The following is a 72,089-nucleotide window of genomic DNA, read 5'->3' as shown; positions in this document are numbered from 1 at the left end:
CTTAAGTCATGGGGTGACCTACATAACTTGTAGCCGGATCTGTGTTAGTGTCTCTCTATTCTACAATCCTTGCATCAGACTTTAACAATGTTTTTATCGCTTCAGCCTCCTTTTGATAGTTGTTGCGGTTTTCAAGTTGGGGTTCAAATAGATTCGCCTTAATCTATTTATGTTTAGCTTATGTTACCGCTATATGCGGCCAATTTGAGAGGACCGTGACACTTGTTTGCCCCATTTCTTATTATTTGTTCTTATTTTCGTACTGTATTGTTCGTTTTGGGTCTATTGTTGGAGAGCCCACCCATTTTTCAGTTTATGTTTGTTTTTTTTTGGGATCTCTCATTCTCTTTCTTTCATATCAAGAATGGCAAGGATCCTCCTTTATATATATATATATATATATATATATATATATATATATAAAATTAAAAAAAATCTCTAAAGCCCAAGACCAAAATCTCTTGCCGTTCATAGTTCAGTTTCTGCAGTCACAGACAGAATACACTTTCAGGTCTTACGTACCCACCTTCTTCATCCACTCTTCCATCGTTGTCAACTGAAGCCCACGTCATTGTCTAGCCTTGCATATTGAACGTAATTAACCAACCGTTTTGGGCCTTTTGGCAAACGTAATACTACCAATGAAGGAAATAATATTAAAAAAAATAAAAACTCACTTTTTGTACATTTGGAGAGGAATTATGACAAAAAGTTATATTTAACATTCGCTAAAGAGATTGTTAAATGTTGTTTTTCTCTAAAAACCAAATATATAGAGTTCAATGTAAATCCTTGCAAGATTTATAAGCGTGCCTCCATTTAGCACTTATAATGATCATCCCATTTGCAAGAAATAATAGAATTTAGAAGTACATGAAATATTTCTTCTCTTTGACAGTGCTCACTATTGATCCCAAATGTACAATAGTTGCCAGTGTTCTGCAGGAAATATTCCATCCCCAGTAAAATTACATACCTATTCTAGAGAACAAATAGTACAGTTGGAGAAAGTACATAGAAAGTTTCAGGACCAATGCAGATCGAACCCATGAACTGCAGCCACCCACCCGATCCAAGAGAACAAATCCCTCCAATGATATGTGAAGTTTGAAGATCTATGTGATCTAGCTTTAATCGCTGGGCGAATTGATTACAAGGAATTGACAAATATATATACATATATATACTACTACTCAAGAAGCTTATTACAGGTGCCAACACCAACAGCTGCGGCGAGATGCCAGGCAGCATGAATGAATGGAGTCCTAGGAAAAACATCATCTGCAATAAAGAGTACACCACTCAACAATGATGACATCTTATGCACGTTGTGTGCCATCCTCAGATCTGGATCTTTTGATGCTCTTTTAGCGAATACTACCTGGCCATGGAAATGGAAAATTATTCTAGTTGCATGAACCCAAAAAAGCATAAGGGGGATTATTTTCAACACCAATACTAAATATACTAAAAAAAACCATTAGATGTACACGTTGATTATCGACAATTAACATGTCGCATGGTTTATGACTCAGCTTAAGGTATAAATAGCTTACCCGAGGGATCTTCAGGGTACTTTTGATACCCCAGACCCAGAGATCACTTTGGTTCAACTGTAAACCTCTAGACTAAATATGTAATTTTCCCTGAAATTTTAATCATCTTAAGCTGTAGTAATGACTAGACTAGCCTAGCATGCAATGTAGTTTGCAACAAGGAGTCATAAACTGGCCAAATGATCATTAGCGGACAGTGTGACATTTGATGTTGTTCCCAAATATTAATCATGCTCAGCCGTAGCAATACAAGCCTATCATTGACTGTAGACTGCAATAATAATTTATAACTGGTAAGGTCATAGGAAGTCGATGCATATATAGAAATTTAACTCAATATAAAATTTGGTTCCGAAATAGTAGATTGCGGCTTTAAGAGCCAGTTTGAGATGGTGTTAAGGAGCTTAAAAAGTGCTGTTAGTACATAAAAAGTTGTGCCAAGCAAAAATGGATATGTTTGGTGAAAAACGTACAAAACACTTTTTTGCTCTAAAAAAGCCTAAAACTGCGTTTTGGGGAAAACTTGAAAATTATGCTTTTATTTTTTATTTTTTACAGACAAAAACTCTATTTCCCAATGCAATTTCAAACGAGCTCTAAATACTGAAATTATAGATGGATTTTGACCGTCATAAAATATAGTTTTTACTTGAATACAAACGAGAATAAGCTCAAAAAATAAATGAAAAAGAAAGAAGAAATTCACCAAGAGTAATCATCTTTTACTTTTTGATAAGTAACCCACCAAAGAATCACTTAGCCAGCAGTACGGTATGTTCAAATCCAAGATGCTTTATCTATTGAGAGGACTAACAAACTCTTCTGTAGTTTTATTTATCAAGTACACCACAGAAATAAAAAATATATATGGTCTCATATATGAAAGAAATGAAGGATGAATCCAGTAACAAACACTAAAATATTTAGCAAAGGAACACATGGAGTTATATTTACATCCCACTAAACATGATTTCCTAAAGCAACAAACAATTTGTAATGGGAAAAGTAAAAGAAACATGTAATAAATCAATGAAAGCCAGAGGTCCAGAAAAGTGAGTTACCTCCATCATCCCAGTATGAACGGCAGAAACCATTAGAGGTCGGACAGGTAGAAGAAATGCGGATGCAGCCATCAGTAACTTTGGGTTGTCATCTCTGAGAGCTCTTGATAGACACTGACAAAAGTATTTTAATTTTTCAGTTTTATGTCCAAGTGAGCAACTGAAAAAACTTGAAGAAAAATCTAAGTAGGTGGAACCATTGTTTGCAAAGAAAAGAAAAGCTGTTAACATATCTATTCTCTTATATTGATATATAAATATGAGACAAATTGAGAATGGATTGAAGGGTGAGTCATGGGTTCAAGATCCAATGGTTCGTTGTGTCACTTATCAATTATTAAAAGAACAAAAAAATTATCTACATTGACAAGTTCAGCCATTTGCTTGTTTATCATAATGAATAATTTTAGGTGCAGTTAATCATGCAAGTCATCTTTTTTAGGAACATTATGAGAATAGGATTAAGATACAGAAAATGACCAAGGCATGATCCAAGTTAACTTGAACTATTCCAGGGTAAAGCTGAGTTTCAGTGAGTAATTTAAATAAGCTGATATGACACCATGGTTAGCATATAGATAATGTTTCTCAGTAGTTTGAAACCCCACACAAGAATCTTGTACGTGGATTAGCAAAAACTAAACTGGACCAGTCAATGGAGTATACTATATCAAGACCGAATATTTGAGCATATGCTAGCTGATATGCACATCAGGTCTGCTAATCCTGATATATTAGAGGTCATGCACAATACTGTTTCTGCATAGCAGTCCTGTCGAAAATTTCCACCTAGCAGATAGTTATAGAATCATGCGATGGCATCAATGAGCAACATGTTTATGCATGGCAATAGATCCAGATTGATTAGCCAACTATATTTGTCTTTGAAATAATAAATTAGCTCTAACTTACTACTGTTGCTGTGGCTATCATTGTATAATCCGCCCATCTCAAAAACTGCCTCAGTTTTCCTCTTGAAGAGTGGTACAAACTTGAGGCAACTCCAACTCCAATTAACGAATTAGCATACAGCTTAGTATGGAGGTTCTTCCTACATTCCCAGTAAAGCAATTAAACAGATATAACAAATATATTAAGGGTTTTTCTTCTTTTTTTTTTCTTCTATGCATACAGAGTAAATTACAGCAAAATATCACCTTGGGGCCTGGATTCCAAGAGCTATAAAAGGAAGTGAAGTAAGCACATTAGCCACTCTTTCTGCAAGATTCTGATCACCTGGCAAAAGGGTGCCAAATACATTAATTGTTTTGCAAGAGAATGGGTTGCATGACAGGAAAATAAGAGAAAAGTAAAAGGTATCTCTTTGTTAATACCTTGAATACAACACCCTTGGATGGGCCTCAAACAGGCTGGTCTATGGTGCCATACCCATCTGGAAAAAATGTAAACAAAAAGTTACTGTGGCTTGTGCTAAATATCATTTGCTTCTATTCTACTATGTACAGGCAAATGTAGATAGTAATTAGACTTCAAAGATGGAGTAATGAGTAATTATAACAAGAATTACGTAAATATATACTAATTACTTTTCTTGTCTTTGATAAATTATGCTAATTACTTAACAATCTCTGAATAACTAAAAGCATATGTCAATGAGCAATTTTTGTGTAATATTTTTCACTCACTGCATCAATAAACGCTGATTTGCTTCAATAGCTGAGCTTCTACTGAATGACTGAGGAAAGTCCCCATTTTCGGTAGTTTCCTCCAATGCAAATGGTGAATGAGGCACCACATGCACCCCATGGACACCCTCGAGGGTTCTGCTTCGGTTCAATATAATCTGGGGACTCATAAGCTTCTCAGAAATAAATTCAATCAAGTTGATTGCCAGCATGAATTTGCTGGCATTAATTGAAATGAGCGTGCCTCAGCAACTGAATATGTTGCTTGATTCTGTAACAGCAAAGCAGGGTGATATTACTTCAGGTATGAACACAATGAAAATGAAGAAATCAACACTAGAGAAGCTTCAACCAAACAGTGCAAGGAAAAATTACTGTATTTGCAATATTACATAATTCAATAAATTGTAACATGGTTTCAATTGTTTTGCTATTGGAAGAACAAGTACGATACAGTTGCTTCAGTGTTCAAAATTTCAACTCTAATAGTAAGACCATTGGAAAAGCTAGCCATGGTTCGCGTATTCTTTGGCCCTCTTATAGCATGACTAAAGAGCCACAAGCACCACCGAGTTGTATGGGGTCTATTGTGGATCCTCAAAAGACATCTAAACTTTTGTGACGTTTGTGATTTTGCTAATGTCAAACCATTTGTTTTCTTGACTTCAATGTGTATCGTTAGAATTTACTACAAAGGTGTAAATGTTCGTATTACTTTAATGTGATTTATTCATGATCCACAAGATACCCATTGGTATGCGGTTAAAAGAATTTTGCAGTATCTTAAATCTACCATTAATCATGGTTTACTCATCAAGCGTTGCTCTTCAACTCAATTATATGTCTATTCTGATGCTGATTAGGCTGGGTGTAGTGATGACCACAAATCAACTTCTGGCTATTGTGTGTTTTTGGGTTCCAACCAACAATGTCACGTTCCTCTACAGAAGCTGAGTATAAGGTTGTTGATAATGCCGCTGCTGAGTTTATTTGGATTCAATCTTTATTTAAGGAACTTGGTGTCCTTCTCTCTACAGCTCCTATTCTTTATTGTGACAATATAGTCCTGCTTTTCATGCTCACACAAAGCACATCAATATTGACTATCATTTTGTTCGTGATCGTATAGCCTCCAAATCTCTTATTGTGAGGTTTTTGTTGAGTAAAGATCAGACTGTGAAAGCGATAACCAAACCATTGGTTTCTCATCGGTTTGTTCATCTTCGGTCCGATCTCAATGTCTGGTCACCGACATTGAGATTGCAGGGGCGTATTGTGAACGTTTATGACATTTGTGATTTTGTGAACGTCAAACCATTTGTTTTCTTGACTTCAATGTGTAACGTTAGCATTTACATTTAAGGCCTAACTAACAATATATGACACAAGCATACTATCGTAATTAACAATATACTATTCAAAGGAGGCAAAATCATTCAAGGCAGAGAAAAAATTCAAAATTTTACTAAAGCAAATAACTGATCAGATTGACTTTTGAGCTCAAATCTGAATGTGTGACCCTTGAAACGGGCCTTTACATTCCGAGGAAGTGCATGCTTCGATTAGCATGCCATGTTTGTAAGGGAATAAAGCAGAGAACAAGATATTGACAGGAAAGAAAGTTGCCCTCTTGGTAGCCTTAACCTTCAGCCTATCCAGTCAATCTGCAAATATTAATTCAAAATTCGACTTTTTTGAACACCCACATGCCCAAACAGAAATTTCAACAATTCCCAGGTGCTCAAGAAAACCCAACTATTTCTTGCCACCTGATTTGACAAACCAGAACCAGTCCAGATTATAAAGCCGCATTTTGCCGAACATGTTGTCAGCATTACCATATCCCACCCCATCCCCATGTGTATCATAAACCCGGATTCAAGACCAAACCCATTAATCTGGTTCTTCTTAAAACCCAGTCAATCCTTAAACTCGTCTATCTCACGAAGACGCCAACGAATCAAAAGACGAGTAGAAGGTGGGAATATAAAAGCACCAATATTATATTAAAGTATCAACTGCCACGCACTCACACATATTCATTTATACCATCCACGAGAGAGAGAGAGAGAGAGAGAACCTGGGAAGATGTGGCGGAGCGTCGGAGCAGAGAAGAGGAGTTTGGGTTATTGTATAAGAGAAGAAGAAGGTGGTGGTGGTTGTTCAGTTATATGGAAGGCGGAAGTCATCATATTCGGACAAGAAAGAGAAGAGAAAAGAGAATAAGAGAGAGGAAGATGCGCATGAGTCACGAATCTTCCACATAGAATGAGCGCATATTCCTGCTCCCATCCCATCCAATAGACGCCGTGGCTAACCCGAATTCAACCTCCTTTGTTTCCTGCTCTCATCCCTCCCCATTTTTTCCTAATTTCTAACTTTCCACTTCCACCTCATATTCTCTTGCTAAAAATTACGTCCACACCTATATTTGTAAACGTTTGGTCCCAATAAGAGAATTAGACAAATTTTGTGTGATGATCACCTACGGGGGTCATTAATTGTCGGTTGCCTTTTAAATATAATGTATTATTTAATAAATACATAATTTGTTTAATTATGAGAGTCCCTACTATGCGGTTAGACCTTAAAAGTGGTGTTTTGCAGCATTCAATTTCCTTGTGACACATCATCCATTTAAGAAGAATGCAAAAAATAAAAATGAGAACATCCACACCAAATCAAAATGAGAAAGATCAAAAAATAAAAAATAAAAAAAAATCGTAGCTAGCGGCAATGCCAAACCCTCGAGACCTAGGTCGGTGAGAACCACGGCGTGGGTCTCACATCAAACCCGCCTCAAACCCACCCCACGACGCCATGGGTCTCGCCTCAAATCCTTCTTCATCGCCGGCCAAACCCAACCATCTCCGGCCAATTTTTCTGCGAAACCTAACCTCAAAATCGGATTCTAATGTCTCAAAACTCAATTTTATTGCCTCAAAACTTAGTTTTTGATTCAATACTAAATCTTAGAGGGGGAAGTTTAACCCTTTAAGAATTTTATCATCCTAAAGGCCAAAGAAGATGACTCTCGGCGTCGGAGAGGGTGACCTAGACACCCCTAGTGCCGTTTCAGAAGACCCAACGCCATTTCTTTTATCTTTGCTAGACCCACGGCCATTTCTTCTTTCTCTCTCTTTAAAGTTTGTACACTTAGCTTAGGTGGCAGTAGTTGCTTGGGGGCTGCAAAAGTGGGGTTTTGTAGCCCGACGGCATAGTAGGTTTTTCCTTTAATTATACCTTTTTATAGGTGCATGGGTAGACATATGATGTGAATAGGGGACTGTTTGCCAAAGGCAAAAAAAAATTAACTCCCAACATTTTTATTTTTTACATCACATCAATCACTTTTTACTATTATTCAAATAAAAAAATCACTACAAAGTAAATTTATTATTATTTTTTTCAATTTTCTATACAAAACATTTTTACTTTTTTCTTACATTAATTAAATCTTGCTACAGTTACATACCACTATGGAATGCCAAAGAGCCCTATGTGACCATGAATTAGAATCACCCTTCAAGTCGGAAATGTTAGTAATTTAAGATAGAGGTGTTGTACAAACAATTCACTTATCCGTTTTGGATAGGTGAAACTTACATTTATCTTTTTTATAGGACTATTTGGTTTATTAGCAACTCAAACTCTCAAGTGCAAGAGATCCCAATACAAGTGACCATTTCCTTTCTATCATTTCTCTTTTCAAAAATAAAAAATTATCGTCCTTTTTTTTTTTTTTTTTTTTAAGTCAGACAAGAGAAATCAATTATAACTATTCGTCTCTTTATGCTTTTCGGCAGAGATGGGCTGCGACACATACCCACATAGTTGTCCCGAAGCGTAATATGGGCCAGGACTTGAGGCTAGAGTTGGATTCGTTCAATGTGGCTCCAGAGCCCTTTATGGTAATGTTTGTTTGTTTCTTTTATCAAGCCTAGTGTCCTGCCTTTATTAATTCGTGCTAAGCCCACTCTAGGCCCGTTATATGAGAAGAAACCTCCGGTTCCCTCATTTGAGAGGAAAACAATGGGCTGCATCTCAAGGGTCTAGTCAATTTCATTAAGCTGACTCAGCCGGGCCCCAACATCCATATAAATTTTCTCCCGGCCCATAAGACGGTGGATAATGATTGATGGTAGTAACTACCAAAATACAGATTTATTTATTTATTTTTCAGCGTCCGCTAAAAAAGTTTCCAGTGGCATTTTGCTTTGTCGCTATTATGTTCAAAATAGTAGTATTTTATTTTCAATGGGTAGCTCAATCGATTAGAGATTATGCTTCATGAAGCAGAAGTCACTAGATCGAATCATCATCTCCATTTTATCTCCTATTGTGTGGACATGTCAAAAAAAAAAAAAAAAAATAGCAACGTTTTAAAAATGTCAGTAAAGTTCCAATAAAAATAGCTCTGATGTAGCAAAAATAGTCAGAGTTTAGTCGGTATGGTAGCAATGTTTTAAACGAGTGTTGTTATATTAGGTTACGTTTGGTACGCAAAATAATTTTTTATTAAGAAAATAATAGTTTTTATTGAAAGATAAAAGAATGTTGAATGAAATAGCATTTTCTTTTTTATTCAATGTGGGGAGGGAGGGAAAGAGAATTACATGAAAATAAAAAAAACAAAGGTGACAAGCCTTTCTTAGAACAATCGGGAATGAATCAAATAAATGACCTGGCTCATCAAAATAATTGATACCGCCAAAGAAAGTGGTTGAAGAAGGCAACGTTCTGTAAATGAATAAAACCCATAAAGCCGTTAACAACACGACCATCAATTGTTGGTTGAAGAAAGCAAAATCGACCATTAGTAGTTGGTTGAGAGAGGAAAATCTCTGTCAAAGATGGTGCAAAGAACTACCCAAAAAAAAAAGAAACACAAAGAACAGAAAAATACAGGGGAACAAAAGAAAATAAAATCATGGCACAACAACAAGCAGTGGACAAGGTGGAGGAAGGCGGCCTGGGTCAGTGTGTGGAAGCCACTCGCCGGCAGTGGATGCTAGGAGGTTGAGGAAAGCCACAGGAGGTCGGCGGCAACGGTGAGGGGCAAAGAAAGGTGGCACACAATGAGTAGAGCGTTTCATGCATCGACGCGTGTGGGACACGTGCCATAGCGTGGTGGGCAGACGAAGACACGACTAATGGCGGCTGGAAGCGGAGAGACCCAGGATCATGATGGAGTGCCCTGTGTGAGGGTGGAACTTCCTAAAGTTGATAGATCTAATTTTGAAAAAAATTCAAATTCAAAAAATTCAAAAAAATTGGCGGATCCGAGGTTGGGACGATGACACGACTAAAACCAAACAATCTACGGTGGAGGAGAAGCTGCAATAGGTGTTAAACCTAGATGAATCACCGAAGGTGATACATAAGGCCTCAAAAGAGGTTGATAGAGCATCCAATGAGGCAGCTAGTGCCTCCAAAGAGGCAGGAAAGCGAGGAGAAAGGAAGAAGAGGGGAAAGGGCTTGGTAGCCGGAGACTCAAAACCTTATACCCATGCATTAATCGTAACACATATCATAAAAATCATGTGATTGTGTCATAAATCATGCAAATCATTAAGGTAATCATATCCAACATATCTCATCATATCTTATCTCAAACATATAAAAACTCATAGAAATTATTCATAAACATTCATCAAAACATCATCAAACCATCAAGATATCACAAATCATGTTTGTAATAAAATAATGTTGGCTCGAAGTCAAATAAACTCTATCTTGCTTTCGAACACATTTGGAAAATGTTTCTTTTGCTTAGTAAGTAAAATACTTATATTGTCGGCTTAGGTACTCTTGGGTGAAACTTTGACTCTAGCTTGCAATGCACTTATGCATTTACATAGTAAATACACAAATAGACTCTATTTTAGGCTTTAACAACTCATACTCAACAAAGATACTATAACACTTCAAGTATCTCACTCCAAAAGATAACCCAGAGCCTTTTAGGGTTTCCAATGAACACTCTGTTTACTAATAACACTAACTCATAAAGAAACTCGAGGTTTAGACACCAAAATTCAAACCTACAACACTTACGAAAATTCTAGGGTTTTGAGGCTTACCTTGAACATTGACAAAATTCAAAGTTTCGCCACACAAAACTCCCACCCTAAGCTTAATCCAAGCTTAGAACTCGACAAATTACAAGAACTCTAAGGAAATTTGAGGGATTAAGTGAAAACTCCAAAAATATCAACTCAACTATAAGTAAAGTTAGGGTTTGTGAATTTACCTCAAACCAATTGATAGAATCAACGTTCTAATACCAGGAAACATGTTCCCTAGGTTAAATTTGGCTTTGGAAACTCCCACAAACCAATACCCAAGGTTTGGGTACAAACCTTAGGTCAGAGAAGAGGGGAGAAAATGAGGTGTGATTTGCGTGTTGGGTATTTATACTAGAGCAACTCGTTCGGACGAGTAAGTTCATTCGGCTGCCTGCATCTCGATCGAACGAGGTTGTGGACAACCCATTATGTGGCTCCCTCGTCTGCAGTGCGTGCATACGAGATTACTGAAGAGGCGATGAGGCACTCGTTGATTCCCTTGTTTGTAGTGCGTTTGTATGAGATTGCTGACAAAGTAGTCTAAATTGAATTTTCCACTACTTTTCCTAGGTCTAAAATTTACCCATTTATGATGAGTGCCAAATATTGCATATTTGGACCCCTTCATTTGCATTTGCTGAGCCTTTAATTTTATTATTTTCTGATGTTTTAGTTAGTTTTAGTGTTTTAGTGTTTTGTAGGTTGCTAAGGGAAAACTGCGCCTTTAAAGAAAAAAAAAAAGAAAAAGCAACTCATTCCATTAATTCTGGGGCTTAAGACACTTCAGGGAGCATTGACAGTAAATTTGGATTGAGCGATGATTCGCAGCAGACGAGTCCCACTAAAAAGGCCATATCTAAAGTTGTAGAGCTCGAATTGAAGCAATCTTGGTTTCATTGGAAAGCTAACTCAAAGATCTACAAAGTCATGTTTCAAAAGAGTTGGCTAATTCCGAAGGTAGTGCACTCGAGTACGATCGAGCGCACCTCGTGTGCGAGCGAGCGTACTCAGTCGACCTGCCATTGAAAACTTAAAATTAGCTTATAAATATCATTTTTTTTTTCTATTGTAAATGTATGGAGAGGCGCCAGGGGTGCCGTACTATGTCAATTTTTGACTTTTTTGGGTTTTTGGAGCTTTGAGCTCCAATTCTTTTGTAAGTCTTTCAATTCCACTGAAGTATTTCAGTTTCTTTAAGATTTATTTTATCATGAGAGGCTAAATCTTCAACTAAGGTTGAAGATGAAGCCTCACCATTGATTTGTTTGCATATTTTATGATTTGTTCGTACAATTTCGTCGTTTAATGTAATGTATATTTGTTTCAATTCAATTGTGTAACAAAATTGTGATTGATTATCGTTTATAAATCGTGAAAACGTTAGATATTCATTGTGTTTCATCCAACGAATACATCAAATGATTTGATGAGATTTATATCCATTGTAACTCGTATATCAAACAGATACAATGGATGATTTGATCTCAATTGGATATTCATTGTGATTTGTAATAGAGATGGATTCATTTAATGATTCAATAGGATTTTATAAAAATAATAGAACATGCAATGAGTCTAATCGCTTGTCGGATATGTATGAACTAAATATGAGAATGTGTGCTTTGATTTTGTAAGGTGAATTCAAAAACCTTAGTCGTTTATCATTTGATTATTATCTTTTGATCTATTTTATTTGTTTTATTTTCAATTTCAAATTCCCAAAATTCGGAACTAGGTTAAGATGGGATTATTTTAGATAGAAATGTATTTTTGCAACGCAATTCCCTGTGGATCGACCTCGTACTTGCATAAGCTGTACTACACATGACTCATGCACTTGCGAGTAATTATAATTTGCACATTAAGTCTTTGGCGCCGTTGCCGAGTAACTTGTTTGTTTGTGAAAATTGATTTTTGTTTGAATTAATTTTATTTTTCTACTAGTTTAGGTAGATTTTTGGTTTCTTTTTTTTTTGGCAATTTTTTTGTTTTGTTTTGTTTTTTTTTTTTGTAACCCTAAACAAAAACTAATAATAATAATAAAAAAAAACTGGTTGTTTTTATGTTTCTGTTGCAGTGTCGGCAAAACCAGTCCCTACCAGTACGATCGATCGCACCGCACTCGTGCAGCAAGCAATCGCACCTGTGCTCAACCCATCCCGCACCTGTGCTCAAGCGCATTGCACACGTGTGCTCGATTGCACTTCTAGAAATCAGCCTCAACAGACCAAAAGCAGCCGAATAAAAAAATAAAAAAAATAGAAAAAAGCACATTTTTGCGAATTCTTTTTTGTCCTTTTGTGTTTTCTATTTCTATTTCTCTTTTCTGTATTTTTGTTTATTCTATTGTTAAAAAAATAAAAATAAAATTATGTAGGGTAGGCTAAATAGTGAGGGTAAAGCATGAATTTTCCGTTTGGTAATTTTTATTCTTTTCATAGTGGTAGGAGCCAACTCCTACCAACTACCCGCAGAATTTCCACCCACATGGACCATCTTCATACTGCTCTAGTCCTTCTCATAATTTTGGTAATTGTCCATCATTTGGGCAGTTTTCCAGCCTTTCTTATGAGCAAATGAACACTTCTTTCAGCAGCCAAGGTTTGAAACAAATTCTAATTTTTACACCTCGGACTGGAGCAACCATTATGATTTCTCGTGGCAAGCTCATGCTATAGGAAATTATGCTCCCCAAGTTGACGAACTGCACCATCCTGAATATCCGCAGTTCGACAACCAATCTTCTACCCCTTCACCTTGCAATTATCCTCCACAACAATCTTCGTTGGAAGATTGTTTCAAATCCTTCAAGCAATTAATCGATCAATCCACCGCTCAAATGCCGCAACCACAATTATCATTGGAAGACACTCTTAAAGCGTGCATAAGTCAAACAACCAGATCATACGAAAGCTTAAGAATTCTACCATGGGCAATGACCAAGCCGTTTAAGAGATTAAGGATGAAGCCATGGCAAACACTGAAGCAATTGCAAGGTTGGAAGAACAGCTCTGTCATCTAGTTGCTGAAATCAACAGAATTGAGGAAGAGGAGCTTCAAAGTCAGGAGATGGTGAGAGGGCAATACATGATTGATTAGGATGCTTCCAGCAATTCTTATCATGAGCATGTCCAAGCCACCACCACATTTTGGAGTGAGGAAGTTGTCAAGGAGGCTGTTAATAAGCCAAGTCTTGAGGATCATTTGGAAGCATGCCTTGCTTCATTTGGAGATGATTTAGATTTGGATAAGTTACTTGAGCAAGCAGATGCAATATTGGATCCTACTCCTGAAGAGCGAACTAAGAACGGGGAAACCACTGAGATATCATTCCCTAACTCATCTTCATTAGCAGTTGAGCCTTTCATTGTAGATAACCATGAGGAGGAAGAAAAAGAGGAGCAGGTTGAGCACTTTGAGCCCCCATCAACTCCAAGTTTGCCCAATGACAAGGAAGTGAGTACCGAAGCTCATTCCTTCGTCACAATCCCCCTTGAGACATTTCATGAACCTCAAGCTTCATTTATTCAATGTCTCAAAGAGCCATTTTATGTTAAGACTCTCAAGGATCTATGCAAACAAGCAAGCAAACCTAGGAACCATCGTCCCAAGAATATCCTTCTAAGCAACAAGGTTGGCTACTTAAGATGGCGAAACATCCTTTCAGAGGGATATCAAATTCTGAAAAAGAAAGTGTGGAAGGAATTGGTCGGACACCCAAATGATCGGGGAAAGTGCGGTATTCTTTCTTTTTATTTTTTGCACTTTATTTTTTAAGTTATTTTCCTTTTTGTCATTTCAGTTCTTGTCATTTTCTTTTTATTTCTAATAGTAATTAATCTTTTGATGTTTGCTCCTATGAGAAAATATTGCTGTTAGATTTTGACAGCTGTTTTGGTGTTCAAGTTTGGGGGACGCCCTGGCCTTTGCACACTCTGGTTCCTCATCTCACGATATTGTATCTCTTGTCACATTGAGACAATGTGTCATTTAAGTTTGGGGGAATAGACAAACACATTGTCTGTTTGTTTGTTTTATTTTGTCTGTTTGTTTTGTTTAAAAAAAAAAAAAAATTGTTATGCTGTTGTTAAGCATGAGTTAGCTCTACTTGTGGTTTAATTTTCATTGGCTTGCTTAACATTTTGAACATATCATCATGTCGCTAGGAATCTAAGTCCTTCGAATCTTTTTTCGGTTAGTGAGACTTCATTTGTTTTGAGTTGATTATCATGAGTACATTAACATAGAGTCCGTGAGATATGAAATTTGATCTAAATCATGTGTATCTTGAGATTTATTGGATGATTTGTTAATGAATAACCTTGGCATGAAAATAAAAAAATAATACTAATAATAATAATAATAATAATAATAATCATCATCATCATCATTTTGAGTCCTCATTGAGTAACCGGATCTCTTGCCTCATTAAGTATTGAGTGCTCGTGTAAAAAGGTGTGAAACTTAAGATTGGTTGATTGTATAGTTAGTTTGGCTTCGTAGCCTTTTTGACTTGAGTCATTAAGCCCTTAGAGATGTTTTATATCTAGTTCCCTAAAACCATATGGTTTGGAAGTCATTGGCCAAACACTCGTTATATAGGTTAATTAGAAAGCTTAAGGGAGCTAAGCATTGCACAGCCTACACACAAAAAAAAAAAAAAAAAAAAACATATCTTGCCTTGGTTATTTCATTTGATAGGGATTCCAACGAATTTTGAGGTATCTATCTTAAGAATAAATTGAAGCCTCATGACTGTATGCTAATTTCACTTTGCACCTATCTAAGCATTTGTTGTCTCAATTGGCCATTTATGAGCTCTTTGGTTCTGGGTTCCCTAATGATTGTGATGATAGTGTTTGTCTTGTTAAACTTACTTATGAATGAGATCCATGGTTTGTGTGAAACTTTATTCTTTTCAATGACATAGCACTGATAATGTTTGTGGGTATCATTCTTGTTAAACCCTCATGAGACTTTACTCGTCCACTAGGGATGTCTAGGGGTTTTAAAAGGTTTGTTGCATACGCTAAATGCAATCATCTCTACTACGACAACAGATTTATATTTCATGTTTTGATTTTGTTTTGCTAAGCGACTAGCAAAATGTAAGTTTGGGAGTAATTAATGAGTGCCAAATATTGCATATTTGGACCCCCTTCATTTGTATTTTCTAAGCTTTTAGCTTTATTATTTTCTGATGTTTTGGTTAGTTTTTGTGTTTTAGTGTTTTGTAGGTTACTAAGAGAAAACTGCGTCTTTAAAGGAAAAAAAAAAAATGTAACTCATTCCATTAATTTTGAGGTTTAAGACACTTCAGGGAGCATTGGAAGCAAATTTGGATCGAGCGATAATTCGCACTCAACGAGTCCCGTTAACAAAGCCATATCTAGAGTTATAGAGTTCGGATTGAAGCGATTTTGGTGTCATTGGAAAGCTAATTCAAAGATCTACAAATTAATGTTTAGAGTTGGCTAATTCTAAAGGTAATGCACTCGAGCGCACATTTAGTGCGATCGAGCGCACACGCGCCCATCGAAAGTGGAAAGTTATGCACGAGTGCGATCAAACGCACTCGACCGACCTGGCAGCACTGAAACCCTAAAATTAGCTTATAAATATCATTCTTTTCTATTGTAAATGTACGAAAACGCGCCAAGGGCGCCGTGCTTGTTAATTTTTGACTTTTCTAGGTTTTTGGAGCTTTGAACTCCAATTCTTTTGTAAGTTTTTTAATTTCAATGAAGCATTTCAGTTTCTTTATGAGTTATTTTGTCATGAGAGGCTAAATATTCAACTAAGGTTGAAGATGAAGCCTCATCATTGATTTGTTTGCATATTTTATGATTTGTTCGTACAATTCTGTCATTTAATATAATGTATGTTTGTTTCAATTCAATTGTGTGACAAAATTGTGAATGATTGTTTTTGATAAATCTTGAAAACGTTGGATATTCATTGTGTTTCATCCAACGGATATATCGAATGATTTGATGAGACTTATATCCATTGTGATTCATATATCAAACGGAAACAGTGGATGATTTGATCTCAATTGGATATTTGTTGTGATTTGTAATAGAGATGGATTCATTGAATGATTCAATAGGATTTTATAAAAACAATAGAACATGCATTGGGTCTAATCGCTTGTCGGATATGTATGAAGTAAACATGAGAATATGTGCTTTGATTTGGTGAGGTGAATTTTGAAACTTTAGTCGTTTATCATTTGATTTATTTTATTTGTTTTGTTTTCAATTTCAAATTCCCAAAATTCGGAACTAAGTTAAGATATGATTAGTTTGGATAGAAATCTATTTTTGCAATGCAATTCCCTGTGGATCGACCTCGCACTTGCATAAGCTGTATTACACACAACTCCTGCACTCGCAAGTAATTATAATTTGCACATCAAGTCGTTGTAGTATAGTGGTAAATATTCCTGCTTGTCACGCAGGTGACCTGGGTTCGATCCCTGGTTTGGATCAATTCCAAACGCTTTACCAATTAATCTTAATTATTTTCTCTTGGGCGTTACACATATAGAGTGATCTATGCACAGCCAAAAACATTACAACCTGTGCATTTCATAGGAATCCAAGGATACTGTACATATATCAATTGCGAGCCTTCCTCCATTACCTATATCAAATTCAATCTCCTTTGGAAATTTCGAATCAACATTCACTTAAACCCATGTCTTTGCTGCTCTTAAGTAACAATGTCTGCATACAATGGCCTCCCAACCCTACTTGGAATATAACTCAAGCACAAAAGACTCCATAATTTCATTGGCAAATGCCACAGCTTAATCCGAATAGGAATTAAAGACAAAGAGATTTTTATTAGTTGCATACCTAGGATGCCACTTTCGAAGAATCAATGGCTTATTAGCTATATGCCAAATTGGATTGCTCACATGATTGATTTTGAACATGTATAGTCTAGTTTCTATATTGGCTCCAAATAACATCCATAGTCTTCTTAACAAAAAAAAAAAAAGTGGCAACAATTTGTCTAAGAAACGCCAAACTTGACTAGAATTCCACTTTGCAATGCTTTCCTCCACCACTTTTTCCAGAGACTTGACAACAATTTTTCGATTCAACTTTATCGGCTCAAAAAATTACAACTTACCAAGTGATTTCTCCTTTGCAAAAAGGCCTATGCAATCTTGTTTGTTTCTATTAGCCAATGTAGTTTCTAACTTCTCACTCGACACAACATCAACCTCCTCCATCTTACCTTCATCCCCTTTCAACACATTGTTCTAATGATCAACAGTCAATTCGTATCCAATTTCATGCATATCCTCAACTACTTTACAAGAATTACCATGTGAGCTACTCTCCCCTTCAAGATTATCATCCTCAAAGTTTTCCTTATCAACAATAGAACCCCTATTTTCAATATCCATCTCCACATGTTCAACTTCTCCAAAAGCTTTCATCATAATATAATCAACCACAATCTGTGCTCACTCAACTTTTTCAACCCTATACCCATGCCACAACCCCTTCCAACTCTTACAATTAGTACAAAAACCAGAATTCCTTACCCGTCAAATATTGTATTCCAACCCGAATATTCTTCATTTGCAGAGAACATAAAGAAAAAACAAAGTGCAAAAGAATTTTGCATTCTTCATCTTCAATACATACTTATACTCCAAATGCATTCTTCATAATGGAAGAATTGTTTGCTTTCATATCATTTTTTATTTTTATTTTTTGTCTTGATCTCCTCATAAATATCATTTTTTCTTTTTTTCTTTTTTTCATTTCTCATCTTGCACAATTTCTCTAGTCTTATAGGTTCAAAAACTACAAATTAGGAGACAAGAAAAAAAAGTGTAAGATCATTTACATTATCCATTGAGTCATAAAGATCTTGAAAACTTCTCAGACCCATTAATGTTCACTATACATAACTTCCTCCAGTTGATGACAATAAGGATGAACCTTCATGAATTGAAGATGATAGTGATTAAGTTGGTGGCATACTTCTTTTTTGGGTGCTCTATTCTCTAAGTCTTCTTGATCAATCTTAACATCTATACTAATGATGCCTTTATAATGCCTGAATTATAAATCTTGTAAGCCTTACATGAGTTGATCAATGGTCATCGAATCTAGATCCTGTCTCCTCAATTGCCACAATAATATAGTAAAATTTCAAAACTAATGACTGAGGATGTTGTATTTCAAAACTAGTTTGGAGTCAAAGATGCTTGGACCAATATAAAAAGCTAATTGTTTGTCTTTCATTTTTTAGCCTAATTTGCAAGCTTCTTTCTTTCTTGGGTTAAATGCAATTTTGGTATCTGTGGTAAGGCCCAAAATCAAATAGACCCATCGGTTTCAAAAAGTGTCCCAAGTGGTACCTGTGAATATTGAAAAAACACACTTAGTACCTCCATCCATGATCCGTCCAAAAATTTAATGGAACTACACCTCAACATGCTTAAAATGGCAACACATGTCCCAGATGCCACATATTAATATCAAATCAGCAGATTAGCTGACGTGGCATTATATCTTAAGTAGTACCTAGGCTTTTGCTGCCACATATGCTTAAAAAAATAATAAAATAATTAAACAAATAAAATTTTAAAAAATAAAATAAACATTTTAAACCTAAGCCCATATACCCATTTCGAAAACATTTTAACCTGTTAGGTTTTCTTGAGACACCACCGTTTCAACCTACACCACCGTTGAGTCGTAAGCACCCAAGTTTCAGACACTGTGGAAAACACCAAGCTTCACCAAGCTTGGAAGAACTAAATCGTTCGTCTGCTCTAGCACCAAAGAACCAGTTCATATGAACTAGGGTTCAACCAATTTGGGGAAAAATATCAAAGTAACCCGAAATCTTAGATGCAGATTAGAGATTGGGTCTATCAGAGATTGAACTATAAGTGATGAGGTAGGCAGGTAGCACTGTTGAAGATAACATAATTTAATACGCATCAGAAATCTCTCTCTCTCTCTCTCTCTCTCTCTCTCTCTCTCACACTCACACACACACATTCAAGTCGTCAAGTCTTCCTCATAGTCTTCAATGCTCACACACACACACACACACACACACACACACACACACACACACACACGTTTCAAGTCTTCCTTATAGTCTTCAATGCTCACACACACACACATACACACACACGCACACACACACACACACACACACACACACACACACACATTCAAGTCTTCAAGGCTTCTTCATAGTCTTCAATGCTCACCTATTTCAAGTCTTCCTTATAGTCTTCAATGCTGAAATTGATGTCTGCCTCCACTCTTCGGAATTTGACGGTTGCCTTATCATATGCACTGTACACAGATTTTCTTTCCTCTTTCAATCTCACATTCTTCAGAGAAAAATTTTATTCACTTTCGAAGTAAAAGAAAGGTAAACAAGAGGGGCGGAGGGGGGAGAAGCAAAAATAGAAACCACACACCCATAAAGGAAAATTTATGGATCACAGACGTAAGAAGACTAACCATATGTGAGTCTCCCACCAGCCGATTCTCCGGTAAAACGTAAGGCCGCGATACTGGGAGCTCTTCGACCTCGGCCCATGCCGGCTTTTCTTTAGGGGGTTCAACCAATTTGGAAAAAAATATCAAAGTAACCCGAAATCCTTGAAGCAGAAATCCAGACGGACGATTGAACACAAGACTGCTGGTACCTAGAAACAAAACGGCAGCCGATATAGGTTGAAACAATGGTGTTTGTATTTGCAAAACCTCCATCTCTAGGGCTGGTGTGTCGAGAAAACCTAAGGGGTCAAAATGTTTTCGAATTGGGTATGGGTATTCCGCTTTAAGTTTAAAATGTTTATTTTATTTTTTATAATTTTATTTGTTTCATTATTTTATTATTTTTTAAGCATATGTGGCAACCAAAGCCTAGGTACCACTTATGATATAATGCCACGTTAGCTAATCTGCTGATTTGGCATTAATATGTGGCATCCGGGGACATGTGTCGCTATTTTAAGCGTGCTGAGGTTTATTTCCGTTAAATATTTGGACGGATCATGGACGGAGGTACTAAGTGTGTTTTTCCAATATTCACAGGTATCACTTGGGGCACTTCTTGAAACTGAGGAGTTCGTTTGATTTTGGACCTTACCACATGTACCAAAATTGCATTTAACCTTTCTTTTTTGAAGTCAAAGATGCTTCCTCCTATTACATTACAATTACTCCAACACACATTAATTAATAGTCATTTTTTGTTAAAACATTTTCATAAATATGAAGTGGAGTTCTAATTAAATCAAGTACCCTTTTTTTTTTTTTTTTTTTTCTAATTAAAAAGGAATGCGAGAGAGAGATCAACTACAACTATTCTGTTTGGACGCGATCATAGTAACAACTATTCACTGGAAGTCCCACATGAGGAGTCTAAACGGTAAGAACCACATGCATGCGCTAGCTCCCTCAAGTTAGACTAAGCTCTAGCATGACCCAACCCCACTAGGGCATACATCAATGAGAATCAAGGTGATTTACACTAATAAAACATGAAGATTCTTAGTGAGGGCTTCGAACCCATGCCCTAGTATTTAGTACCTAACCACTTTGGAAATTTCAAATTTCTAATATCAATGCTTTCAAGTTGAGTTAATGATTATTGACTCTTTGCAGTCAATAACATACCAATTTCCTGTTTGGTGTTTGTTTTTTTTTTCTTCCATTTTCCTTAGCTCTGCTTATTTCGATCTTGAGTTTGTTGTAAGGAACCCACCCTGAAACTTTTGTTTCTTGTAACCCTCCTTGTTTATTAATGGATTGACGTATTTACTAAAAAATAAAATAAAATGATTATCGTAATTTTTTCGTTAAAAAGGCATACCTATATGATTGAAGGAAAACTTCACTTCGCTTGTATATCATATTTTTCGATCATGCTATGGAATAGCAGAAAACTATCTTGTGATTCTGCCCACCGTCATTTTTATGGAATAAAAGGCCAATCGTAAGACGTAGATTTTGTGTTGACAAGCCATGTGATAAACTTCGAATGCATTAATTGATTAAATTTATGAAGATTAATTGACATGGGCTAGCTCCTTATTATATATAGCTAGCTGTCATTCTCGGTGTATGTCATAGTAGCTACGCTGCTCACATATTTCTCTGCTCTCATACGTACTTTGAATGTCAATGATCATTCCACGTTTCCTATAATAATTATGACAAAGACGCCTTGATTATGGCATCTCAGAAATCCCATCTTTTTTTTTTTTTTTTTTAATTGAAATTTGTGAGCATCATAAACAACCCATTCCCTTTTTACTATTGAAGTGAATGTTTCTGTCATTTTTCTGAACCTTTTACAGATAATTAAAAACTGGATTCAGAAAAATATATTAGTCAAGAGAAGCAAGCAAAGTCTTCTCTTTTAATTTTTTATTGTTTTTAAACTTTATTTTAGACCCTTAAACTATTGCGCGTTTTAAGAAAATTCTTCTAAATTTTAAAAATTCTTAATTTAAACCCTGAACTTTTAATTTGATTCAATTCACCCCCCTTCGTCGGATTTTAAATGTTAAAAGTGATAAAATAACATTTATACACCTAATTTTTGTTTTTTAATAAAATTTCAAATTAAAAATAAAATAAAAATGAAAATCGAAAGCTGATTTGGTCTTTTTATGCATTTATGTTAGAAGTTAACGGCTAAAACTAACGAAAGGGGTAAATTGATTGAAATTGAAAGCTTATGAGTGTAAATTGAGAGTTTTTGAATTTTTGTGAGGTTTTCTCAAAACCCCCAGTAATTCAGGGGTCTAAAGTGAAGTTTTCCAATTTTTTTTTTTTTTTTTTTTTTCTTTTTTTTAACTCATATATATATATATATATATATATATATATATATAGTCAAAAACTAAATTAATATTAGTCTTTGTAAAATCTTTCAATTGAGGTCTCTCTCTGCACTTGGGATCTAATATATATATATAGTTGGTGCTAATGGAAGTCAAACCTCAGGTCAGTAAAGACAGGCTTATAAGACACTGAAATGGAAGCACAGACAAAAGGGGCAATTCAGTCATCACAAAAAAAGAAAGAAAATGTAATAGAAAGGCAAATCTCTGAAGCCAAGATCTACAATTAAGTATAGGCCCTGCTGTGAAAAAAGCCAAAAATGACACCACCACCAAGTTTTGTTTACTAATGCCCCTCTAAATTTGACTACATATCCCCGGAGACAACGGCTATTAATACTGGACAGTCACACACCTTCTCCAACCCAACATGGAAAAAAAGGTTACATTAAAAAAAACGAAAATAATAATAATAATAAAAAAAAACACAAAACACACACACACAAATGCCAAAAGGGTAAGAGGGAAAACTCAAAGCAGCGGTGGTGTGTGAGAGTAAAAGGTGCAAACTCCGAAAGATTCAGAAGTAGAAGTGAAATAAGAAAACATTAGAAGGTTCCAGGAATCAAGGGTCAAGCAGCAGCTAGCTCATGTGACTAGACCCATGAGATAAGGAAGGCCGGAAGAAGCAGCAAAAGTTTTTTCTTTTTTCTCTCTTTCTTTCTACTCTCAGAATTCACACTCTAGCTAGATACTCTATAGTTAATGCAATGATAGCTCTTTCGGAAGCTCCAAGAGCAAGATCAGGAGCTACTGCGGCTGCAATCTTCCTGTTGTGGGTCTTCTTAATCTCCACCCAGATAGCTTTGTATTGCGCTGCTGCTGCTCATGAAGACACCGGCGGCCGCTTCATTAGGTCTCCGCCCGCCAGGAAAGAACGTTTTTCCGAGACGACGGCACCGCCGTTGTTCCATGCACCTTCAAGCAGTACTGCTCCAGCTCAGCAGCTTCTGGGTGGGGCCAAGAATGGCGATCCGGACACGCTTTATGGAGACGACAAGAGAATAATTCATACAGGTCCCAATCCTCTTCATAACTAGTGTGTGTATTGTAAGTCCTTCAACCTAGAAATTCAAGTGGGTTGTCTTTCTGTTATCAGCTCTTGTATTTTTTTTTTCTTTTCTTTTCTTTTTTTTTTAAAAAAAAACTTTTGTATTAGAATGAGAGCAAATCTTTAGCCTTTTTCAACATAGTTTAATGGGGTTATGGGGCAGTTGTAGCAATGGCGAAGTGATCGATGAGGAGGCTAAAGTTAATGCTCTTGTTTCTTTTGCAGTAGTCTTCTTCTTTCTTTCTTTCTGTACTTTCTGTTAAAATGTGTTCGAATTTAATTTCTGTGTACGTAGTTACTCTTTTATCATTTACTTCTCTTTTACCTGTTTTGCCACCACAATGTATTCGAGCACGTCATAATATCCTTAAACACTTTGAAACATGATGTTTTTGCTTCTTCTAAGTTCTAACAAAAACATGCTATCGAGATTATGTCTTGAAAAACATTTAGGTTTCAGGGGGATGAAGTGACAAAGCATGGCATTTATCAGAAGTGAGAGGAGCGCCCTCTCTCTCTCTTTCATTGTCAACGTTATATATATATGTATTGGCATCAGTGCCCGAAAAGGGAAACACAAAAGTGAAACATGGTCAAATTGAGGCATTATTTTCAGGAGAGTATTATTATTTTCCTAGAAAAAAAAAAAAAAAAAAGGAAAAAAAAAAAGATTGGATTCCTTCTAGGTGTAGCTAGGTATGTCGTTTAAAGGATTTTGCTGATTGAAAATTGATCGATATTAAGTTATTATAAGGTTCCGGCTGTCTGCCTAATTTGGCAAGTCCATCATGATCTATAATCTTGTTGCTTAGAGGCTAGCTAGGCTGTGTTTAGCAACAATTTTTTTTTTCTTTTTTCTTTCCTTTTCATTTCTCTTAATTAAAAAAATTAAATTTTTTTCTTCATGTTAATAAATAGTTTTCTTCATCTTTATATTAAATCAATAAATTAACTTTTATTACTATTCTAAGAAAAAAAAAAAAAGGATAAAACTTTGCGAAATACAAACCTATTTCCATTGATTTCTCTAAATTCGAATTCCGACCTCCCAAATATCTCCTCAAGCATGCATCGCTGCAATACTGTAAACTACGTCGAGGTTGGGTTCCAATTGTACCCTTAAAGGTAAGGTTGAAAGGTCTCGCAACAATCATATGCAGCCATTTGTTAGAGGATTAGGTCATTTTTTGACCTATTTAATTTCTACTATTTAGTTGTATTTTTTTGCATTCTAATTTTCGTTTTAGGTTTGTTGTTGAAAAACTTACCAATTTTTTTTTTTTGGTGTTTTAAGTCTTGTACGTACCCTTTTCCCAAATTTGTTTAGGAAAAAAAAAAAAAAAAAAAAAAAATCCTATTTCCAACAACATCCATTTAATCTTAATGGTCCTAATTAACCAGTTTCCATCCTAAAAGGAAGAAATATTTCTTGACATTTTGATCAACACAAGATTTAGAGAGAGAAAATTTTCTTACAAACTGAATTACATGAATAAAAATTATACAATTTTCACATACTAAGAAAAAACACATAATACTTGTAGAAATTGAATTAAAAAAAATTTCCATTAACTCAATTTATAGAAAAATTATATCTCATTAGTTATTTAGACTACCAGGCAAGTGAGTGATGGAGTCAGTATACGATCGAGTTAATCGTGGTTGCTGTTGGCCTTTGAGCTGGCTTTAACTCTTGGCTGGATGTGGGACTCTTTTTGATTGATTATTCCTAGAAGTCCCATCCTGTTTTTGACTTCAATGCACCCATTTTTTTTTTCTTCTTCTCAAAGAGAGGATGCCTGTCTCAAGGGCCAACACGCTTTCTCAAGATTTGGGACTCTGTACCCCCAACATATATTTATTGGGTACAATTTTTTAAAGTAAAGTTTACGAACCCTCTCGTTTTCACACTTTCAAGTACATATTTTTAAAAAATATTATCAAATTTTTGAAAAAATTTTACATTTAATAATAATTTTTACTATCAAGTCAAATAATACGCATTTAAGAGTATAAGAATAAGTGTATATATAAATCGAATGATAATTTTCACTATCACATTAAAAAGTGTGAGAATAATTTTATATAAAGAAATCCATGAGCACTTCTCATTTTTGATACATGAGACACATTATGTGGTTTTCTTTTTGTTTGTTTTTGTTTGTTGTTAATTGTAAGCAATGTAGTGAATGGTATAATATAATCCTCCTATGTGTTTAACTTGATTAATTTCTAGGAGAAAAACTCTAACTCGATTAGTTTTAGAGTTAAAATATTATTTATTTTAAAAGTTTAAGTTAATAAAAAATAGTGAATTTAATCATTTAATTATTATTATAATATTATTTTATCTATATTAAAAAAAAATAGGAGGTAAAATGATAAAGACAATGTTGTATCCATATGTTGTTTTTGTTTCTTTTCTTCAGTACCGTTCAAATATTCAAAATTAGTAAATTAATCATACCATATTGCAGGAGAGAGAGAGAGAATGCAGTCCATGAAATAAATAAATATTATTTATTTGTATGAGCTAGTGTCACCTGTGGACAAAACAAAGTTAATGAGATCCATAAAGAAGCAATAGAAAGTTCCTTGGAATGAGTTTTGTCTTCTAAACCCGAGAAAACCGTAAGAAAAAGGCTGGAGAAGAGAGAGATATATTTCTTTCTAAGTAAGTCTGTAATTAATTATTGTGGAGCTATAATAATAATAAAATAGCTTTGATCAGTTCTAAAGATTCTGTTGAAGTGAGAGAAGAACAACAAACGAAAGGTTTTATTTTGTTCAAGGGCGATAGTATTTCCCCATGACATGAATGTTTGCTTGGAGCCATTAAGGCAGCATATAAATGTGCGAGTTAAAGAGGGTGTCATAAGACTGCAACTACCTCATCTCTCTCTCTTTATCATCTTCCATAAAACTCTTGTTTATTGCTTCCACCCACCTCTAGTTTTTGCTGGCTTCCAGCTTGCTTTTTTCTTTTCTTTTTCAATTTTTGAATCTTCAACCTTTTTCCCTATTATTTTATCACCAATATATATAGAAACCACAAGGAAAAAAGGTCCCACAATAGTTTACAAGTCGGCATGGCAAAGGCTAAATGATTAATCGTGATATATATCAACCACTCAAAGATAACCTATTAATGTTGATCAATGCAGGTCGCATTCACATACGTACATACATACAACTTGATGATGCTCAGCCTGATGGGGCTAATTAAGGGATTTCGTCTCTTGCCGAATCTTACATCTTTAATCCGGGGCAAAATGTTTTCACATGTGCATGCATGGTTGATATATATTTGTAAATTCCTATTTTCACATGTACGTGGTTGATATATATATATATATATAAGCCTTAGATTATCATGATCATATAGATGTCTTTTTTTTTTTTTTTTTTGGAAAAGATTTAGACTTCTCATTGATAATATAAGAGAAAATGGAGCATCAAGACTCCACTAACAATCACAAGATAGAGCTAATTGCTCCATCAAAACAATATCCCTAATACAATTTGGAGTTGTAAAATTCCAAATTCTATCATTGACATCGGTTATAGCCGCCTTCGCCAGCCGGTGTGCCGCCTCATTGGCTTCTCGAAATACAAAACTGCATCTCCATCTTGGAAAAGATTGTAAAATGCGCTTTGTGTCATCTATTAAGTGTCCGAACCTATGCCATGTACTCGTGTGAGAGTTAATTGCCTCCACAATCTGTTTTGCATCTCCTTCCAACCATAAATTTTGCAAACCCAGATCTCTGCCTAGGCAAGTTGCAAGAAACGCTGCATATGCTTCCCCCGTCGTCGGCTCCAGTAATCCCACTCTCGTTTTGCTCATTGCCGCTCTAACCCGTCCTTGCTCCTCTCGAACCACGACACCTATCCCCACTTTTCCTCTAGATTTGTCAATGGCCACATCCCAATTTATCTTGTGCCAATCTGGGAAAGGGGCCTTCCACTTCTTATTATGGGCTCTGCTTTCATCGTCACTTTTATGCACCCCTTTCTCATTTGCTTTTTTGAAAAACTCTACCTGCTCTTCGGTCTTCTGGATGATGGCTTTTGGATCAATGAATATTCTTTCATGTACCCATTTATTCCTCCTGAGCCATATTTGACGGGCAACTTGCACGAAAATGCCAAACTCATCAACACCACTTCTTGAAAGAATATATTCTGCCGTCATCAGAAAATTCTCCCCCTCTATTGCACATTTTTGGAACGTCCTCTTGCTGCTTCCCCACACGTCCATGGCTGCTGGGCAGCCCCATAACGCATGGTGAACCGTTTCCGGTTCCCTTTCACAGATTGGACACCAAGGTTCCTTCACAATCTTACGCCTAAGGAGATTATCCTTTGTTGGCAACAGATTGTTACAAGCCCTCCACATAAAGTTTTTTGCTGCGTTTGGTATTGCTAACTTCCATAGTGTCTTCCACAAAATACTCTCCTTAGTCCTCCCAGATCCTTCCGGAGTCCCCCTCATCTCCATCTCTTTTGCTAGGTGATAGGCACTCTTCACCGAAAACAATCCATTGTTTGTACATCTCCATAGTTGGACATCCGGTTGGCCTGTTTGGCTTATAGGTATAGAAGTTATAGCAGCTATTTCCTCTTCTTTAAAGATGCTTGACAGCAGACTTTGATTCCAGCCTCTCTTCTCTCCATCTAAGAGTTCATGAACCTTGCTGTCCGGAGGCAACACCTTCGGAGGGGAGTGGATACGAAAAGTTGAAGGTATGGGAAGCCATTTGTCACCCCATATATTTATTGATTGGCCATTTCCAACTCTCCAAAACATGCCCTCTTCAAGAATGCTCCTTGCACCTAGAATACTTCTCCATGCATAGGATGGCTTCGTTCCCAATTTTGCCTCCATGAAAGAGCATTGATGATAGTATTTCGCCTTTAATATTCTTGCTGTTAAACTCTCAGGGGACTTTAATAAACGCCAACACTGTTTCGCCAAAAGAGCTTTATTAAAGCTTACCAAGTCTCTAAAGCCCATTCCACCATTTTCTTTTGACAGCCCCATTCGGCTCCATTTCATCCAATGTATTCGTGAGCCATTCTCTTGATTTCCCCACCAGAATTTCTGCATCATGGAATTAATCTCGGAGCATAGACCTTTAGGTAGGAGGAACATACTCATGCTGTGTGTCGGAATAGCCTGGATAACGGCTTTTAGCAGTACCTCCCTCCCAGCTTGTGACAGTAATTTCAGTTTCCAATCACCAAGCCGCCTCCACACTCTCTCCTTAATGCAGTTAAAAGCTTGCCTTCGGGATTTTCCAACTAGAGCTGGCAGCCCCAGATATTTGTCGTATCTCTGTGTTGATGGGATCCTTGACAGTCTCAAGATCTCCTCCTGTGTAGCAAGTGGCGTGTTGCGACTAAAAAACATGGATGTTTTAGCTTGATTTAGTCGCTGTCCCGATGCCTCCTCATATGTTGTTAGGATTTTGGTCAGCCGTCGCCAGTGCAAGGGAGTAGCTTTGCAAAACAGCAAGCTATCGTCGGCGAAGAAAAGGTGACTTAAGCGTGGCCCTCTCTTTGAGGTTGGAACACCGGGCAAATCACCATTACTATCCGCCCGTGTCAACATGGAGCTAAGGGCCTCTGCACACAATAAAAAAAAGATAAGGTGAGATAGGATCTCCTTGGCGGATCCCCCGCGAAGGGATAATCCGACCCGTAGGAGAGCCATTCACAATAACCTCATATGTTGCCGTCGTAACACACATCATTATCAACTTGATCCATTTTCTCGCAAACCCCATCCGTTCCATAATAGCTTCCAAAAAATCCCATTCCACCCTGTCATAGGCTTTGCTCATGTCGAGCTTAACCGCCATATGACCAACCTTCCCCCACATTCTTGACTTCATAGAATGAAGAGTCTCAAAAGCCGCCAAAACATTATCCGTTATAAGACGACCGGGGACAAATGCACTTTGATTTGGGGAAATGATATCAGGGAGCACAGTTTTTAATCTATTTGCGAGGGTCTTGGATATTAGTTTGTAAAGAACATTACATAAACTAATGGGGCGAAATTCAGTTACAGACTTTGGATTGGCTGTTTTTGGAATTAAAGCAATATAGGTCGAATTTAGCTCTTTATTCATAATTCCATTATTCAAAATGTAAATAACAGCTTTGCTAACCTCTTCGCCCATCACCCCCCAATTTTTCTGAAAAAAGCTGGCCGAAAAACCATCCGGGCCGGGCGCTTTTAATGGAGCCATTTGACTTAAGGCAGTCCCCACTTCTTCCATTGTAAAAGCCTTCAACAAAGAGTCATTCATGGGAAGGGTTACTCTCTGCTCAATTGCTTCCAATGCCCTTTCCATGTGTCTGGGCCCACACGTGGTAAACAAATTTTGAAAATATCGGGTGAAAGCAACCCCGATTTGATCATTTGTTGCCCATCTCTGCCCAAACTCATCAGTTATTTCTGTAATCAAGCTGGCCTTTTTCTTTTGAGTAGCACATGCATGGAAGTAACGTGAGTTCTGATCCCCGAACCTGGCCCAATCTTCCCTCGCCCTTTGCTGCCAGTACAGGTCCACTTCTTTCTGTTTTCCTTCCAGCTCCTTTTTCGTCTGCATGAACAAAGCCGTGTCAATCTCTTCATGTGCTGCTTGGACCTCCAACAGTTTTTCGGACAACTGGAGTAGTTGCTGTTCCGCATTGCCACCTTGACCTCTTTGCCATTCCTTCAATCCCTTCTTGCTTTCTTCTAATTTTCCAGCCACCGATTGCCACAGATTCTGCATGTTGACCTTCTTTCTCCATATTTTCCGTATGACTTCTCGGCACTCTTTGTTCTCAGCCCACGTGGCCTCAAATCTAAAACCCCGTGTCTTCCTACAAGTTACCGGATTTCCCATAGTATTGATGGAGATTAAGAGGTGGTCCGAACATGCAACCGCTTCCGCCACTGCATCTACATTGAGGAACCGAGCCTGCCAAGCATCATTGGCCACCAACCTGTCTAATTTCTCCATGATGAATTCATCCCCTTCTCTCCCATTAGTCCAGGTACATGTAGGGCCCCTGCAAGCAACTTCATGTAGACCACAATCTTCCAATGTTTTTTTAAAATTTTCCATCAGGGAATTAGGCCTTCGCCTCCCTCCCACTTTTTCAGATGAGTCAATGATTTCGTTGAAATCGCCTGTGCACATCCACGGACCAGGCACCAAAGATTTCAAATGTCTTAGTAGGGCCCATGCTTCATGTCTTCTATGAGCTTCCGGATGGCCATAGAAGCCAGTGAAAGTCCAGGGATTTGAATTTAGGGGGTTGACAGTCGCATTAATGTGCCTAATGCTGTAGTTTTGTATTTCAATTCCCAAGTTCTCCTTCCAAAATAATGCCAATCCTCCACTTCTCCCTATGCAATCCACAGCTAGCATATTATTGAAGCCCATTCTCTGTTTTATCACATTCATTTTTTTACTTCTTAATTTGGTTTCCATCAGGAAAACCAAATCGGGACACTTAACTTTTACCTTACGGCAAAGCTCCCGAACTGTCTCAGGGTTCTCAAGCCCTCGACAGTTCCAACATAAAATTCTCATACCGGCCGGCGGGGCTGTGAACCAGTCCCCGCCAATCCCGATCCCTTCTCACTATCATCCTCTTCATCTCGCAGCATAAATTCCTTATCCCCCTTATATTTCAGCCTCCTATTTTGAAATGATTGTTCTTCTCCCTTCTCAGAAACTGGGCCCCCTGAGTTTTTCCTTTTCCCACCCGAGTTTTCTGAATAGGCTTCAGTCGGCCTTATTTGGCCCGCACGTGCACGACGTTTCCATTTCTGCATCCCGTGGGCCTGGGCCTCCCCATCGTTAGGAGTTCTTTCATTTGATAGTACCCCACGTGGCTCCCTCCCATCCACCACATTCAATTGGGTTGAAAGCTTTAAATCTTCTTTTGGTTTCTCTTTCCATATTTTCTCATTCAGTGACGCGCCTTCATTGGATTGCCCCCTCTCATTTACTGCTTGCTCTTTCCCTTTTAATTTCAGATCCCTTACGGCATTTAGAATATTTTCTTCCCTTAACTGCTCCTCCTTCGAATTTTCTTCATTCTTTTCCATAACGGGTGATGCGCCCACTTGACCCTTAACAGCCGATTCTACAAAAACTGCCCCAATATTCGCGCCTTTGTCTGCTCCCTTGCCATTATTACTCCCCTCGTTCGTAACGGCTCTTCCTTCGCTCGCCGGCGTTTCGCCGGTGTTCATCGGAGCTTTTTCTTTTTCTGGTATATCAACCCGTGAAGCTGCGGTTCCACTGCTGTCGAATGGAAAGCTGCCGCTTCTGTGACGGTGGCCCTGAACCCCTTCCTGAGAATTATGCTCGTCTGTCATCTCTTCATCTTTCTTTTAAAAAAAACGGGGACTCGTGAACTCACGTCGCCGTCGTGGAGATGGAACTCGCAGCCAGGGGCCATACTGTTTCTCCGTTTCCATTGTTCGATTCCCTCCTTGCACCATACATCCCCTCCGCCCATGCCAAATTCTGACACAGTCAAAACAATACTTTGGTAGCTTCTCATATTGGAATCCTATCAACGTTTGCTTTCCAATGAGATTGATAATCCGACCTCTAGGAAGAGGTTTGGTTAAATCAAGTCTAATCTTGACCCGTAAGAATTTCCCCCAACCTACTCCTTTCTCATCAGTATCGATATCCTCCACTGTCCCCATCGTAGCTCCGATTTGTAGACCTACCTCCTTTCCCATACATGCCAGAGGAAGGTTGAGCATTCTGACCCAGAAAGCCGCTCGCTCGAAAGTGATTTCAGACGGTGAGGATCGCCCTTCGAACTCTTCCACTGAGAATAGGTTCCCTTCAAAGATCCATGGCCTCCCCTCTAGCACTCTTGTTTTATCCCATTCATTTTCGAACTCCACCAGGAAAACGTTCTCACCCAATACCTTGAAAGAGAGACTCCCCGAAGGACGCCATCCTTTCACCAATGTTCGTCTGATTACGTCTTTCCCCACAAAACGATCAACTAGCAATTTCCCGACCGCACAGAAATTTCCACGTGAAAACACTCCTTCGACCGATCGTGGCTGGATTGCCACTTCCATCGTTTCTCCCTCATCGAGAGAGAGTTTCCCCCATAGCTTCGAGAGATCCTCCGCCATGACTCCTCTTCTCACCCAACACAGCAATTTCCACCGCCCAATTCAGTCCCCACTACCGTAGAACGGCTGGGATATTGTTTCTTCTCCTCTAGCTTATTGGTCTAGAGAGGATCATATAGATGTCTAGCTATATTAGATAGGTGTATTTCAAAGACATTATAAAAAATAAAATATAATTATTATAATAATTATAACAAGTAATAAATGATATATAGAAACTATTATTGGAGGGGGAGGGTGGAAAGAGAAATTAGAGGGATAATTAGAAACAATTTTTTTTTTTTTTTTTCATTTCAAAATAGATAGAAATATTAACAGAGGTCTTGGATTAGAAACAGGTTAACATCGGTCTTAATATATATATATATATTAACGGAGACAATACACTTGGAGAAAAAATTCACATAGCAGATGGTTTCATCGTGACTGTTAAAACTATAGGCACAATCAATACACACCTTCACTTTTTGTTCATGAAGTTTTTCATGTGCTGAATTTGTCATTTAACCTACTCTTTGTTAGGAAGCTGTGTGAACTTGGTAATAAACTTATACCTACTTTGGCGTGTATTTGCAGGATCCTTAGACAAGCCAAACCCTTCGTACAAGGTGTAGAGTTGGGCGAATATTAGAGCTTTCATTCTTACATCTTCAATTCCAACCTTCGAAGTCTTTGTTGCTTCCTCTTTGTCGACACCATCCATTGCTCTTTGGCATTCACTTCTTGCGCATGCATCTATGCATCGAGTGCAATTACTAACTTCTAAGGGTCTATTAGGTTCAGTGTCCACTAGTTTTTTTTATTATATTTCTTGTCAACTCGAGAAACAATCGACTTTGCCTTCCTCTATTTTTAGTATGAGTGACTCACATTATTTTGTAATTTTTATTGATGATTTTTTTTTTCCGTTACCCTTGGCTGTTTCTAATGAAATCATATTATAAATTATTAGAATTTAACGCAATTTTGCCAAATGATTGACACGTACCCCCATTTTCGAAGGACATCAAAACATTTCGTTCCCATAATTCTATACAATTAATATAGTCAACATGCATTTCAGGACATATTAAAATATTATGGCATTATTCTTCACTTATTGTGTTCAAGCACTTCATAACAAAACAGGATAGTTGAACCTAAACTTAGGCACATTCTAGATATTTTTCATGCTCTCCTCCTTTCCTCTTTTGTCCTTGCCCCATTTTATGGTGAAGCCTCTTTCACAATTATCCACACTATCAACAGGTTTCCCAATCATGCTCTTGATAATTGCACTCCGCACGAAAGGTTGTTTAGCACTTTCGCATTTATCACTATCTTCTTGTCTTTGGTTCTGCCTATTTTGTTTTACTTCAACTGCATGAGCGCACCAAAATCGAGCCTTGTTTTTGGTTGCAGTGGTGGAGCCAATATTTTAATTTAGGAGTGGCAAAATTAAAAAATTAAATTAAATAAAAATTTATTAAAAATTATAACTTACAAATGCACCATTACAACACCTCTACAATTAAACACTATGAGCTTTTTACACTAAATGCTAATAGCTAACAAATTGAGCCCATTAGTACACTTAAGCACATTTACAAAATAAAATACATCCATGGTCTTTTCAATACAAAACGTAGTATTCAAATACAACAAAAGGCCTACTTAAACAATCCAAGTGAGTGCATGAGTCAGGGGTTAAAACGCAACGCTTGAGTCTAGAATATAACAAAATGCATGGCAGTACACATGAAACACGACTCTTCAGATTCTACAAGGTGACTTTCAGCTGTGTCTCACTAATTCAACAATTGTGCCACATCTTGCCACGTTTGCATGGAGATTTGCATTGCCCAGCTTTATTCCCTCAAGCTTTACACCTTCTAATTTCTCCACTTCCACAAGCTTCATTTTCTGACTGCTCCCCTTCTACTCATTTCTAAGCTTCTTGCCTGGTAATCCTTTTTTTCTTCTTTCTTTTACTTTCTTCTGCAACTTGTGAAGTTTACACAACATTGCCGGTGATGTTGATGCCCCTAAGTGAATGAATGAGGATGGGCGATTAGGGAAATTAGGGCAATTTTAGTGGGCTAAAGAAAATTTTGGGCAAGCTAGCGGGGCATATGCCTCCTCTCGACCACAGTTGGCTCCACCCCTCTTGGTTGTATTGCTTTTTTGGGTGTGGTGCGGAACGAAATGGCTATCGATGTTATAATCCTATGTCACGTACACCATTTTCGCATCTCTCATCATGTAGTCTTCTAGGAGTATTGGTTATTTCATGAAGTTGGCAAATTCGGTATGTCATATTTTCCTCCCTTTACAACTCTCTTAGAGCACTAGGAGCAATTTTCCTATGATTTTTCTTAAATTTAAAAAATAAAACTACTTTTTGTTTCCTATCTAAATACATTTTACAAAAGTTTCTCTTATCTTTGCATATACCATTAAAAAATTATTTCTTTATAAAATATAAGTTTCATACTTACCCTCACATGTTTGACTAAGAATAACTTCAGTTAGGATGTAGTATAAAACTCATCTTTTACAGCATCCCATAAGAATGTGACACATCAGCTAAGAAAACTAAATACAATAAAATGAAAATAGCATATTGAGAAAAAAAGAAAAGAAAAAAGAAAGCATAATGCAACAAAAGAGACACTGCCTCTCTTCTGCCGGAATCCGCCTAAAGCCACTGCCCAATGCTATCGGATCTTCAGCCTAACGCTGCCACTGGAGGCCTATCGAAGGTTTGGGAGGGGGCCCGTCACCGTCGCCATCCTTAGTTGGCCAAATTTGTGCCGGTTTGGCCACCATCGCCATCCTTAGTCGAGCAACCATGGCTCCAGCCACTATCTCTTACTAGAATTCGCCACGGCACCAGCCAACTTCTCAGTCTCTCGGTCTCATTTGCCGTCCATCACCATGAGCTGCCTCGAACCCCAGTTACCATAACTTGGGTTGGGGGTTGTTGTTTTGTGGTGGGTTGGAGCTTGGGCGGTGCGGCATTTTGTCTATTGGTGGTGTGCGTATTGGGTTGACTTGTTTAATTAAATAAGTCGAACTAGAGTTAACTTTATATAGTGTTATACGCATATTTCGACACGCGACCATGAATTGTCATCTCTAGTAGAATGTAATTAACAATATAATTTTCGGTCATTCAATTATGTTTGAGCAATATTTTGTACGCTCGATATGCTGCACAAGAAGAAAAATGTGAGTAATTTTAAAAATCATTCTTGTGTCTCTTTTGTGTCATTCTAATTAAGAATAAGGTAGTTTTTTAAAATCATAATTTGATCGAAATTCAATAATAATCAATCACAATGCCACATCATTCTTAGAGTGACAAAAAAAAAAAAAAAGTTACTTTTAGTGTTACTGAAAAAAGGTGACAGTTGATTTTGCACAAAAATAATATCATATTCTCCTAATAATTACTGAAAACAAAAAAGAGAAATATTAATAGGATCTCTTTTGCTTTTTGTGTACTTGTAACATTAAGACCCCATATTCTAACTTTTCAAATTTAAGACTCGACTTTAATGTCATTTTAATTAAATCCATGGCTTTCATCCCTTTTTCTCTCAAATAATTAATAGAAATTCAACTGAAAATAAAATTATGCTCCTCAGGTTTTAAGAAAATACAAGATTAGCAGGGCCAGCCATGGCTGGGCTGGGTTGTACCCAACCATGGCCATGGCTTGGAATGACCAAGCCCAACCACTCATCTAGCTTCTGCAGGGCTGGGTAACAGCCCAACCATGGCTTGGATTCATACTTGTATTTTTGCTGCTTCCTTCTTCTTCTTTTTTTATTTATTTTTTATTATATATATATATATATATATATATATATGTTTTGAGATGAGTAGAATAATTTTGGTGTTGTTTGTTAAACAACATCACATTCCCCCACATTATTCATCTCATTTTTCAAAAAAATCAACATAAAAACATTATCACTTTTTATATCACATCATTCACTTTTTACTATTATTTAAATAAAAAAATCACTACAAAACAAAATTTTCTTACTTTTCAATACAACTGTTTTCACTTTTCTATACTAATTATTACACTCATTTTTGTCCTCACCAATCATGAACAGTGTATTGTAAAGTCATTGTTGTTTACCAAACAAGGCCTTTATTTTCACTTAAATTTATTTTTCCTTTTTTTTTTTTTTTGGAAAAAATGGATGAAAGTATTTTATTTAAAATTACCATAAATTAGGTCTTAATTTATAAAATTGAAAACTGGGTTCTCGATGTAAAAAATAGGAAAGCATATGGTTGTATATTTTTCAAGCAAACGATGAACAGTGTCACTTCAGTCTAATAAAATATAAATAAGATTAAAATTAAGTATGAAGCATTACTCTAACAAAATATGAAAACTATTTGAATCATGATTTAACTACATACTGGATTTTCTATGAGCAAAATGTGATTTTTATGCTTGGCGTGCATTAACTTGAAAATTACTTACCGAAAATAAAAAGCATTATAGAATTTGTAAGGAAAAATGTTTAATTTTCATATTTTGTTCACAGATTTAATGATGAGTTTCCAAGAAAAAGAAAAGAAAAGAAATTGATTGTAGAACATTTATTATTTGTAAATTGTAAGTCATACACTATATATATATATATATATATATATAATATCTGAGTACTCCATCAGATATTTTGGAGAGTTAGATCGAGATGGCCTACCATATAATATCATAGGACGCGATCCACCAAAATCCCTCACCTGTTGTCACTTCCACTTAAATCCTTTTGTCACACTCCCGTAACTAACCAATCACAATCCGACACCTACGATCAAGGGCATTTTCGTCATTCGGGACGATTTCACAGAGCACAGAGCACAGAGTTGGGGGGAGACACAGAGAGAGAGAGAGAGAGAGAGAGAGAGAGATCTGGGCTAGGAAATGGCTTCACCATCACTGTGCAAATGGTCACGGACGACGAAGAGCTACGCCACCACTAAGCTCTCCTCTTCTCCATGCAATCCCTCGGTTTTCTTTTCGTTCTACACTAGTCCCCTTAAACGACCTCGTATCACCGCCTCCTCTCTTCACGACTCTTCTTCTTCTTCTTCTTCTTCTTCTTCTACTCCTCCTACTGTTGCTGCTAAGGCCAAACAGAGAACAAAAAAATCCGTAACGTTCGATAATTCGACTTCCCAACCAAACGCGTCGTTGGTTGAGTCGGATACTCGATCCCTAAGAAGATCAGCTCTGAGTTTTAAGTCCTTGTTTGGGAGGCGAGCTTTGTGGCGACGAATATTTTTCGCTTCCAAGAAAGTTAGAAGCATCATTTTGCTCAATGTTATCGCTATTGTCTACGGTAAGCTAGCTTTTCAGTTGCTTCACCTCTGTTTGGTTGCCGAGAAAATTTCATTATCGATTAGAAACGAATATTTGAAATGTTTTGATTTGTTTATTTTCCGCTATTGTTATGTTTGGCTATATGGAGAATGAGAATCTTTTCCCACATTTTCTCAGAAATTATGTGGAGAGTAGCATTTTATTCTAAGAATTCTAATGGTTATTATCTTTTTATCCTGGAAACTTAATAGTACAGATACCGTCGACTTAAGAAAAGCAAAATCATTAGACAAAACTAGAGCATCCAAATAAAAAAAGGAATGAGATGAGTTAGGGTGGCCATTCTTCCTCATTCTTTTTTGTGAAAGGATGTTGAAGACTGCAGCATGGGCAAGTCAGCATTGAGGGTTGAGGTTCTGTGATAGGAGAAATGAAAAAGGAGATACTCTGTTATAGAGATGATTTAAGTAATTACTTTGAGCTCTTATTTAGTTAAACCAAACATGCAGAAAGTGGAATCTCTCTCTCTCTCTCTCTCTCTCTCTCTGATGAGGGGCGGGACAAAAACACTTAGGAAGAAAATTCGAAGAGAAAGAAGAAATAGAAAAGAAGAAGCCAAGAAGAGGAAGGGAAAAGATAGACGAGAACAATCACTGCAAATTTTAATTCATCAAAAGCTACCGAAGACAATAGAAAACTAGGTTTAAATAGACTAGAGATTAAACCCTATCCCTAGCCTAAATGGTACTTGGACTAATGGCAACTAAAAATAACATAAAGCCCAAAACAAAATAATAAAACTAGTATGAAAAGCAAATAATAAAACAAAAATACAAACTAATAGAAAGCCCAATAATTATTTAGCTCTCAATCACCCAGCCACAAGGTCCTGAGCTGGGCATCCTTTGATGTTGATGTTCATACACATATGATCTGTGACTTGTGTTTGTTGTCCTCATCATTCTCTCAGGGTGGGAAGAATTCAACCCCGTCAAGTTTAGATCCTAGTAGACCTTTGAGATCATAATCAATTGTTGCCACATGTTCTTGGTGATCCATCTGCAATCTGAGTCTGTTCTGCCCTTTCAACGGACTAGGAAATATTGAACTCCTTCATCCTCTTATTTTTTTTATAAGTGATATAAGTTTTATTAAAAAGTGTAAGGCATCCCTATGTACACAGAAAGTATACTCAGGAATCACTTACCAAAAACCCAAAGAAAAAAAACAAAACCCCAGAAAGCCTGACAAGCACACCAAGCTGAAGCCCACAAAAACTAAGAGCCCCCAAACCCAACATCCCCGCCAAGCACTCAAACGCTACAGCACATGAGCCATGCCTTTCCCTTGCCGAGAGGACACACATACCTTGCCATAGTTAACAGAATTTTCTAAATTCAACATCTCCCTCATACCTCTATTCTTAGGACGCGCAACATTTACCTTCCGAAGAAAGTCTTCTTCACTGACATTCAGGAGCGCCAAGGACAAATCCTCATCCTTATCGCCATCTAACATCCAATGCAAGGGCATGGCAGGGGAAAACGCCCAAAGGATAAGGGGAGTCTCAATCCTCTCAATCCCAAACTTCATCTCCCTGATCCCAACAATAATCTCCCAGACAGACCAAAACCTACCGGCCATTTCTGAGATTAGATCAAGGCAATCAACCTGAAATCTTTGCCCTTAACATCGGCTGGAGTGCCTAAGGAGTAGCCACCCAAATCTTCATCCACTCCAACTTTCGTAACAACTAGAGAGGACGAAGTCACACCCAATACCTCAAGAGGGATGAGAAAAAACCTGCATGCGGGAGTTGGACCAAGAAACCCCTGCTGAAGGAAGTCCTTCGCCGGTGGAGATCTCCAAACATCAGCCTTCACGGTAGCTTCCTCTTCGTGAAGGTTGAAATTCTTCGTGAGGACGACACCTTTGGGGAGACGAGTGAAATATCGTGCTCGGATGGCATCGAAATCTCCCTTGACGAGCAACCCAAGGAGGAGAACAGACCTACCGGTGCCGGAGAAGGACCATTGGTTGACCCCTCAGACCGGGAAAAGCCATCCATGGCCGTCGAAGATGTTGTACCTGTACCTTGACTCGAGACCCACACCTTGAACTCCTCCCTCCTTGGCAAAAACAACTTGCTCATTTAAAAAGACATTAATATTTTCTTGATATGTTGGTAGGAAGGGTGGTTGTGTAGGATCATACGTAGGATAGGTGTTGAGAAATGGGGGAGGTTCTTCAAGAGGATCGTTTGGAAGAATGGTGTGGACTGGATACACAACTATTTCCCCTACATTGAACATAGCTAATACTAGGATCAAGCGGAAGATCAATCACAAACAAATTTGGTCTAGCCCACTACAACACTTTGAAAGGCCCAACACTATGCCTTTTCACTTTTCAAAAGGATCCAAGTGGAAATTGTTCGAATCTAATATGGACCATGACATTGTTCCAAGTGTTGAAGTCATTGAGATGTTGACATAAGTCAATCTTTTTTTATTTTATTTTAATTTTTTTAATTTTTATTTATTTATTTATTATTATTATTTTTTTATAACGAGAAACCTCAACAAGGCATGGCCATTTTGACCCACTCTTACAGAGTAAACCTCGGATTCGTGCACCGTACCCTCAGAAGTTTCCCTACACGGATCAGGATAAATCGTTGGCTTTTTACACCAGGGGGTGTGGCCCCAAGGGGGAGTTTATACCTAACAAGTCTCGAATTTGGGATCTAAGGAGTGATACTCCGTAAGACCAGAAGCCTCAACCACTAGGCCAACCCCTTGGGGTTTCAATCTCAATTTTTTTATTGGGCACAACTTGCTTGAATTTGTTTTCTAGTCTCATCATGCAAATCATGACTTGCAATTGTGTTGGTTAACTTGGAAACTCTAGCATGCAAAGACATCATGAAAATGTCTAAAGGTGTTCTAGGCTTAGGACAATGCACAATTTCATGTGGACTAACGCCTGTAGACCTTTTGACAGCGTTATAAGGTAGGTTGGAAAGTTTAGAGAAATGGACCACCTTAAGGTCATCTGATTGCTCGGAACTTTTCTCTATCTTCTCTTGAGAACCCATAGGATTCTCTTTAGGCTATTTAGACACACACCTTATCATGCCCACTCTGGGAATTATCCTTTCTATTTTTTATTTTTTATTTATTTTTTAATTTTTATTATTTATTTATTTTTTTTAATTTTTTTTATGGCTTCTTTCTCTTTCTAGCTTCTTTTCTTTTCTTTCTCTTCGGACTTCTGTCTCTTATCTTTTCTCTATTTTCCTTCTCTTTACTCTTACTTTTACCCTGTGATTTAATTTATTACTGTTTGTCTTGCATGCACTTCTACATGAGTCCTTTGCTAATTAAAACGATTGGCCAAGAGGTTAGATGAATAGAGATATGATGCTGAGTGTAAAATGACCACTGTTCAGTGCATAAAATCCTACTGCTAGTGATAAAATCCCCAAAGTTAATGAGTTCTTGGTTTGGAAATCTATTTTGGTATGGGTGATTAAATCAATTTCCAGTTTAGTGGGGAAACATGATTGGAATTTCCCAATTGATCCCAAACAACACCTAGAGGAGGTGAATAGGTGTTTTTAAGAATATTTAACCAATTAAAAAGTATAACAATCTACACAACAATCACCAAACTATGCAAAGTAATAAAACTATCAAACACAACAATTTGGTGACAAAGTGGAAACTCTTTGAAGAACTTTTCAAAGGTAAAACCACTTCTGGGCAGCTAAACCCAAGAACCTCATCCATTGTAGAATAGTTAAAATATACAGAGTTTAACTTACTAAACCTTTATAACTAAACCTGATATGCATCTAACAAATGATCTGCTTGCCTCCTAATGTGGTAGTTCTAGAACTTCTAGACAATTCTTTTATTAAGTCTCCTCTTGCAACCCCAGAACTCTGCTAGCTGAAGGTTTTAAAGGAACTTTGGTATGATTTAACAAAACTCTAAGATAGATGAACATTTGAAGGCATAAGGATGCTATAGTTCTCTTTTAACACACAAAACAAAGGTCTCAAGTCCTTTAGAAAAATCGTGCATTGAAGTCCTTATATAGGCCTTGAGAAATCTTGTAGTCTAGATGAAAGTTGATTTTAGGAAAACTCTGTTTGAGGCTGCGGCATTCGAACGGCTTAATGATGTGTTTGAATGAGTGCTAAGGTTTCAACGTTGTTTTAGTGGTGGTGTTTGAATTGTCTGCGACCAAGCTTCGATCAAGTGTCTTGGATCTGCTTCAATGAGAACTACGTTTGAACTCTGTATGAGCGGCCATTTGCCAGACAACCGAGCTTTGATCGAGTGTCTCAGATCTACTTCAATGAGCACTACGTTCGAACTTTGTATGAATGGGCATCGACTAGACGTCTTTGTGGCTCCTTGAGATAAATCTTTGTTTGAACGGTCTTCGATCAGCTAGCAATCAAGGCTCTCAGTGGCTCCATTGTAAAACACATTAAATGGTCTCGTTCGAACCTTGATCGATTGCCTTGCGACCAAACCTCTCATAAGCTCAAACTTTCAATCTTCTTGAAGTCCGCTTTCGACTGGCTAGTGACCACCATTGCAACCGAGGCTTTTTGGAATTTGTTCTTTGAGATGCGCTAAGACCGTGTTTGAACATCTTGCAACCATATTTCGATCGACAATCTCTGGACTTCAGATTTTCAACACAATTTTGATACTAACTCAATAACCAACTTAACACCCTAACTTAAGTTTTGACATTGAATTTGCCAACACAAAACCTAATAACAATCAAGGAGAAAAGATAACTGAGTTGATTGAGGAAAGATTGATATGAATAAAAGGCTACACTACATCTTAGGGCTCAAAGATGTAGCTTGGGATGCTTTCTTGTGAGTAATGATTTGAAGGCAGGTGATGATGTTGGTAGGGAAAAACTTGTAAATGCTGCAGATTTTACATGTATTTTCTGGTTTTCAAGGAGAAGATTTTCCAATTGTATGTTGTGATACCTCTAGAAAATTAGTCTCACATTGGGAAGATAAATTGTCCACATGGTGTGGGCCCTGACAAAGACAAATGTGATTTGAGTGGGGAGATTGTGACACCATAGAAAGTTAGTCCCACATTGTGAAAATGAATTGTTCACATGGGGTGGGTGGATTATAAAGGAGCTCATGGGTGTTAAGTCTTATATTGGTTTCTTACCAGGTGATACTAAGCTTTATAAGTGATTCTAGAAAGTTCCAACTACAATTTGACTAGTCCTTTTAGAGTGAAAGTGCAGGCAAGCGCTTTCGTAAGTCATTACAATGTGTTGGGTAGTTGACCCAAGAATAGATGTTATGTTAGAGTCATTAAATTTTTTGTGGAACTAGAGGTGCACCTCTAACTTTTTAACTTATGCTTTATTTACTCTCTCTTCGCTTGTATGACTGTAGAAGTTCATTAAGTTTTTGCATAAAATTGTAAAGAATCTCCTTTGGTGATTTTATGGTTTGCAATGTAAATGTGTTTCCTCTGATTATTGGACTGCATTTACCTGAGTAGCCTTATAAGCTTTAGTTAATAGCCCTTTAATTACTTACTACTGATAAAGGCAGATTGGTGAATGAATAATTACTTATCAAAAAAAAAAAAAAAAAAAAAAAAATAATTAACATATTAATGGCCAAAAGGTCTGTGCATACAGAGTCATAACTAGTAAAGGTAGGACCACCATTCTCTATTTGACAATTGCTATGCCATATCCCTTACCTCCACATCATAAGTGACTCATTTGTTACTTCTAGAATTGAGAGTGGATGGGTCACAGTTATAATATTGTTGTTTTTTTTTTCTTTTCTTTTCTATGTTGTAGCTAGTAATATTCCAGTTGTGAAAGAGGTTGAAGCGATTATTGACCCTGCTGCCTTCACTGTTGTGCGATTTGCATTGTCTGCCATTCCATTCATCCCATTTGTATTTCAAGCACGAGGTGATGTTCGTATCCGTAATGCCGGGATAGAGTTGGGTTTCTGGGTCAGTCTGGGGTACCTTATGCAGGCTTTTGGCCTGCTAACATCTGATGCTGGGCGTGCATCATTTCTGTCTATGTTCACTGTAAGTTTCTTCTTGACTTGATCTTCTTGTACATTAAGCTAACTGATAATATAAATTTGACATGTGTTTGGTGAATTTATTAGATTGTTGTGGTTCCCTTGCTTGATGGCATGTTAGGAGCAAAAATTCCCCCCCTTATCTGGTTTGGAGCTCTCATGTCCATCGTAGGAGTTGCATTGCTGGAATCCAGTGGATCACCTCCATCTGTAAGTGTTGTCTCTATCATTATCAACCGTTTCTCTTTCGTACTGTGGTTGTAATACAGTTGATGATGAAGACAATAAGGGCAAAGGCTCCTTTTCTCAGTTGTCACTTCAAAACTGTGTCTAGTGTTTATATCTTGATTCCCTCTCCCCCCCCCTCCCCCAAAACTATTTCAGGTTGGAGATCTTTGGAACTTCTTAAGTGCGGTGTTTTTTGGCGTTCATATGCTAAGGACAGAACATATTTCAAGAAGCACAAAGAAAGAGGATTTTTTACCCCTTCTTGGATATGAGGTTAGAACAAAAAAAACAAAATCATCTTTTTAGTGTTCTGCATGGTTGAAACAGTTGTAAGTTTTTTCCATTCAGATATGTGTTATTGCTCTATCATCAACGATATGGTATTTTCTTGGAAGCTGCTTTGGTGGGATCCAAGCATACGGACTGTCATCATGGTCATGGACATTGCTTTGGAATTGGATTGTTACATTTCCATGGATACCTGCACTGTACACAGGCATATTTTCAACTGGGTTATGCTTATGGGTAGAGGTACATTTCCTAGTCTGTTCATTCTATTATAATGAAACATTAAATGTCAAAAAGGTTTTTTTTCTTGTGTTTCCAACTTGTGCTTCTCTGATTCATGAAAATCTACTTTATAAAGCTCTTTCATTTGGAATACCGAGAGCCATACGATATTGAGGGAAATATATATTTTTACTGATAGGCATCTTAGAGATTTAAATCGCTAAACTCTCGTTCATTTGGTCCTTTCCCATCTTCTTTTAGTGCCTCCATCTTGAACTGGGTCAGCCAGTTGTGCAGTTACTGATCAAAGCATCTACTAGCCCTCTTTCAGTTCATCTATAACTAGTGCTATCTCTATTTGGAAATATTCATGGATTTATTTGTTTGTTTTTATTGCAATTCATTTATTATAGAGCTTGCTTTTAAAGCTGTCTCTTCAAGATTTCCTTCAATTAATCGTTCAACAAGCTAAACATACTCTCTTATTCCCCATCCCAATATAATTTTGAGCAGGTCTTTTTATTCTTCTTTACTTGGGAGCGACAACTTAGAGCTTGTTTGAAATTACATTAAGGAGCTTAAAAAGTGTTTTTAGTACATAAAAAGTTGTGTCCCCGTTTGTAAAAAACTTAGAAAAACATCTTTTTGACTTTTTTGCTCTAAAGAAACCCAAAATTGTTATTTGGGGGAAGTTTAAAATGAGACTTTTTCTAAAATTCTGTTTCAGCATTTTTTTTTTTTTTTTTTTTAAAATCTTTTTTTTTTTAGACAAAAGCTCTATTTTCCAAAGTAATTCCAAACACAATTCTAAACAGACTCATAATGTGTAACACCCCACCCTATTGACACAATATTGTTCGCTTTTGGCTCTCTAAACTAGACTTTCTAGGAGGTCACCCATCCTGGTACTACTCTCGAATAAGCTCGCTTAACTGCGGAGTTCTGATGATATCATGACCATCACGGCTTTAAAACGCGTTGTTGGTTGAAGGGTGCAAGTATACATATAAGCACATTTCCATCTCCATACCCAGGCGATGTGGGACGCCACAGTAGAATGATTCCATGAGGGTCGTTAGTGAGGACGCTAGGTTTCAAGAGGGGGTGATTGTGGTGTCCCATATCGCCTGGGTATAGAGATGTGCTTATATGTATACTTACACCCTTCATGATAACAACGCGTTTTAAAGCTGTGATAGTCATGATCCCATCAAAAATCCGCAGTTAAGCGAGCTTATGTTAGAGTAGTAACTAGGTGGGTGACTTCCTGGGAAGTTTGGTTCGGGGGAGCCAAAAAGGGACAATATTGTGTGTCATTGGGGGTGGGGCATTACAAAATGGTATCAGAGCCATTACCCAGCTTGAGATGGGGGGAGCCAAAATCGGACAATATTGTGTATCATGGGGGTTGCCAGCGGGCACTCGTTGGGACGCCAAGAATGGGATGATCCCATGAGGGTCGCCAGCGAGAACAATCGGTCCCAAGAGGGGGTGATTGTAGCATCCTACATCGCCTGGGTATGGAGATGGAGATGTGCTTATATATATACTTACACTCTTCATGACAACAACGCGTTTTAAAGCTGTGATGGTCATGATCCTATTAGAACTTTGTAATTAAGCGAGATTATGAGAGAGTAGTACCAGGATGGGTGACTTCCTGGGAAGTTTGATTCGGGGGAGCTAAAAGCGGACAATATTGTGTGTCAATGGGGTAGGGTGTTACATAATACACCCCTCTAAATCACTGATTAGGGTCTAGTTCTTGGCAATGACCTCAATCTAGCAAGATTCCAAAAGTTGTTTCTTTTGACAATTTATCAGTTATCTCTCTTCTTAATGGTGCATTATGTTTGTATACTAGCCAAATACAATTTGCCCAAGCTCTTGCTATTGGTAGTACTGGCTACATTACTTTGAGAGTGTGATTGGTATAAATTTTCTTTTGGTATTGTAATTGTATTAATGTTCACTTATATTGAAAATGTTGTGCCATTTTGGTGAATTTAAGGGGCTCTTGGTCAATCTGATACTTTAGACCATCATGCCATCATTTGTAGAGATGTAGACAGTTGTGATCTTTGTCCCCTGGGTTCATTATTTTGACTGAATAAAGAAATTCATACATAATTTCAAAAGGATGAGAGAAAGATAATTGAAACATTTGAGGTTAAGAAACACATTTTGATCAATGTTTCATGGCATTATTTTCACCAAATTAAGAATTTCATTTATAATTTCCAAAAGGAAAAGAACAATAGAATTTAATATTTGAAATTTTTTTAGTATTGACTAGCTAATTTCACAAGAGAATAGTATATCCTAATGATGGTTTCTTTGTCAAATTTGATTAATTGAATAGATGGCTGCAATGCGTGATGTATCAGCCACTGAAACTGCAATAATTTATGGGTTAGAGCCACTCTGGGGTGCTGGTTTTGCATGGTTTCTCCTCGGTGAAAGGTGGGGTGCTGCTGGTTGGATTGGTGCTGCTCTTGTGCTAGGTAATTTTCTATGTTCAGATAATAATTAGTCGGTATGTTTCAGTTCTAGGATACAAAACTTAATGACAAAGGGATTTCTGACTTTACATTAATTCTTCCTCAGAAACAGAAAAAGGAATATTGTGGATCACTTCCTTGGTATTCACATCTTGTGTTATGCTCTTCCCAACTCTCTCCCCTTCTAAAAAAAAAAATCCAATATTCTTGTTAGATGAAATTTCCAGTAGTTTAGAGATATATATTTTTCTATATTTAGCTTTTTGCGCTCACGCTCACACCCACAAAGAAACTGAAAGAATGGTGTGGTTTCTTCTAAACGAGGTAGAATGTGCTCGTGACATTGTGATATCAATAAGCATATATTAACATAGTTTCATAAGAGATTCTACCGGATGTTTTTTTCTTTTTTTTTTTTTTTTCGGTGTGTGCTTCTATAGTTTCTCATGATTAAGTTTCCCTTACGCATCCCCAACTTGGGTTCAACACTAGAACTGATAATTAAAGTCTGATAATTACATCTGTAATGCTACCTCCTCCTGTCTTAAAACAACACAAACCCCTGCAATTTGAGTAACTGTTACTCTCATTTTAGATAGATCATACACATCGGCACCATTCCTTGAAACATGAACTTCCTCTTAGTATGCATCTTATGCTAACAATACACTACACCATTTGAAGAAGTTTGTAGCTGACTTGGGAGATATTTAGCTCCTCTTTGGAATTCGATGCATTGAATTGAAATTCATTTAATCTAATTCTTGTGTTTGCTCAATTTTTAATTGGTTGAACATTTTGGGAAACACCTATTCACCCCACTTTGGGTGTTGTTTGGGGTCAATTGGGAAATTTCAATTAATATTAGAGCTTGGTTTAGTCTATTAAGATTAATCTCCTGAGTGTGATCCTTGATCTCAATTGTCATAGTTCAAATTCAATCTCTAAATGTTCCTCCATATTTTGATGGAAATAATTATGTTTATTGGAAGGTTCACATGAGAGCGTTGCTTAAATCCCTAGATAAACAAGTCTGGGTCTCAATTGAGAAGGGTTGGACAAGACCTATTACCGATATAGACTTGTGGTCTATGGATGACCTTAATGGTTGTAACTGGAACAAGGGGTTGAATGCCATATTCATGGTTGTTTCATCTGAATAATTCAAACGAATTTCCATATGTGAAATTGCCAAGGAGGCTTGGGAGATTTCAGAAGTCACACACAAAGGCACAAAAATTGAAAAATTCTAAACTTTAATTGTTGACTTGTAAGTTTGAAGAAATTAGAATGAAAGAGGATGGGTCTTTTGATAAGTTCTATACCAAATTGAATGATCTGTGAACTCAAGTTTCAACCTTGGTAAAAAAATCCCTGAATCAAGGACTGTAAGAAAAATCATGAGATCTCTACTTGAAAGGTTCAAACCTAAGGCCATTGCTATAGAAGAAAACAAGAACCTTGACTTTGTCAAGATTGAGTATCTTCTAGGTTCTCTTCAAACTTATGAACTCTTACTACTTCAACCCAAGAAAAGGGTAAGTCTATTTTTTTTTTTTAAAATAGTACTGGTAGATGCCTATGGCTCCTATGTTAAGGATTCATTGAATGATGAGGACCTTGCCTTATTTGCAAAATGGTTGAAGAATTTTTTTTTTCAGACCGAGGAAGAGCAATTTAAGAAACAAATCCTCTAAAGGTTCTGAAAAATCCAAGGGTGAGTCTAGTGGAGTCTTCCAAGGTAAGAAAGACAAGAGAAGATGACTAGAACTCAAAAGGCATCAAGTGCCATGAGAGTTTGGGCTATGGTCATATTCAGGTTGATTGTCCAAATTACATAGAAGTCCAAGGGTAAGGCCTTGAATGTTACCCTGAGTGATGAGTTTGATTTTGAGGACTATGATGACTCCCCCGATGACGATGGGAATTACTTGGCCTTAACCACTTCCATTGGGAGCAGCCATGAGTCTAGCGTATATACCACACCTCACTCGGATGAGTCATCTGAGGATGATTGTGAGGAAGAAGATGGCTTGCAAGTTGCGTATAACAAGCATTTTGAGGTATGTACTAAATTGAAAAAGTTGAATAAAAAGTCATTCAAAAAGTTGAATGTAGTTATTTTGGAAAACAAAAACTTGCTTGCTAAGTTCGATGAAAGTTCCAGTATTGCCCGGATGATAGACTCGTTCGAAGACTGTTCGCATAAAATCAAGTCTTCCATTATTGCTCCGTTGGAAGGTTCGTTTGGTATGTGATCGAATGAGGAGGTTGCATTAAACATACAATATTCCTTGGTTGCAAACTTGGTAGGAAAGGTGTCTGAACGAACTAAACAACACAAAGAGGCAGTGTTGCTCGGTTGCTAGCTTGGTTGGTACTTGTCTGAATGGCTGTTAGGAGAAATGTGTGAAATCGTAGCAGCGTCCGAACGAATTGACTTATTGGTCCGAACACTGCCTTTGAAAATAGTCTTTTCAGTGTGTTAATTGCCTTAAAACTAGGAGTGTAGAAGTAGTGGTGGTTGCAGTTATTCCCTCCTAACCGTAACTGCAACCGGTTTAAGTGGTTATTCATTTTTGGTTAGCGGTTAACCGCAATTGACGGTTATGTGGTTATTAAAGGCCGGTTATTAACTGGTAACTGCTTTTCATAAAAATTCAAAACACATTTTTTAGCCATAAATTATTACTATTATTTCAATTATTTTTTTGAAATAACCTCACGTTAAAATAAACCTCCATATCAAAATAAACATAAATCCGCATAACATCAAACAAGCCTTGGTTTAGAAGGATGGTGTTACAACAACTACATTATTCTATGCGGTACAAAGTAATTCACGTGCAAGTCAGCGGGGACTATAGAAATGAATTGGAATTATACCTTAAAACAGTTAACAGATCCAAGAACCAGCGAAAACAGAAAATACTTGGATAAGCTACGAACTGCATTGATTTGTGCTAAAATAAAAAATCCTTTTTTTTTTACCCAAACCTAAAGTTATCATCTTTACCTTATGCTTGTATGGTGGCTTTCTAATTTATGCACTGGGTTGGCTTCTCAAGTCCTCATATGTTTTGGGTTTTAATCTCGGTGAAGACAATACCATATTTGTGCTTTGGCTCAGTTGCCCCTTGATTCATGTTGGTTTTGTATTAATTAATTATTAGTCCCACCCGTCCAGAAAGAGATCCTAACTCTAATTATATCAACATGATATATAAGAGCATGCCATATGTTAACACAACAATGTATGCAAGTATAAGACACAAACATTCCAATGGAGGAAAAAACAAATGAAAATTTATTGAAAACCCTGTGAACATTAATTATACTGTTGGGGTTATCCCACATCGGTTGTGGAAGGGGCTGATGGTCAGTTTATTAGTGTGGGAGAAAGCCTGATCACCTCTTGAGCTAGTTTTTAGGGTTGAGAGAGGCCTAAGACCACCCAACACTGGTATCAGAGTTCAGGTTTACCAACAAGTCTCGGCTCAATAGTCCACGGGAGAAACGGGTTGTCGCTGCTCTGACCCAAGGGCCCGATGTGTGAGGGGGGGATTGTTGGGGTTGTCTCACATCGGTTATGAAAGGGGCTGGTGGTCAGTTTATTAGTGTGAGGAAAAACCTGATCACCTCTTGAGCTAACTTTTGTGGTTGAAAGAGGCCCAAGACCAAGAAATCTAACTCTAACTTGGAATAGAAGACCTACTTGTAGTAGGAATATTGGAGACCTAGGGTTCTCTTAATGCATTGATTTTTTGGCCTTATATAAAGCCTCATATTCAGCCTTTGGCAAACACACTAAATAGAGCCGCACATCAAGGTGGGCTGCTGGAAGTCGGTGCAAATTGTGACGCAGCTTGTGATTTTTCAGCAATGTGGAAAATCAAAGAGAGGATTCTTCTTGGTTTTAGTCGTGCCGTACAGGGTATGGGCAGCAAAGAAAACAAGAGAGAAATAGCTGCACAGTGAGAGAAAAATATAAGAGACCACCCGCCATCGTATCCCAGCAAGAGAAGAGTTTGTATTCCTGTCTTTTGTTTTTTCCTTTGAGAATAATGTCTATTGTGTGATAGTGAGATTTTAGCGTATTGGGGTTTTGGGTCTGAGTGATTTTCTCGCTACTATATTTTTGTACTCCATCTTTCATAGTAAATTTCTTCGTGATCGCCTCCGCCAGTGGACATACCTCACATTGAGGGAACCATTTAAATCTTGGTGTTATCTTGTGTGTGATTATTCTCGCCTTATTTAACCGTAATTGTGATCGTGTGGTTTTTGCACAACATATACCAACCCAATACGTTGAGTAGGACGTATTTCATAACCAATTGCCAATGTCTGTAGATCAAGTGAAGAATATCAACATCATAGGCCATAGTATAATCATAATCAAATACATACATGGAAACAAAAGAGAAAATAATAATAATACTAATTATTATTTATATATTTTTAATATGTATAATATATTATAAAACCGGTTACCATTATTAAATAACCAGTAAATGCAACCGGTTTAGGCGGTTATTTATGCGGTTTTTAGTGGTTATTAGCGATTAGCGGTTATTAGAGGTTAATAAATCCCCCCGCGTGTACACCCCTACTTAAAACACCATTGTGCATGATTTCTCATAGGATTGAGGCCATAATTTTGTGAGCTAAGAGAGGCATTTCATATACCTGCCTTCTATTGTTCATCTCCCTTAGAGTTTATTGTAAGCCCCATACATGTTCTAAAACCTTCAGCTAACGGAGTTCTGCGTTGCAGAGGAGACAAAGTAGAAGATTAGTTAGAGTTTTGGAGCCACTGTGGTAGAAAACACATGGATTGTTTATTTGGATACAAGTGAGGTTTTTAGTGCAAAGGTTTTATTAGTATGAACTGATTATATTATTAGTCTTCTATAGTGGATTGATTTTCTTGGTTTGACTGCCCCGAAATGGTTTTACGTTTGAGGAGTTCTTTAAAGGTTTTCACCTTGTCACCAAGTTGCCTTATTTGATAGTTTTACTATTTTTCTTATTTTGGTGATTGTTGTGTGGTGGTTAAATTTTTAATTGGTTGAATATTTTGAAAAACACCTATTCACCCTATCTAGTCTAGGTGTTGTTTAGGGTCGATTGAAAATTTTCAATAATTGAACTCAAACCATTGCTCAGTGTAGTGCCCCATAGGGATGATCTCAACATTGGGCCTACCCAGTTTAACACCCTTTCCCCTTGGAGGTTTAGCGTTCAAGGTCCTTTGAAAACCTGAACCCAGGTTTGAGGTGCAATTTCCAATAGGCTGTTGCCATTCAACCCTATATAATCTTGAATCTCTAACCAGGAGTAGTGATTTGACATTTCTCCCATGCTGTTTTGAATATCAGAATGCCACCTATTTTTCTTGAGTGAAAATGTGCACACTTACAATGTTCGAACTTGAGATGTATTGACCTTGTCTCTCTGCAGGTGGGAGCTTAACAGTCCAGATATTTGGATCTTCTCCCATAAGGCACAGTGAAGATGAAGAAAGAAGTGAAAATGGTGATAAACTATTTGTTTCAGATAAACAAAATGATCTTTCTACTTCTCCAGTCATTGTCAGTTCTAGAAAAGATGTTCCTGCTCGACTAAAGAAGCCTCATCACTTGTAGTAACTTCTTTTTCTGACTCACATTCCCATAAATTTTAATCCTTAGTAGGTTTTCTTGTAAATATCTCATTAATAAAGCAGCCCAATTTTGAATACCCGCTGCAGGCCTGAAAACTTTCAGCCTTAAATGTATAGATATATATAGGAAAACTCGCATATACGTTGAGAATATAAAACTAGACACTATTTATTAATTATTCTTGATCTCTGCGTTCAGTCTGCTATATTGAGAAGGGGAGTCAGGTTTGAGATGGAGGGGGCTGGGTGTTATTGTCCAAAACACTCCATCAGTGTGTTTTTGCTACAAAGACCCCATAACTACTATTTTTTTTCTTCTTTATTTTGTATTATTTAATAGCAATTTGTTGTGCTTATGTGTGATGTGGTTCTGTGGGAACGTGAGGTAACTTCAGTCCAAACATTATCAGTGTTATCCTCATTGTTGTGGCTTTCAATTGCAGCGAGTGTTTCTCCAAGTACCCCATTCATTGGATTGCCTTAAAAACCATCGTTTTCGGCAGCTTCTTTATTGGGAAGGCACTGTGTCAAGAAACTACCAGGCCGAACCATTTATGTTGTCCTATTCTTAGATGTTTCAAATTTTTATGACACTGTAATGTTTGTATTGGGGTCTTTGTTGGGTGCCCCCACCCATTCCTTTTATATTTTTCTTTCTTTTACTAATGAAATTTCATTTGCCCAGGGGAAAGAAAAGAAAGTATATAACTTTTGCCTTGGTGCCTACAGAGGGAGAGTCGTGGAGCAAGTTCGGGCATGTTCGTGACTTTTCGCCTAAGACTGATTTTTTCAAATGCCACAATATTGAGAGCATTAATACCTTGTATATACAATCTCTACGACAACAATTCTTATACCCAACAAAATCAGACCCAGTTCCAGCAAGCAGAGGAACCCACAACTCAAAATTCCCAAAAATATCAAATTTTATGGATCAACTCAATATATATATATATATATATATATTTCATGAAAACAGAGATTCAAAGTTTCAAACCACCAAAAAATACTGATCTAAAGAAAGACGAAAGTACTTGAGATGCAGAATCCGAAAGATAGATCTTATGATGCAAAAGTTGAAGAGAGGCGAGATTTGAAATGTAGAAGCTAAAAGAAACAAGATTCTCTGAAAATGGTGCTAGAACAGAGAGAGAGGAGCTTTGGATTGGGTTCTGCTTGAGGGTTTGGTGTGCCTGTGTGATGGACGAGCAAGAGCTGCATGAGGGAAGAGCAAAAATGAGTGGTAGGGCATCAGGTTGAGAGTGACGGTGAGTGGGGAAAATGGTTTGTGATTTTTAAAATATGAAACTAATTTATGGTGATTAATGAAGGATTTTCTAGTCGATGGAATACCGTAAAATACGGAAATTGATCATTTTCAGGAAATCATTTTACGCTGAAACAAACAGAGCCTTAGTAATAACTTAATAAGATCTTTTGTATGAATACAATCGATTATGCACAACCTATTAATTATCCGTCTAAAGTATTATCACTCGAGAAACATAGCTCTCCAAGCAGGAGAGGTTCATGAGCAGATTGGAAGACACGTGACTTTGTCAAGCTTTTGAAATATAACCTAGGTATGATGACTGTTAAATTTCTTTTATGATGATATTGTTAATCTCTCATCTTGATCTTTGATGATTTATGCTTTACAAGTATGAATCTAATGTAAGAATATGAGAAACATACCTCTCTCCATGGATGTTACATGAAAAAGACGATTCCAGCGATTCCGGCTGTGAGAGGTGATCACCCTTTCAACTTTACACCCTATAGTATCTCCTGATAATTGGAGGTGCAAGTTAATGTTGAAGATGAGAACCCTAACTCTATCGTGTTAAATAAGTTTTCTAACCATCAAGGAAAAACCATAGGAGTCGTTTTGTGTCTAACAATCAAGGAAAAATCATAGGAGTCTTTTTGTGCCATTATAAATTATGTGTGTCAATTATTTAGGCTACTATAAAAGCCATACGCATATGAGGCTATGTTGGATAACTTTCTCCCACTTGGACCATACACCTTGTAGTTTGCATGAATGGTTTAGACACAAAAGGTAGAGGCTATTCAACTTGTTACATAGCCTACCACACACATCTTACTATATAGGTTTAGGGAAATATAACAATGACTAAAATATTCCCCAAACCCTAATAATTCTCAAACCCTAATAACTCTTCTAACATTGCCCTCAAGCTGGAGCATATATATATATATATATATCCAGCTTGAAAAAAAAAAAGCAAACAAAAAACACTTAAAAAAAAAAATCTAACACTTCCTCTCAAGCTAGAACATCTTGGAGCACACAATATAAAGACTGATAAAAATAAAAGTAATAAGAAAATTTGCTAAAATCTTCAATGCCGGCCAAAAACTTGACAAAAATTGCAATAGGCGGTCGAATCTCATGACAAAACACCAAAGCCAGTAGGATCTTGACAGAAAACACCAAGGACTAGTCAGAACCCACTGCAAAACACCAAGGCCGGTCGGATCTTACCGCTAAACAACCAAGAGTTGATTGGATCTCACCACAAAATACTAAGGTCGGTAGGATCTCGTTGCAAAACACCAAGACCGATAGAATCTCCCCAGGAAAACACCAAGAACTAGTTAGAAATCAGCGCAAAACACCAAGGTTGGTCGGATTTTACTACAAAATATCAAGGCTGGTCAGATCTTGACAACCAACAACAATCATGTGTACCATGATCGACCAACAACGACAACTTGAACGAGAACTACTCTTGAGAAACAAGCTCGATGGTAGCTCCATGTATCCCAAACCAACATGAACTGGGCTAAAATACCATTGAATCGCTAGGGAAATGCATGAAATTGGACAAAACATTGCTGAACTAGTCCGTAAACACACTGAATCAGACTTGCAATGTATTAAACCAAATTAAATCCCACTGAATTGGTTTTAAAAGATGTTGAATTGATCTTTGAACCCCCTAAACCAGGGGAAGAAAGCTACTGAACCGGTTCTAAATCAAATTGAACCAGACAGAAAACCAATGAACCAGTCTAAAATCACATTGAAAACCAATGAATCAGTCTAAAAGCACATTGAATCGGTCTGAAGACACATTAAACTAGTATGACAACCACTAAACCGATCTGAAGAGGTGTTGAACCACCTTAAAATAACATACACATAACAAAGAAAAAAAAGGCAAAATACTAAACTTGTAACGCCCCCAAAACTGGCCTTGACCAATCTAGCAGGGTTACTGGCAATTACCCTAGTTTAACCAACTAGTGGCTAAATGGGAAATCGTCCATCTAAACATTATCAGAGTTAATGCAAAGGAAAGTGAAATAAATCTGAGAAGTCTACTAATTATTACAGGGACAAGTATAATCCTCAAATTAAAGATATGGAGCAACTAACAATAATATAAAGCAAACTTGATAACAACATGGATCTTTCTTAAGCAAGGTCTGTAGTGGTAACCGTACCACTCTTGGGGTTCTAGAAACAGGGTACCTATAAGAGTAATAACTGTGTAAGTCTAATGACTTAGTAAGTAAACCCCACGATAGAGTATGATATGAGCCCGTTATTATTAAGCAGAAATAAACTTGCAGTTTTAGTAAACATTTAAAAGAGGTGTTGTCTCTGTTAATACACTTTAAAAATATTGTTTGGTTGATAAAATGTGGTGTACACCCGACGGCAATCGCCTAAGTATTTTGATGCAGAAAACTAATGCTTTATAGGTCATAACTATTATATATGGTCTATCTGAGATATTACCCATTCTCAGCAGGGTTGGCGCTGTCACGAGGGACCTGTAATACAATGCTGGTGCACCGACCATTGTACGCTATTGTCCATAACACTAGCAGCCCGATCGAGTCCAACCTCGGGTGACCCACGCTACTAATGATGTACGTTCTGTAGTAACCCACCCGTTAAGGCTGCCCCGATTACGAAATAACCATTAGATCCAAGGCCCATATAACACATCCATACCGTTTGTCCATAGAATCAAGTCTATATAGTAAGCCCATGGCCATTATAGCCCACATACCGGTGTCACATGTCATACAATGCATCTTATAAACCAGTTATTAAAGCAGTTACCAAGTTGTACAAAATATAGGCATGCTCACATCATACGCGTGCTCAGTCAGCGGACATATTGCACGTTTTTAAGGAAAATGTTCGTAAGTGTTTACTTACCTCGTGAGCTCGCTCGAATCTTTCAACATCACGAATCCCTGCTATAACGAAACACAACCCATCGTTATAAGCAGTACTAGAGAACTCTACGAGGTTTTATCTAACAAGAAGGGTTGCTAAAAACTTTTGTACCACATATTTGGGCTAAGGGGCATGAGTCTTGCTTTCTGGGCAAGCATTCGCTCCCTAGGGCAAGCGTTTAGCCAGAGAGTTAAGGCTCGGTCCGAAACTCCCAAAATGTGTTTTACGCTTCTATCTAAAGCTATGAGTTGGCACATCTCTTTCTAGGCCTTAAATAGACACATCTTGGTGCAAAACATACTATCATGCAACTTTAAAGGAAACAAGGGTGAGTTGAAAGCTTTTCGAAATCATTCTTGGTTTTGTAAGAAAATAAGTGCAAGAACTTGTCAAGGCATTTAAAACTTGTAATACTAGGAAAGCAGTAACAACAATAAAAAGGCATAAAGGAAGGGTCAAGAAATCACCTTGGAAGATAGCAAGGGCACCAAACTCTCTTCCTTCTTTCTCCAAGTCTCTCCTCACATTAGGGTTAGGTTTTCTGAGGTGGAAGGTGGCTGATGGTCGAAGGGTAAGGCTTATATGGAGGGTGGAGGCATGCTTTGGGTTTGAAAAGTAGAGAATGGGCTAAAATTGCTTTTCAGAATTGGCAACGAGCGCTCGAGGTACTATTTACACAATGGGTAAAAAGGTTCAGGCGTACATTTGGGTTTTGTCCAATGGGTTGAAGACTGGTCAATGAGTGCTTGTGTGGTCCCTGAGCGAGTGCTCGCACCTAGGCCAAGAGCGGGAGCTCATGTGGTCCCCTAGCGAGTGTTTGGCCAGTGAGGGTGGTTTTGGAGTTTTTGCTTCTAAAAGTCTCAAGGGGTTTGAGTTATATGGAAAAGGTTTAGGTCTCTTAGTTTAAGGTCTTGTTTTAAGGAAATATTAACCGTTTAAGTAAGAAATCTATAACATTTTAAAATGGGTGTTTTGTCTGGGTATTACAGAACCAGAGAAAAAGCATTAAACCAAGGTAGTCCTATATCCTTATTTTGGATAAGGATATCCTTATCCCAATGAAGGAATAACAACCACCAACAGCCAAACAAAGATCTTCTTCTCCAACCAACTCATTGGAAACCCACCGGCGACGATCAAAACTTGCCGAAAACGGCCACAACTCGTCGGGACACCTCAGAACACCCCAGAAGTTGCCGGAAAACTCAAAATTTGTCAAAAAAGACAAAAAGGGCCACTGAATAGAACTTAAACCACCAATAATTTTTTCGGAAAACCACCTAGCACCATTGTGCATGACACAGAGACAACCAACTTGAACGAACCACGCACACCAACAACATAGCCACATCAATGCGTCAACACCACCACAACACGAAAACACAAAACTACTAATGAAATGGTTGGACAAAGGATCTAAACCCTAAGGCTCTGATACCTTGTTGTAGTTTGCATGAATGGTTTAGACACAAAAGGTGGAGGCTATACATATTGTTACATAGCCTACCACACACATCTTATTATATGGGTGTACGAAAATATAACAATGACCAAAATATCCCTCAAACCCTAATATATTTTCTAACAAAAACAAAACAAAACTTTCATTTTGATTTGAAAATATTTTCGAAACAATTCTTTGAAAATGACTCTTAAGGGTTTACAACAAGAAACCATACATGTGAAAGTTTTATTTTAGAAACCTTCCTAGCCCAAAATACATCATTATGAGTTTCATAATATCAATGTTAAATTAATTACTAATGCAAGTCATGGTGGTCATTTGTTATATGATCAACAAAATTCCTTCTATTAACTACAACATTTGCAACCTCATTTAACATGATCCTTAATAGGGAACACCAAGGCTTATATCATAATGCCTTGGGGTCCACAATGTTTGATTCAGACATTTTCATGTCATCATTCTTCCACAATGTACATATAAAGTGGATAAACAAGAAAAAAACATATCCAATATCCAATATCCAATCACTGCAAAAAAACGGCCATTTCTTCACGTGGTAAACAGTAATATTTTTTTGGCACGTCAGTAAATGCTGACGTGTCAAAAGTAGAACGTCAACAAATTATTTACTGACATGTTAAAATCTACCCGTCAATAATTCCTGACGTGTTGATTTCAACACGTCAGCATTTCCTGACGTGTTGTTTTCAACACGTCAGTAAATTTGAGTCAAATTTAGTCTAACATTATTTTAAAATTAATAAATAATAGATTGATTATTTACTGACGTGTCAAATACTAACACGTCAAGAATTGTTGACGTGTCAAAGTGACACGTCAATAATTGTTGACATGTGAAAGTGACACGTCAATAATTGTTGACGTGTGAAAGTGACACGTCAAGAATTGTTGACGTGTCAAAATGACACGTCAAGAATTATTGACGTGTCAAAGTGACACGTCAATAATTCTTGACGTGTCACTATGACACGTCATTAATTCTTGACGTGTCATAGTGACACGTCAACAATTCTTGACGTGTCACTATGACACGTCAAGAATTATACTATATATATATATATATATATATATGATCCCAACATTATCAGGGTAATTTAATATTGTACAGTATGATCGAATCCCAATTAACATTCAATAAAATTAATTTTTAGAAAACAAGCACCGGCCAGTACTTTAATATATACTTTTCTTCACGTGGCATGTACCGTAACCCATTCCATTTAAACATTCAAAACTTAAAAACAAAAAAACAAAAAAATTTCCAACGGTTAGCCATGTTTTACTCGAGATACCATATATATATATATATATATAGCAAAACCATGCAAAAGGATATTTATATAACATGAATTTAACGTTCATGCATGGTTCAAATTAGACTAAAGGATATATATATATATATATATATATATATATATATATATATATATATATATATATATATATATGTAGAACATGCATTTTTCTCGATCTCGTTCATTTAATTATGAGATACCAAATTTGGTATTTCATTAATTAAAATAATTAAAGTAACAATATTGGTGATCGATGATATTAACGTTTTGACAAACACACACACACACACACACACACACACACACACACACATATATATATATATATATATCATGCACGCTATATATCAATTAGGTTTTAGCCATGCACATTAAAATGAAATTGTTGTTTGTAAGATTAACTGCACTATTCATGTACATCAAATAAAACCAAATACATGAGAACTCAAATGAAATACAAAAGAGGAAAACATAAATTATATTAGTATTAATATAATTAATACTATATTATAAACATATAAACATATATATATATTTCCTGACGCGCCACATAGGCACGTCAGGAGCGTGCCTTGGGAAGGCCAGCGCCTGCTGGCCGTCCCATCGCACGCACCTACCACACTGATATTTTATTTTATTTTTTTATTTTTTATTTTTTTGATTTTCCCTCCTGCAGCTTTCATCCCCCACCCAGCTCGTCTCTCTTCTCTCCCGCCAGGCGCCAGCCCCTGCAGCTTTTGTTCTTCTGCATATCTCCTCTCTCACTTTTCCTCATTTTCTTCTACCTTCTCCTACATTTTCTCCGGCCGTGATCAGCTCTATCTCTCTGCCGGAGCGCCGTACGTACCACTCTCTCTAGCTAGCTCACTCCCCGTCGCCGGCCGCCGCCTCCACTTCGCCGTTGCCGTCTCCGGCGATTCTCCGGCCGAATCTGCTCCGCCAATCTCCTCCATTTCACCTGCAGGTATATATATATATATATTTTTATTTTATATATACTATTGTTTTTTATTATTGCAGATTAATATATATATGCATATATTGTGTTGTTTTATGTTGTTTTATTTGATATATACTATTGTTTTATTATTGCAGAATATATATATGGATATATTGTGTTGTTCTATATTGTTTTATTTTATATAGTTTTTAGGCAATATATATATATATATTGCAGAATATATAAAATATATACATTATGTTGTATATTGCAGAATTTTATGTTTCATTTTGTCATATATTCGCATGATGTTTCAATAATGTATGGGATTGAGTATTTGTGAGCTTGTAATTGATGTTAATTTTTTTTTTTTTTTAGGAATATCTATTAATTAATTACTTATTGTACGTTGAAAATATAGATGCATGCAAAATGATGTTTCTTATGCTAGGTAGGTTTTTCTTTGTAAATATAATTGCTTTTAAAATGTGGCTATGTTTTTTTTTTTTTTTTTTGGTAGGTTTGTTTAAATGAAAAGGTTGGCTTATTAGTAAGGAATTTATAACACATTACGTCAATTTTAATCTATCATTCATTTCAATATATATCGTTTGACCTTCTAATTAAGTACGTGTAGTGCGTGGTGACATATAATATTTATAGAGATTTAATTTAAGTCTTTGTTTAATTAATATTCACAGTTAATGTGTTTTTTAATATTCTTTTAACTGTAACGTTATGGATTAATGTGTAAGTTATAAATTCACACACGAGGGTTCACTTCGAATTACATGGATTTAATGGGAAAATCCATTGGCAAACGTGCAAATCTTGTCAAACTTAGAGAAACTTCAAATGAATAAGTAAAAAGTCATGACTTTGTTTGTTACACTATTTTTTTATCACACTTTTGTTTTGAGTGTTTTTAACAAGTCTAATCATAATTAAACACATAACGTAAACACTTGCAAAATATATTCAATTCGATTCTTACTTCATTCTATCCCACATATATTATTTTTCAAACAAAAAAAACCATACAAAACGGTCCAAAGTTTTGGTTAATTTGAGGAACTTATAAGCTTCTTCAAGTTGAAATATAACGCATCAAAATTAATATTACCTAAAAACTAGTTGGAATTTTGTTACAATTGTGATTAATATGAAAGAAATTAATCTAATGTGTCAATAACCGAAGAAACGTTCGGACCAATAATATATACTACGAAAACATACACCATATTTTCAAGACACTCAAAATTCTTTTAACCTTTATACATGTCATATTAAAAATAAATAAATACACCAAACAAAAGAGTTGTATTACCCATATATGCATGTCATCACCTAGTAATTCATGCCAAAGGCTAACGACATTTAAGCTATATTTATTGTATTTAGGGTCCTCGTAACGAACCTAGCTCGGTAGATGTACTAGAACAACCTTATAAGTTATAAGCTAGCTATAATTAATTTGTTTAGGGTCCCCACCAAAGAAAATGCTTAAATTTTGGATCAAGTATTTTTTATTTATTTGGTTTTTGTAGATTAATTATAATAGATAAGGGTTATAAATACACCCTTCAGTACGGATGAATGTAGATACGCATGAATATGTATATATTTTTGGACATAAACAATTTAACCCTATATGAGAATGTATAGGTTTATATTTCTAATGTGGTTCAAATATTTAGGTATCGGTTTATGTTTATATACATGCATGTGCTTGAAAGTAGGTATACAATTTGTAAGTCTTATGTATTTATTCCTAACTCATGTACGTAGATAAAAATGGACAAGAGTTGGATGACAAAGTCTAGGGGTACGAGGGAATACAGAGATGGGTGTAGATTGTTTGTTGAGTTTGCAGTTAGTAACTGTAGAACTCCTGATGGATTCATCTATTGCCCGTGTAAGGTTTGTCGAAATAACCGGCGCCACCCGCCGGATTTCGTATTCGACCACTTGACAGGGGGAAAAGGAATGATGCCGGAATACACACTTTGGTTCTATCACGGTGAGAAGCATGTACAAGGTCTTCAAACCGGGTCTAATTCTAATCGCCCGGCCTCAGATGCGGGTGCAAGCGCAAATCAGGGTGGAGACATGCACGGGATGTTGCGTGATTTATTCGGCATGCACGAAATACTCGGGGAAGACAATTGTGAGCCTCAGGCCGTGGTGCAAGGGGGTGAGGAAATTGTGACCGAAGATGCCGCTGAGGGCGATGCACTAAAGTACTACAACCTACTTAAAAAGGCGGAGAAACCACTTCATACTGGGACAAAACATAGCAAACTAAGTGCGACTGTTCACCTGTACAACTTGAAGTGCATTGGTGGACTTAGAAACTCGATTTTCTCGGCTTTCTTAGAGTTCATCAATCAGTTGTTGTCTGAGAGTAATGAAACTCTGCTAGTTAATACGTATGAGGCGAAAAGGTTTTTACGAGACATGGGGCTAGGGTATGACAAGATTCCGGCGTGCCGTAATGACTGTATGCTATTTTGGAAGGGCAATAAAGAGTTGGATTCATGTACCGTATGTGGAGAATCTAAATGGATTGAAGCAATTAATTTAGATGAGGACGGTCAACCCATATCGTCGGGCAAGAAACGTCCTATGAAGGTGTTGCGGTGGTTTCCACTCATACCACGACTACAGAGGTTGTTTATATCAGAACATACAGCACGCTTCATGAGGTGGCATGCAGAAGGCTGCACTAACGACGGCGTATTGAGGCATCCAGCCGACGGCGAAGCATGGAAGTCATTCGACAACTTACATCAGGAGTTTTCATCGGACAGCAGGAATGTAAGGCTCGGACTAACCTCGGATGGATTTAATCCATTTGGGAACATGACTACATCTCACAGCACTTGGCCTGTAATGGTTGTGCCCTACAACCTGCCTCATTGGATGTGCATGAAACAGACATCTTTTATACTATCATTGATTATCCCGGGCCCAAGTTCACCTGGAATGGATATAGATGTTTACCTTCAGCCCTTAATTGAGGAGTTAGAAGAACTATGGAATGTAGGGGTACGCACATATGACGTCTCAAAGAAAAATAATTTTGTTATGCGAGCGCAGTTGATGTGGACAATTAATGACTTCCCAGCATACGCAGATTTGTCTGGATGGTCTACTAAGGGTGAGAAGGCATGTCCTTGCTGTATGAACTCGACAAGGTCGAAATGGTTAAAACATGGCCATAAGTGGTGTTATATGGGGCACATGCGATACTTGCCCATGGATCATCCGTGGAGGCGGAACAAAGGAACATTTGATGGCACCGTAGAGCTAGAATGTGCCCCTGATGTACTAAGTGGAGATGAAGTCATAAGCCAATTAGAAGGGATGGTGTTTGGGGATGAGAACGCCGGTCAGGCAAGGCAGGCTGAGAAAGAAAAAGCAAAGAAGCAGAAGACAAATACTCCTAATGTGGTGTGGAAGAAAAAAAGTATTTTCTTTAGGTTGCCGTATTGGAAAGATAATTTATTGCGGCATAATCTTGATGTTATGCATATAGAAAAAAACGTGATGGACAACATACTTGGTACAATACTGGACATTCCAGGGAAAACAAAGGACAACCTCGGCGCCCGCTTAGATTTGCAAGAAATGGGTTTGAGACGTACACTTCATCCATTTGTGGACCCGCAGAATGGTAAGACTTATATTCAACAAGCTACCCACACGATGTCCAAGGATGATAAAACACATTTTTTGAAAGTGCTACGAAATGTAAGGGTGCCCGACGGATATGCTTCGAACATTTCTCGTTGTATACGACTTAAGGACCGTACGATATCCGGGTTAAAGAGTCATGACAGTCATGTATTGATGCAGCAGCTTCTACCTATTGCATTGCGTGGATCACTTCCAAGCAACGTGGTTAGACCTCTTGTTGAGATGTCCACATTCTTCAGGTGCCTATGTTCAACAACATTGACCGAACAAGATATTAACCGACTACAGCGTGACGTCTGTATCATGTTGTGCAAGATGGAACAGGTTTTTCCCCCCAGCTTTTTTATGAGTATGGTTCATGTAGTCGTGCATCTTATCCGTGAATGCCGACTCGGTGGACCAGTACAATATAGATGGATGTATCCGGCAGAAAGGTAAAATGTGTTTGTGGATATTCTTGTTTTTTTGGGTTTAAGGTGCCAATACATGTCAAGTACTAACTAAACTAAAAATATGTATTGGTTCATTTTTAGGAGCCTTGGAGTATTCAAATCTAATGTGCGCAACAAAGCGGCTCCTGAGGGCTGCATTGTGGAGGGCTACATTGCAACTGAGTTGGTGACGTTTTGTTCGAGATATTTAGAGAACACACCAACCTTTCACAATAGGATACAAAGAAATCCGAATGGTTCGAAGGGAAATGGAACACGAGTCCGGCTCGACCGAATCACAATGACACAGATACACCGGTATATTATGTTCAACTTGGACGAGTTTCATCAATTGCGGACGTAAGTCGATATCTTTTGCCCGCACCTTGCATGCTCAATGAACATGTGACAGTACTGTTCGTATTGAATTATAATTAACATAATTTTGAATTGTAGGATGCACATGGATACGCTTAGACGATCATGCAATAGGGGACGAACAACAGAGGCTCAGTTGGAAACCCAACATTATGACTTGTTTTGCGAGTGGTACCGTGACTACGTAAGAATGATGTCATGTTTACCTAAAGCAATTGTCGGAGTTATTTGCGTGCTATGTTTTTTAAAATCAAGTAAAGTTAGTAACCGTACGTTTTCATTGTACGTAATATATTCACAGGTCGATCGATTGGACGAGCGCTCTAGGAAGGAACTTGGTGACAAATTGGTCATGCATTGTAGAGGGCCGAGGGAGGCAGCTGTCAGATACAATAGATATGTGGTTAACGGCAAACTATTTCGCACTATTGCATCTGATGCCGGAAAGAGGACCCAGAACAGCGGGGTGTGTGTGTCGACTCTTGATGGCGACACGTACTACGAAAAGTTAACGAAAATACTTGAGGTTGAGTATTACGACAGGACTAAGTACGTAATGTTTAGGTGTGATTGGGCAGACAACACCAGGGACAAGGGGTACAAGGTGGATGAGTATGGTATAGTACTTGTCAACTTCAAAAACCTTGTCCACACAGGAGAACTAGTTTCTGATGAGCCGTATGTGCTAACTTCACAAGTTGACCAGGTATTTTACGTACAAGATGATAGGTGCCCAGATTGGGCTTGCGCAGTAATGACCAAACCTAGAAACATATACGACGTTGGTCAGGGTGACGGACATCCAGATTCATGTGCCAATTACCACGAGTGTGAGCCTCTCATACTGCCCAGAAATTTTGATCACGATATACAAGATCATATCGAATACGTCAGACACGACTTAGATCCAACCGAAGCGTATGTATATATATTTGTATAGTTAATTTCATATGTATGTTTAGATTGGTAGTTGGTCACTACATGCACATTACATTAACACACTTAATTAATCTGTGCATATGCTAAAATCTGATATATATCTTATGTACCATTATGAGTCATGCATACTTAAGGTAGTGAATATTTCATACATTTTATATCAAATTAATTGGGTTTATGGTGTTTTTTCACAGGGTACCATGAGTACAAGGGGGAAGAAGAGAGCACGCAGGGGCTCGGCCGTATTGCGGCAGTCGATGTCGCCTGGGTCTCCGGCAGCCCAACTTGATGACAGCGAGCAACAAGACGTTGCTCAGCTTCTAGGGATACAGGAAGGATATAGACCAGTCCTTCCAGGTACTATGGGAGGGGAGACCCCTGTACATGCTCCATACAGTCGGGTAGGCATGGTGCAGATGGGGTATCGGATTGGGTCGTACCGGGACAGCGAGTTACGACAGTGTGCTGAGGGTGACGTCGAGCGGCTAGACACCCAGCATAGCGCAGGTACACCCGCCTGTTTTTTTTTAAAGATTCATCAGTTTGTAAATTTTTAACTATATTGGTGCAATATTAATTATATTTAACTACAACTACAACTTCAGAGAATTCTAAACATTCTAAAAAAATGCAAAGCAGGTATGGAGGATACAGAGACACAGGCCCAAGAAGACATGGTTGGTGGGGCACAGGCCACTGATGACCCGCAGCCCACCGACCCTGCTCCCAACGACCGATTAGGCCCTCGGCAGGTCCGGACCATAAGTAAGTGTATATGCTCTAATGTCGTACATATTATGTTTTAATTTACATGTTAGTTAATATTGAATTCGAAATAACTTTCCTTTCTAATTTTAAATTTGTTAGGTACCGATTCTGAAGGAAACACCATCATCGAGGTGTGCACCATTCTAGACTCGCATAGGCGGCCGGGAGTCCCCCCTGGCAAACGGATCATACTGGAGTACAATGCATCATTCCAGCCAGTTGGATTTAGCGCCGTGAGGTTTAGGCGGATGACCGGAGACATAATTAGGAGCGGCAATTTTGTCCGAATACCGGACGATTGGTCGAAGGTACCGGACCGTACCAAGGAGGATATTTGGGACGCCTTGATGGTATGTTTTTTAATAATATGATGACACTTAGAGCGTATATATGTATATATACGCTCTAAGTCGCAAATATATATGCGTGTTTATATCTATATGCATATACACATATTTTAAGTTTTTTTAATTTGTCAATGTTGATCTTGTGCAGGCATACTTTTTCGTCTCGCCCGAGTACAACTTGGAAGTTGTGAAGGATGAAGCATTTCGGGATATGGGCTCCAAGCTGCGGACATGGAGGCATGATTTTAAAAAAATTTGTGCCATTACCGAGGAAGATACTCCGGACACTATACGGGCAAGACTGGGAGGACAGAGGCTGGGAGAGTACAATGCTGTCGACTTGGATATATTATTAGAGAGATGGTGTACCCAGGAGAATAGGGTAGGTCATGAGTTAAACTATTTGTGTTGTGTAGTGACCCTAATTGTACGTAATTGTGTTAGTATTAACATATTAAAAGTGTTAACTGTGTAGGAGTATGCGGCGAAAATGAAGACATTGCGAGCATTAAATGATTCACCGCATTGCACCGGATCAAAGAGTTATGCCAGGTTGACACATGAGGAGGTAAGTGTGTAATTTATCCTATACTTATAGATGTGAACGTACATGTTATCATTTTATATGTTAATATGGTATATGTATGTCCTATGTTATCTACAGGCCGAACGTTTGGGCCATCAACCTACTCGGGCACAAAATTACGTCCGTTCACACACAAAGAAGAACAGTTCATATCCGAATGATATTGTGAAGGAGAGGTGTGTATGCTACTACTCACCTTTCATATATTGTCTTGCTTGTATATTTGATAAATTATTTTCGATTAACAGTTGTGCGCCCCACTGACTCAATATTTAATGTGACAAACAGGAACGGATGAAGGAGCTTATACCCTCCGACCCTGGAGCATCGTCTAACATCACAGATGGAACGGTAAGGTGGGCGCCAAACGACGCATTTGACCAGGCAATTGGAAATAAGCCTGAGTATGCCGGTAGGGTTCGGATGGCTGGACCAAATATTCTGCCTGTGCAGGGGACCATTCGCTCATACTATACACCGTCACAGGCAAGGTCAGAAAATGCCAGGTGCTCCACGATATCACAAGACACACTTGATAGAGCGCTTGAGGCGGAGAGGGCGAAGCACAAGGAAGAGATAGATGCGTTGTTGGCCGAGAACAATGCTCGGGTAGCTCAGCAAGTGGCGGAGCAGATGGCTGAGAACAATGCCCGGATAGCTCGACAGGTAGCTGAACAGGAGGCTGAACGTCAAGCAAGGTTTGATGCCAGTTTCCGCCAACTCGAGGAGTTGATGCGGTTGTACACTCCACCAGACAGTGCTTCCCCACCCGTTGCGAGGGTGCGATCGTCGGTCGACAGTGGATCAGGTATGACCTTTGTTAGTAGTCAATTTAGTTTTAGAACTGTCTATATATATATATGAACTTCTAAATTAAGAGTTTGGATATGTTGTAGTCATTCTAAATAATTAATGATGTTGTAACTCTTGGTTAAATTTGGTTTATATATCATGGTTGGTTTGGTGAACTTCTAAATTGTTGGCTTCAATTTGGTATACTATGAAATAGTGTTGGTTGAGATAATTATTTAGAGTTATTCATGCACGTATAAATGGATATAACTGCATGGAACAAAGCAACACATGCAGATCGAACTCATCAAGAACAATTATTCATAAACTTAATTTTGTAACTCTAAATATAAATAGATATAAATGCACTTAATGCTAGAGAGGGTGCTTTTCCTTTGTGTTTATCATCTCTTCCATTGAATTCCCAACATTAATAACCTATATGGAAGTTCTATAATTGCAATGGAAAAAAGAAAAATATCATATGTCTCATATAATTGCCATGAGAAAAACGAAGTTCATTCTCTCATGTCTATATATTATTGATTGCTCTGTGACCATGCATATATATTGACTTAATGTTTTTCTATTGTTTTTTATATGAATTTTCTGCTACCTTCAAAGTTTTATATATTTTAGTTATATCATTTACTGTGGAAGAATTAACATGCAACTGAGTTGGGTGAATATTCAGTCATTTTTCTTTCACGTTACCGACGTGATTGTTTGTATTCGGGCTCAATGATTGTTTGTATTATCATCTGTAGTTAGTGGATTTTATTTGTTTGGTGGTTGCTTTATTGGTGAATATTGTTTGTTTTATCATTTGCAGGTAATGGACATCGTCGAGAGGATGCTATGGATGTCAATGATCGATAGTCTGGTTGAGAATTTTAGGCCATTCACACTTGTGTATAAGTTGATGTAATTATATTTGTGATTGGTGTATATTATGTTAGTATGTGTCATTTTTGATGTGTTGAAGTTTGTTTTGGTGGATAGTTTGTAATTGGTGGATAGTTTGTAATTGGTGTATATATAGTTAGTATGTGCCATTTTTGGTGTGTTGAAGTTTGTTTTCGTTGATAGTTTGTGTGATTGGTGTATATTATGTTATTTGTGTCATTTTGGTGTGTTGAAGTTAGTCTTGGTGTATAGTTTGTGATTTGTGTCATTTTGGCGTGTTGAAGTTAGTTTTGATGGATAGTTTGTGATTGGTGTATATATATTATGTTATTTGTGATATTATGATGTGTTGAAGTTAGTTTTCTTGGATAATTTGTGATTGCTGTTAATGGATATGATGTATGTTATTTGATGGAAAAATTGTATATTATTTGCATGGATTTGATGGATAGATTGAATATCAGGTTAATCGTAACACAAAATTCGGGTATAGTCCTGAAATTAATCACAAAAAATATAGGGGGGAGGGAAAAAAAATTTCAAAACGAACCAAAGTTATTGACGTGTCAATTTTTGACACGTCAGGAATTCCTAACGTGTCAAATAATGACACGTCAATAATTCCTGACGTGTCAATTTTTCAGACGTCAGGAATTATTGACGTGTCATTATTTGACACGTCAGGAATTCCTGACGTGTGAATTTTTCAGACGTCAGGAATTATTGACGTGTCATTATTTGACACGTCAGGAATTCCTGACGTGTCAAATTTTCCACACGTCAGAAATTATTTGACGCGCCACGTTGACACGTCAAAAAAATTTTCTAATGTGTCAAAAATTGACATGTCAGGAATTCCTGACGTGTCATAAGTTGACACGTCAGGAATTCTTTTTGACGTGTTGAAATCAACACGTCAGCATTTCCTGACGTGTCAAAAATTGACACGTCAGGAATTCCTGACGTGCCAAAAATGGCACGTGAGGAATTCTCATTTCCTGACACCCACATTCTTCACGCCTTACACACGTCAGGATGGCCCCGTCAGGAGTGTTTACTGATGTGTCAGGTCATCTGACACGTCAGTAAACCTCCATCAATAAATTGTAATTTTTTTGTAGTGAATAAACTTTACCTCACAATGACTTAGGTAAGGTAGAATTTCTTATAGTACTTCTAATCATCACCAATAAAGTTTGATTACGCCTCTCAACAACACCAATTTGTAGGGCCGTTTCGGGCATTGTATATTGCTCAACAATGCCACGCTATTCAAGAAGTTTGGCAAATGGCAAGGGTTGTGGCTCGATTCATCATACTTACTATAGTACTCACTACATCGAGCCGACTTGATTATTTTCACTTTTTTATCTGATTGCCTTTCCATCTCAAAGAAAAAGACCTCAAAGCTGCAATGTCCTAAGATTTCTCATGTAGTCCATAACATGAAGAATCATCTATAAGGGTGATAAAATACTTCTCTCCATCAAAACATACACGTGGAGCCCATGCAACTGGGTGAAATCTGGTTAGAACCTACTAATGGTGCGTGAGGCAATTTGAACTGAAAACTGTACATCTAAGTGGCGCTTGTAGAGGAATGAGAAACTTTTCTTAGTTTAGAAGATCGGCTAACTCCTAGACTTTTTTTGGGATCTATTTGTTCCATGTTAGAATATTTTATATTATTCTCTAGGTTTATTCCCTACCTTAATTAGCCTAGGGTTTCTTGTTTATCAATCATAGCCTCTCTATATATAGAGGCCTCTACAATCACATCCAATCAGACTCAATACAATGTAGTCTTATACGCTTCTGCTCCCTTTCTTTTCTCTCTCCTTCTTCTGCTTCCAATATATTCAACAATATATTTAACATGGTATCAGAGCCATGTTTCTGTTTATGTGGCTTTCAATAAAAGTCTTATGACGTTTTTCTGGTGTTTTATGGCATTCTTTTTTGACGATCTCCTAATTTTGTTGTGATTTACGGCTCTTTTCATTGGCGAATCTTGGCACAATGTGGTTTGACCCTTCAAAGGATTTAATGACTACTTTTCATTCTCTAACGCTCATTGTCAGTTGTGGCTTGGCCCTTAATCGGATTCTTTTAACGGCTTGTCTCTATTCTCCGGTATTTCTCCGGTTGTCACTTTTAGCCTTTCTTGTCGGTATTATGATGCAGATCAGATAGCTAAACAGAAGCCACCGTTCGAACGGCCATCGAACACACAGTTTTGGGAGGATTCCAGGGAGCTGGCAGAAGACCTCGTTTGAAGTCCCGTTCGAATGGCCATATGTTAAATTCCAGTTTTTACGCTTTTAGTAGTTCCTGTTTGAATGGCCATATGTCTTGTTCGAACGCGTAGCCACATCTATTTTATTAAACCAACTTTATTTCATTATTTTATTAGAGTTAGCGTTTTGGGAGTCTATATTTCGTGTTTTATTAGGTTTAGAAGTCTTAGAGCTATAAACACATACTTAT

General features: G+C 37.4%; 3 protein-coding genes across 4 annotated transcripts; 2 read left to right on the top strand and 1 right to left on the bottom strand.

Annotated features, from left to right (window-relative positions):
* Nucleotides 1-778: 778 nt before the first annotated feature.
* Nucleotides 779-6,668, bottom strand: LOC132177756 (fold protein). Its single transcript, XM_059590201.2, has 7 exons — nucleotides 6,344-6,668; nucleotides 4,264-4,534; nucleotides 3,952-4,010; nucleotides 3,775-3,853; nucleotides 3,530-3,668; nucleotides 2,618-2,731; nucleotides 779-1,381 (listed from the first exon to the last, which is right to left on the bottom strand). The coding sequence occupies exons 2-7, from the start codon at nucleotides 4,473-4,475 to the stop codon at nucleotides 1,190-1,192; spliced, it is 795 nt and encodes a 264-aa protein (XP_059446184.2). The 5' UTR covers nucleotides 4,476-4,534; nucleotides 6,344-6,668; the 3' UTR covers nucleotides 779-1,189.
* Nucleotides 6,669-37,282: 30,614 nt separating this feature from the next.
* Nucleotides 37,283-52,989, top strand: LOC132179877 (uncharacterized). Of its 2 annotated transcripts, none has more exons than XM_059592669.2 (7): nucleotides 37,283-37,816; nucleotides 43,780-43,910; nucleotides 43,994-44,116; nucleotides 44,291-44,407; nucleotides 44,483-44,665; nucleotides 47,007-47,148; nucleotides 52,609-52,989. In XM_059592669.2, the coding sequence occupies exons 1-7, from the start codon at nucleotides 37,399-37,401 to the stop codon at nucleotides 52,791-52,793; spliced, it is 1,299 nt and encodes a 432-aa protein (XP_059448652.2). In that variant the 5' UTR covers nucleotides 37,283-37,398; the 3' UTR covers nucleotides 52,794-52,989. The 2 variants fall into 2 exon arrangements, with proteins under 2 accessions (XP_059448652.2, XP_059448651.2); XM_059592668.2 differs by having other exon boundaries at nucleotides 37,284-37,816; nucleotides 43,669-43,910.
* A 9,561-nt stretch (nucleotides 52,990-62,550) lies between these two features.
* LOC148586428 (uncharacterized) lies at nucleotides 62,551-71,878 on the top strand. The gene is made up of 13 exons (XM_088515632.1): nucleotides 62,551-64,889; nucleotides 64,989-65,246; nucleotides 65,343-65,448; nucleotides 65,566-66,153; nucleotides 66,398-66,710; nucleotides 66,843-66,968; nucleotides 67,071-67,252; nucleotides 67,467-67,700; nucleotides 67,983-68,084; nucleotides 68,193-68,260; nucleotides 68,358-68,410; nucleotides 68,518-68,712; nucleotides 71,787-71,878. The coding sequence occupies exons 1-13, from the start codon at nucleotides 62,551-62,553 to the stop codon at nucleotides 71,876-71,878; spliced, it is 4,656 nt and encodes a 1,551-aa protein (XP_088371758.1).
* Nucleotides 71,879-72,089: the final 211 nt, after the last annotated feature.

The sequence above is a fragment of the Corylus avellana genome, chromosome 4 (assembly GCF_965113065.1).
Source record: "Corylus avellana chromosome 4, dhCorAvel1.hap1.2, whole genome shotgun sequence".
Lineage (NCBI taxonomy): Eukaryota > Viridiplantae > Streptophyta > Magnoliopsida > Fagales > Betulaceae > Corylus > Corylus avellana.
The sequence above is the reverse complement of the archived record's forward strand: the minus strand, read 5'-3'. Positions and strand labels throughout refer to the sequence as shown.

Coding starts and splice junctions, on each gene's coding strand:
- LOC132179877 (XM_059592668.2), top strand. CDS start 37,399: ATGGCTTCACCATCACTGTGCAAATGGTCACGGACGACGAAGAGCTAC. Junction 44,408..44,482: donor TACCCCTTCTTGGATATGAG/GTTAGAACAAAA, acceptor TTTTCCATTCAG/ATATGTGTTATTGCTCTATC. Junction 44,666..47,006: donor GGTTATGCTTATGGGTAGAG/GTACATTTCCTA, acceptor TTAATTGAATAG/ATGGCTGCAATGCGTGATGT.
- LOC148586428 (XM_088515632.1), top strand. CDS start 62,551: ATGGACAAGAGTTGGATGACAAAGTCTAGGGGTACGAGGGAATACAGA. Junction 66,969..67,070: donor TCGGCAGGTCCGGACCATAA/GTAAGTGTATAT, acceptor TAAATTTGTTAG/GTACCGATTCTGAAGGAAAC. Junction 68,713..71,786: donor GTCGGTCGACAGTGGATCAG/GTATGACCTTTG, acceptor ATTATGATGCAG/ATCAGATAGCTAAACAGAAG.
- LOC132177756 (XM_059590201.2), bottom strand. CDS start 4,475: ATGCTGGCAATCAACTTGATTGAATTTATTTCTGAGAAGCTTATGAGT. Junction 4,011..4,263: donor AATCAGCGTTTATTGATGCA/GTGAGTGAAAAA, acceptor CATTTTTTCCAG/ATGGGTATGGCACCATAGAC. Junction 3,669..3,774: donor CTTGGAATCCAGGCCCCAAG/GTGATATTTTGC, acceptor CTGGGAATGTAG/GAAGAACCTCCATACTAAGC.